Source organism: Silene latifolia, chromosome 6, assembly GCF_048544455.1.
Source record: "Silene latifolia isolate original U9 population chromosome 6, ASM4854445v1, whole genome shotgun sequence".
NCBI classification, from domain to species: domain Eukaryota; kingdom Viridiplantae; phylum Streptophyta; class Magnoliopsida; order Caryophyllales; family Caryophyllaceae; genus Silene; species Silene latifolia.
Genome location: NC_133531.1, coordinates 11,134,244 through 11,201,322, shown reverse-complemented (window position 1 = coordinate 11,201,322; position 67,079 = coordinate 11,134,244). Strand labels below are relative to the sequence as shown.

General features: G+C 36.7%; 1 protein-coding gene across 1 annotated transcript; it reads right to left on the bottom strand.

Moving 5' to 3' along the window:
- Window positions 1–31,244: 31,244 nt before the first annotated feature.
- LOC141587513 (protein FAR1-RELATED SEQUENCE 2-like) lies at window positions 31,245–38,627 on the bottom strand. The gene is made up of 5 exons (XM_074408993.1): window positions 38,621–38,627; window positions 33,599–33,700; window positions 33,140–33,487; window positions 32,256–32,665; window positions 31,245–32,054 (listed from the first exon to the last, which is right to left on the bottom strand). Exons 1-5 carry the CDS (start codon window positions 38,625–38,627, stop codon window positions 31,245–31,247), a joined length of 1,677 nt encoding a protein of 558 aa, XP_074265094.1.
- Between the last annotated feature and the right edge of the window lie 28,452 nt (window positions 38,628–67,079).

The window sequence follows — 67,079 nt, the reverse complement described above, 5'->3', positions numbered from 1 at the left end:
GTTTTGTCAATTCATTTTGCACTTTTGTTTTCACTTTTGTATTGCAAATGTTAAACCTTTGAGAATATGAAATTTGTAAAGATTTCAGCACTTAAACATTTCGTATAAAATTCCTCCATATGGTAGTATCAGAAACCGGCGCACTGTTGCATGGTTTTGCAGTCACTTTGACAAAATGAGAATGTTACACTTACTCTTACAACATTCGACTAAGGCTAGGAAATATCTTTGTCTTGACTTCATCTCGATCATGTTGAACCTTCTTGGAAGTCCATTGATTGCTTCAAACACTAAGCGATTTTCACTAAAAGCAAACAATCAAATAACAATGAAACTTGACATCATCAATCAAGTGTGTTCTAACAAATTGGAGGGTACGATAGGAAAGAAGAAGAAGAAGAAGAAGAAGAAAGAAGTTGCGAATAGTTTAGGACGGAGAAAGGAGAAGAAGGCAATGTTTTAACAACCTACATAGGAAAATGTTTTACTCTATGAATGGAGAAGGAGACAAAATGAGTAATTAATTACGGAGTGCATTTTATTAGGAAAAAACTCTCGCGGAATATTTTTACTTCAACATTTATTGTTGACAAATTTATACAATTTAGGACTAATTTTAGGCAACATTAACTGATATATTTAGAGTGGTTAGTCGGGAAAATTACCCCTCCATCCCCTATTTACTAAAAAAATAGGAAAAGTTTTAAGTTTTCCCGCCTAAACTACATTTCCTATTTTGATAAAAATCTCTTATTTACTTTCCTATTTTGATATAATCCCTTATTTAAAATTTGTCTCTAAGATTTTTGTGATAAAAAATTCGTTCTTTGTTTGCTAAATCGTAACTAAATAATATGCTAATAAAAAAATTATAAACAAATTCATAAATTTTGTTTATAAATATATACATTTCATGACATTACTCAATTTTTTGAATAGTTTTATAGTTAATTTTCTTTTTTTTTCTAAAAATAAAAACTCTACAAATACCGCGCATTGAACGCGCGGGATCTAAACTAGTTACGATTATTTGTTTATCTTTAATTTTAGCACAATTATTAAGAAAATGAGGGAGATCACTTGTGGTTAGTGTTATAAAATGACAAGTGGATCATTATGGATATGGATGATCAAAATACTCATCAAAAACATATAAAAAGGTAAACAAATGAATGAGACACTCTAAAATGAAAATTAAACAAATGTGCGAGACAGAGGGAGTATATGTTAGTGGTTTTTGTTTTGATATAGTATAATTTCCAAGGTGTTATTACTGTTGTATGCATTGTGTGTGACGAGTATATCCGTCACAAACTTGAGATAGGTCAATTACTACCATGTGGGTAAATAAGACAAAACAGATTGTTATTCCCTAGACACTATGATTTTGTCTTATCTACTCACTCCCCACATGAATAGTACTTAACCCGTTATACTCGTCACGAATGAGAATTTGTGTACTATTCAAACCAGGGCCGTCCAATGACAATTTCAGTGTATTCTCACAACATGGGCCTAAAAATTACTCTGTCGTTAGAATAATTACATGTGGTAATCATATAGTAGCATAAAAAGTTATTGACACCGTGGTTATTGCACACTTGCTTAATTCATTTTTTTAGTTTGAAAGCCAGAGTTCGATCGTTTGGGGCATTAAAATTCCTACTCCATAAATTTTAGTTTTTCTACTATTTTTATTTAAGTCAATTTTGTCTTCTTTTTTATAGTGAATAAAATCACATACTTTCAAATCTATAAAATACTATAAAAAGCTAGCTTAAGCATCCTCCATATGCAGGTGTCGATGGGAAAAACACTCACAAATGCACAATATAGTGTATAGTAATATACTGTCATAAATTTCAAGTAATTGAAAATGTAAAAGGTCTTTCTCATTAAAACTCTTTAAATACTCCCATCAATTCTTAATCGGAAAATGTTTCTTTTTGTCTCAATCAACATATATATAATTAAGTATCTCAATTAAATTATTTACTTAATTGCATATTAATTACTCTAGGAGTTACATGCCCTTTTATTTTATTTTTCTCATATCAGTATTCCTATTTAATTTCTCAACTAATCTCATATAAGAACTAAAATTTCATTTTTAGCAAGTTCGTTCACTTTTTTACTAAAATCTGATTTTTGTTATTTTTCAGGTTATCCGCGCTTACATGTGAAGATTGGAAAGAAGAATCCATTTTGTTATTTGTTCATCGTTCTTTCCATTTCTTAGCAAATTTGTTTATTTTCTTATTAAAATATGATTTTTGTTATTTTTCAGGTTGTCCACGCTTACATATGAAGATTGGAAAGAATAATCTGTTTTGCTCTTTGTTCATCATTCTTTGTTGTTTAATTTTGATTTTATTTTCAGTTGTGGCCTTGCTCATATTTTTTGTGAGTGCTCTTAATTCATTGGTGGATTCGAGTTTTGATTAATCCAATTTCTTCTATTGGTACAATAGGTTGGACTTTGTCCCACTAGATTATTGGTTGCGTAAACCAGGTTTTTAAGCGGCTTAAAGGTGAAGAATCCTGCGGAGTAAATGTGTTGGCCACCTTTTCTTTATTTGAGATGGATCATCGATGAAGTGGAAGTAGACGCCACAACACAATATGGTTCATTGCTCTTGACGAGCTTTACTTTGGATCCTTGTATATCTCTCACATGTTTGCTTACTGGGAATGACAGTCCACTTTGAAGGGGATATGAAATCTCATGATGCGTCCAGAGAAGCTAATTGATAAAACCAAGTCATAAATGAATCTAAGAATCAGTGTTACTTTTCAAGGGGATATGAAGTCTCATGATATTCTTCATTGGTGTCGTTCTAATGGTTTGATGTAATTGAGTTCCGAAAAGTTGAGTAGATAGTCAGGTGGCTGCATTAAATTAAGTCATGGCCATGAAATGGTTGTATGAAACGGTTGTACTGGTGTTTAAAACAAGATGAGGTTGAACAAACTTCAAGCAAGAAATTGAAGATTGTGCTGGAAAAAGATGCCAAAATGGATAATAAAAAGAAATTGGTAATGGTAGAGGAACAGAAAGGAACTAATCTGTGTACTCAGACTGTGTTGACAGAACTTTAATTGAATATGCACTGATTGATGAAAGTATAGTAATCTGTTGTAATCGTTATAAATTAATATTGCGGTTGTAATTTTGTGATATTGTTTAGAATCAGCAATGATATTTTATCTTATTTGTTGTGATATTGTTTCTCAATAGCAAAAAGATTCCTTGTGAATGTGATATAGTTTTGGCTAAAGTGTGATACTGTTGTGCGTGAAGTTTGATATTGTTCGGTAATGCTTCTAGAACAATATGACGTGATACTTATGAAGATATATATTGTTTCTTATAACTGTTTGGAAACTAGCAAATAACGATAGATATATGATATTGTTAATAGCATAGTGTGATATTATTAGCGCAATAACTTGATATTGTTTACCATATCATTTGATATTTTTTTTTGAAAGACAATAAGGGTGATATTGTTTACCACATCTTGTGATATTGTTAAGCCAGTAGTGTGATATTATTTACCACATCTTTTGATATTGTTAAGCCAATAGTGTGGTATTGTTTATCACATCCTGTGATATTGTTAAACTAATAGTGTGATATTGTTAAAACAAACGTGTGATATTGTTTACCAAAAAAATGAAATACTTTAGAAACCATATATTTTCTATTTAATAACATAAAAAAAGGCAAATCCTGATACAACTATAATATTGTTACCATAATTTTACATTCCAACTCAAAAATGAAAAAAAAATACAAATTTATAATAGCTTGAAACAATATCTAAGAATAAAGAATTTGTCTTTATAAGATAAATGAATAAAAAAACAGGATTTGTTTAGTTGATCATGCACTATTAGACTTCGCCAGCATGCACACATACTCTTAAATAACCTCCAAAAGAGAAGAAATTTGCAAAAAAAGGCAAACAAAGTACAAAACATCATCTTAGTACCATCTTTCAGACAGAAGAAAATACAACAAATATAAAAAACACACCATATTACAGCACTTACAACAACATTTTACATTATTTTACTATAAATCAGTGAAATTTTACAGCGAAAACACAATACTATAGCATTTTAGTGCCTTGATGACGTTTTACAACTTAATTATGTAGTCAACCTGCCAAAATGTATGAAAATAGATTACCAGTAATCTTCACATTTAGTATCACATCATACAAACAACAATATCACACGTTTTTCGTTATCATAACCAACATGTAATTCGACATTACTCATTTTACTGAACACAAACGATTACTTCAATTTTATCATATGAAACTGTAATTTTGCACAATTAAACAATGTTAAACCCTAATTTTTTGTTTAAAATGATATAAAACCCTAATTTTCACAATTAAACAATGTTGAACCCTAATTTTCACAATCGATCAATATTAAACCCTAATTTTAGCGTTAAAACAAAAAAAAAAGACATCTTATAAACAACTACAACTTCAATTGATGATAATAATTGATTCAATGTGTCGAATTATGAACGAAAAACATTTAAAATCAATTATAAGCAAGATATTTAGAAAGTTACAGCAAGAACATGAAAGTACATTAAATAACTTGACGATTAGTTCAATTTTTTTGATTTAATCCTACTAATTTCATGTAATTCAACATACATACAATTCGAACAAAATTAACATGTAAAATCAATTTAACACTACGTAAGTTGAAATAAAATCGCAAAAATGAAAGAAAACGAGAAAAAAATATACCTCAACGATTTTTGCGCGAATTCTAGTGAGAGTATTCAATCTAATGAATGTATATTTTCTTAGTCGCCCGACACATGTCACATCGAGATATCGGTCCTTTACTTTCTCTTCCAATCTTTCGCCACAAGATTCTGTGAATAAGGAAACTGATTTTCATAGAACATGTCTCCCGTGCCCCCAAAACAACAGGAACATCAAAAAAGATATTGAAATTGTATTTCTTACTCTCACAAACATTTGATGTTAATAATGATAATGTAAGACTGGTGTTGCTGTTTTACTCTTACCATTTGCTTTATAAAAACACACTCTTTCCCAGCCTCTAGAAATGCACCATTTCCAATTTTCGGCTCATTCATTGAAAAATAAATCCAACAAATGACCTATATACCTTCAACTTAGCTCATCCACAATTTTCTCGAGATCCTGCCAAACTTACTGAACTCATTCACAAATTTCTTGAGTTTTTAAGTTGAGCGTTAATAGACATGAAAATTGAAAAAAGGAAAATGATGAGAGTTGATGTTAATGATGAATGCTGAGCAAAAAGTAAAGAAAGAGAAGAATGATATAAATATCCAATACTCGACATATTTTTGCTTGTGCATAGTTTTGTGATTACCATTTCGTGATAAATGTCTTTGCAGGTAGCTTGGTGGCTGATGATAGCTGGGTCGTGGGTTGCTGGTAGCTGGTAGCCGTAGGACAAGCGGCTTGGAGCTTTATTTAAGCAGAAGTATATTACTAATTCAGGATTCTAGGTAGAAAATAAGTTATTTTCTTTTAGCATTGTTAAGTACTTAAGTTAATTGGGTTATATTGTGTCATTGACCCCGGGTAAATTCTTGTGCGTAGATGGTAGTCCGTCCGGACACGATCTTATCATCTGTTTAGAGTATGTCACCGTCTCGCACAATAACTACAATGTTTATTTGGTACTTGTTAAATCATGGTTGAAGACTTGAAAATTCTTATTTACTTGTGGACTCACAGTTTCACATTTATCTTGCAAATTTAGAACATCCGTAGTTTTTTCTTGGCAGGGAACATCTGTAGTTAGATCACTGTATGTGGATATATTTCGTTATTAAATCAGACGAGGGTGAAATTGAATATTTATAATGTGGAAACTTGAAAATAAGAATTTTGCCAAGATTTTAAAACTTTGCAGTTTTATTAATTATCATGGCTAAAAAAATCCAGATGTGCATAATAGTTGATTCAAAAGTTCTTTGAAAGTTCAAATAACCCTGGATCATCCGTATCATTACAAAACCTCTGTTTCAGAGGACAATGCCTGCTTCCACCTCCAAACCATTCAGTTTATAAATCCGTTTTCGATTTCACTAATTTAACATTCTCTAACAACCAGTGAAAATGATTTTTTGGACGACATTGTTACTCACGGAATAATTTGCAGCTTGACATTCATGTCCATGTTTACTGAAGTACACAAATATTGTATTTTTCCCTTGAACAGACTTCGCTATGAAATGAATAATTAAGCAAGGCAGATTCATTCTTGCGGCAACATCGACTGCTTGGTAGTTACTTGGTAGTTCATAAGGTACTGGACATGGCTGCATCATAAATCACTTGAAAAGCTTGCTCAATGCATGAACTGAACTTAACAGAGTCGATGAACCCGAGTTCAGCCCCTATCCCAATCCTCATGCTTCGCATGTAGCTCATAGCTGTTATCACTATGCTCTGCACTTGTACATGAGTTTTAACATAATCATTAAATATAAAAGTGAAGGAGGAAAATGGAGTAGACAACAGTTGAACAGTTTAACGCTAGAATGTTTAAAAGAAAGAAAACATCTTCTTAGCTTTCTCCTGCCGAATCAAACTCACATTAGTTATTTCATCCAGGCAAGTCAAATGTAATAAAGAGATACACATCACAATCCTTAATCCATGATACAAATTTTTTAAAGAAAACACATCCTCATAATTACTACATGTCCATAATTAAGAACTACATCTCCATAATTATCATTACATATACCCTAAACCCTAAACGGAGCCCAGAAAAGGTAGCCAGAAAAGGCACCCGGAAGAGGTGGATAATGAACGACAGTGTTAGAGTAAGAGGGAGAATGAAATTAGCGGATTAGGCGCAGAAAAGGTGGTTGGAAAAGGCTACCGGAGAAGGTGGATAAAAAACAGGACGAGGTGTAATATAAAAGCAAGTGGAAGAAGAAGGGAAACGAAAGATATATAAGAGGATGATGTGGGACATGGAGGGAATATGAGGATGTGTTATCAAGTTCTTTAAGTATGATTGCCATAGAAAAACCTTCCTTTGCCATAGAAATCCAATGTTAGCTCACGCATGAAACGTCAACAATCAAGATATCACAGTAATTTGGTTTAAAAAGGATTTAACTATCAATAAAGTACCATAACAATAGTTTTAAGTTTAACAACAATCACTGTGAAAAAGAAATATGCTAGGATACGCATTTAACGTCAACGTTAAAAATATCTTGGGGTATTATGTAGGAATCATGCAAAGGAAACAAATATACCACAATGCCCGCGAAAATATACAACCGGAATATCTACCTCAAACAGTTCATTCAAGTAAGATATATTATAAATACGAAATTATCTTGGGGTACAGTGTGCATCGCGCACGGTGCAACCAATAGTACTTCTAAACGTGGGTTGAGCAAAGCATCAAGTATGTAGACAGTAAATCTTTGTCGTGTGCTTGAATAAACACTATTGACATACTTTTAATACCTTCTGTTTTCTCTACTTTCGATGAAATAATTCCGTAACAATTGTTATCCATATAATTCCGTGTAATAATTATACAGTAATACGGTAAATGCCTAGAAATTCTACCAATTCCGTTTCTCCCTTCCTGTCCCCATCCAAATTTTCAAACTCAGGTCCAACACTTCTCCCTCTGTTTTCCTTCTCCACTACTCCATTTCTCGATTTCTCGATTTCTCCCTTATCTCTCCCTATAAAACCCCACCTCTAAATCCCAAACTTCTCCCACTGTTTTTTTTTCATTTCTCCCTTTCTCCATGATCTCTTCCTATAAAACCCCTCTAAATCTCAATCTCTCTCCATTCTCTATTCCTCCATTTTCATAATGACTCGTAAAAGAAAAAGAATGGAATCCGAATCCAAACCCCATCCAATTCCTCAACCAATGGGGGACGGAAACGAACCAAAACTCAATCTCATCTTCTTCTCAAATCACTTCAACAAACCAACCGAACCAACCGACTCCCTTCACGGACCATCGAATGATCCTGGTAGAAAACCAACCCTACCAAAAGAGCTTCAAAGAGTGGGTTTTCGGGCTTACAGTCACAAGAGATTTTACTAATCCGGTGACGACTAAGAGTTTTCCTCTTGTTGACGATATCGTGAAACGCGCCATAAGGTAAACTCTGTCCCAATTAGTATATACTCTGTGCTAAGTCATCCGTATGTTAGAAAAATTAAGTTGATAATGGTGTTTAAATCTATAAAACTATATTAAAAGGGTAACCTTAAAAGGCCACATAGACAAAGCCACGTAGGCGAAGAAAAAACTATGCGTGCATTACGAATGCCACATTGGCTTAGAAAAAAAGCCACGCACACTCTTCCAATTGCCACGCACACACTCCCTATTGCCACGATTATCAATTTATTTAACCATTATTTCCTTTATTTAATGAAATGACCTTTTAACTTTCCTTTCATCATTAATATATATACTCAGTAGTTATGTACCATATTTTTTATTTTCCTTTCATTCATAAAATTGAGAGAATTAGTAATAAAATTTTCCATATATATAACTATTATATTCACCCTAATTTTCAATTTTATTCAAAAAAAATCTATAAAATCTTATTAAAAGACTAATCTAAAAAATGTGACATGACAAGTTTAATTGTGATGTGGCAACTTTTAATGTGACATGACAACAAAAAGTGACATAAATTACCAATTTAAGAAAATTAAAAAATGTAAGTTAAAAAAATTAAGGTATAAACACAAAAAAAAAGAAAAAAAAATGGTAAACTATGATCTCCTCTCATAATTTTTGTTATTTATTTAACCATTATTTCCTTTATTTAATGAAATGACCTTTTAACTTTCCTTTTATCATTACTATATATACTCAATAGTTATGTACCATATTTTTTATTTTCCTTTCATTCATAAAATTTGAGAGAGTTAGTAATAGAATTTTCATATATATATATATATATATATATATATATATATATATATATATATATATATATATATATATATATATATATATATATATATATATATATATATATATATATATATATTCGGGATCATATGAGAACCACTAGGATGATGAGAACCATGAGAATCACTAATAATACTACTAATATTAACATTACTAATTAATAATACTAATAATATTACAATTTTACGCGCTCAACTCCCCAAACCCTTCAATTTCATTCATTTCCCAATTTTCCCTTTCTCACTCATCTTCTTCTCTCTCTACGACCCTCATCATCCCGTTTCCGATCGTCGCCATTTCCGTTCGTCTTCTCCGATCGTCGTCGCTGCTCATCTCTATCCTACCTTCATCGTATCCGATCACCTGCTTCTCATATTACGGTTCAATCTATTCATCAGCAGCATTTTCGCGAGATTTATCAATCTCATTCCTACAAATTCAGGTACTATGCTTCGGATAATGGCGATTGTACTGTAATTTTATCATGCATGTATTTTTTCCTTCGACATTCATCAATTCCCCCGACATTCATCAATTCATATTCAACTATTAACCCTAATTTGCAGTAATTTTCCTAATTAAGGTCTTTTAGTTGTTATTCTATAATGAATTCTTAGATTCGGGACAGAAATTCAGAGTTTTAATGTATTGAACACATTTGCATAGAAAATCAGAGTTTATACGTTGCTTATAGTTTAGCGATTTCTGCATTTTTGTTCTGATTGCATGTTCAAGTAATTTTTAATAATTGAATTTGCGGATTTGTGAGTTTTTATTCTGATTGCATGTTCAAGTACTTTTAAATAATTGAATTTGCGTATTTTGTGAAGGTCTTTTGGTTTTAAATGATCTATATTGTTTGGATCTGAAAGAATAGTCGAGCTGGTAGATGCTTGTTGTTTTCAGTATTTTTTAGCCAAGTAAGCTTAGGTTTTAGGATCCCCGTCCTCTGTCCGTGCATGAAATAAGGTCCAGCGTGCATAAAATAGGGTTCAATGTGCATCAAATAAGGCCCTGTCCGCATCAAACACGGCGTCACTTTAAAATTAGCAGTAGGTTATTCATTGTCGATAAGGTGCCAATGCTTAATTAGTAGAGGGCCCTTGACTCGGAAAATCTGCATATTTTCCAAAATCTAAATGCTCTCGGTTGTGCATTGGTCGAAATTTCTATTTTCACCTGTGTTAACATCAGTCAATACATTCATAGAAATGAGGCGAAAGACTGTTGCAAGGAAGAAAAACACACCAGTCAAAATTACACAAATAAAAGGAGGTAGATCCGTGAAAGATTATTTCCCACCAAACCCAACAAATTCAACTCTAAATGATGTTGTTGACCAAAGTATGTTGTAAGAAAATCTGCATAGCTTTGTCTGTTTTTATGTTTCATCCCTTCCTTACCCCAAAATAATGATAGACTACATTTTAATGCTCTCTCTAAACTTGGATGCAATACTTGTATTGCTTGCTTAATGTGATATTTCCTGAATTTATCTTAGTGTTTTTCTGCATGCTTTATGTGATTTTCAAAAACGGACTGCTTGTACTCTTTTCCTTACTAGTTCCTATTTCTAGTTTTTTCATTCGAGAGTTCAATTTGTGATGCTTGTAGGTCATTCTCTTACTGGTCAATTACTTATACATAGCCAAGTATGGCCAATTGGTGCAAGGGGTGGGTAGTCAATATTTTTGATGAAGATAAAACACTTTTTGTCAAGAATTACGTAAGAGAAAAAAAAGAGGCTATGGGTTTGTCATTTGCTCCCTTAGACAAAGTTCAGCTTACCAACAACTGTTATCAAGCCCAACTTGATGATGTTTTCAATAATCAAGATCTAGTGACTAACATATTTAACCAACTAGATTTTAATGAAGATAAGGCAAATATGGCGTTGATCTGTAGGAATTGGTCTCAGCTTTTCCTCATACACCCAAGTGCACCTCGCATTGAACATGCATATGGCATTTCTCTACGGACCAATGATATCAATGGTGTAAGAATTGTTCGTAGGGGTCCTAAAATAATTTATAAAAGATGCAAATGCTTTATGACTGAAGATTTGGCAGCTAAATTGCTCCTGCATCATCAACAAGAGAAAAATATTTTCCAAAGAGAACATCTTAACGCTCTTGATGACGCTGAACGTGCACATGTGAATGAGTTGCTTCATGCTTTAGCCACGCCATCTCCTGCACGTGACACAGCAGTTGCCATTTCAACAGACTTAGCAACTCGGGCCACTTTGCCTTTTTTCAGTTTTTTCCTCTATATGTAACTCAACTGCTCAAGTTTGACAGTTTTTGGCATTTTGATGTCTGTGTATTTAGACCTTTAACGATTCAGGTCTTAAAGTTGCCCTATTTTCAGTCTTTTGTGATACTCTTTATAATTCCATGTATTAAGCCACCTTTGTATAATTATGTAGTCGGGTTTTTCCATTTTCAATGCTGTAAAGCTTTGTCATGTATGGATGATATGTTTTATTAATGAAGTTTCTTTTCCTTATTTTGTTAATCATCGAGCTTTCATTGTTTCATAATTACATGAAGTTTCTGGATCTATGGAACAGCCTTGTAGATGCATCAAAAACAATCTCGATGCATTAAAATACCCCTGTATATGCCTCAAATAAGTCGCCTTCTTAACCTACTTACTTTGTCGGATAATCCTCCCAACCCAAGTACTACAAACAAGCCGAACAAATTCCTCCTCCACATCGACAGAGTCCACGTATCCAACCAAAAGTTATCGAGCAAGTAACACCGGATATGCTTTCCGTAACAACAATGGTGAGGGTTTACCTTTTCTTGTCCCTTTTAAAGATTTCCAAAGATATGTCGTTTGTTCGAATATTAATGGTGATGGTTTAAGGTGCAATACCCTTATGAATGCATCAAGTAGCCTTGTTGATGCATCAAAAAACAATCCATATGCATTAAACAACCATGCCTTGCGGTTTTCTTCTTGTTCGAATGACAATAGCAAGGGAAAGGGTTTAGGGTTGGATTAGGCGGACCCTACCGCGGGTCCGCCTAATCCAACCCTAAACCCTTTTTCGTCCCGTTTTAGGACACCCGTGCCCCTTTTAAAAATCCCGTCCCCAAAAAAGGGTTCACTCGTCCCCTTCTAGGGTGTCTTTAGGTTTTCGTGTTCGAATGACAATAGCAAGGGAAAGGGTTTAGGGTTGGATTAGGCGGACCGCTACCGCGGGTCCGCCTAATCCAACCCTAAATCCTTTCCCGTCTCGTTTTAGGACACCTGGGCCCCTTTTAAAAATCTCGTCCCCAAAAAAGGGTTCACTCGTCCTCTTCTAGGGTGTCTTTAGGTTTTCGTGTTCGAATAACAATAGCAAGGGAAAGGGTTTAGGGTTGGATTAGGCAGACCCGCGGTGCGGGTCCGCCTAATCCAACCCTAAACCCTTTCCCGTCCCGTTTTAGAACACCCAGACCCCTTTTTAAAATCCCGTCCCCAAAAAAGGTTTCACTCGTCCCCTTCTAGGGTGTCTTTAGGTTTTCGTGTTCGAATGACAATAGCAAGGGAAAGGGTTTAGGGTTGGATTAGGCGGACCCGCGGTAGCGGTCCGCCTAATCCAACCCTAAACCCTTTCCCGTCCCGTTTTAGGACACCCGGGCCCCTTTTAAAAATCCTGTTTTCCTGAAATAAGCTTGTATATGCATGAAATAAGCTGTCTTCCTGAAGCTAATCGGTGTTTGGTTTGGTGTACACTAGTCTTATGAATTAATGGACTAACGTTGTATATGCATCAAATAACTGTTTATGTGCATTAAACAACTTTGTACATGCATGAAATAAGTCATCTTCCCAAGCTAATCACTGTTTGGTTTGGCGTACAATAGTCTAATGAATTCATGGACCAACCTTGTATATGCATCAAATAACTGTTTATGTGCATTAAACAACTTTGTACATGCATGAAATAAGTTGTCTTCCTGAAGCTAATCACTGTTTGGTTTGGCGTACAATAGTCTTATGAATTAATGGACCAACCTTGTATATGCATCAAATAACTGTTTATGTGCACTAAACAACTTTGTACATGCATGAAATAAGCTGTCTTCCTGAAGCTAATCACTGTTTGGTTTGGCGTACAATAGTCTTATGAATTCATGGATCAACGTTGTATATGCATCAAATAACTATCTATGTGCATAAAACAATTTTGTATATACATGAAATAAGCTGCCTTACTAATGCTGACTACTTTGACAGATAATTCTGTCAAACCAAACCCTACAGCAGCAGAGGCTGAACAAATTTCACCGCGGCAACGGAGTCCGCGTGTTAAAGCCAAAGTTCACGACGAAGTTGCACCAGAGTTGCCTCCTAACAAGAACAAGAGGAAAGCAGCAGCAACAAGCAAAGAGCCAACACAAAGTATAAAAAAAATAAAGCGTTCTGACAAGTATAAGCCTCTCCTCACTCGGATGAGTCCTTCCTTGATCACTAATTTCATCAAGTTGGGGTCATCCGAAAAGCAAATTGAAGCCATACACAGTATGAGGTTCGGAGGGTTGTTACAACTTAAGTCAGAAGAAATCAATGACCATTTTGCCAGATGGATTGTCGAGACATTTAATCCGTTCAATTGTTCATTGATGAACCGCGATCTTGTTATCTCTGATGAGGATGTCCACGTTGCAACTGGACTTCCTATGGGACCGATTGACATTGTTGCAGCTGGAATGTTCTGTAAGGAAAAAGGAGTACACAGAGGCTGGCAAGAGGTATAAGGCTCAGTTTACCACCTCAGATATTACGAAAAAGGTTCTCTTAGATAAGATGATGGAGCAACGGGATGGTGGAGACGATTTCAAGAGGAATTTCCTCATCTATATCGTCAATGTTCTCTTGATGGGGGTAGTAGGTGATCATCCTAGCCCTCGGATATTAAGCTCCCTTTCAAATCTCGCCGATGACCCTAACATGAATTGGTGCAAATTTGCACGGTCCCATATGATGAACAACGTCATGTCGTGGAAGACGGCTATAGCTTATTCCCCTAAAACTAATTTTAAGGGACCGATTCTGATTTTTCAGATTATATACTTGGATAGATGTGTTTTCATGACGAGAACGGTGCGTCGATCATTTCGCTTATTAGCAAATTGGACGGATGAGAAAATTAGAGAAAGGGTTAAGTTGGAGAAGCAGAAGGGGGGTGGCTTTGGCAAGGGCTCTGTTGAACCCATATTTGCTTATGTTGCACCTCAACATGAACGTGAACCTGTACACTGTCGTTTACCCGAACTCGAACCTCAACCTCAAATTGAACCTCAACCTCAACCTGAACCTGAACTTGAAGCTGAACCGGTTGATGAGAGGAAAGAATCCATCAAGGTTTTGGCAAGCACAACCATTCGACTTGCAGACATTTATGGTGACTTTACCAAAGCAGTTATAAATGCTAAGTGTAAGGCTCCGCTTTCCGGTCACGCAAATGTCAAAGTTGGCGATTGTTTATTTGAAGGATTTTCCTTTCACAAACAGAGTAGTCTGAGAAGAAGGTGAAAGGGAAGGTGCTGATTGTGAAAGGGAGGGTGCTACCATGGAGAAGATGGAGGAGGATGAAGTGGAAAAGGACAATGAGAAAGATAAGAATGAATTGAAGGAGAGAAAGGAGGAGGTGGCAGTAAAGAAGGAGTTGAAGAAGGAGGAGGGTAAAGTGGAGGAGGAGGAGTTGAAGAAGAAGGAGGTTGACATGAGTTGTGCAGATGATGCGTTTCTAGACAATCCCACTGTCATGGCTGAATTAGAAGGGATCCTTAATAATGCATACACTCATGTTGGCAAGGTGTTTGATTCACATCATGAAAATTTGTGGAACGAAAAAAAGGAAAAGGAAAAGAGGGATAAAGCGCTTCTGGAAGGACCGTCTTTCAGCCTTTGTAGTGGTGATGATGCACCATATAACTCTCAAGAGTTCCTTGATTCCAGTTTGCAGGCTGCTTCAAGTGTTCCTCATTCAAGCACAACAACTACGACGTCTGTTCCAGTAGTTCGTCCTATATCGCCAATATCGCCAATTCTGATCTCATCCCAACCATCCCAACCATCGCCTGTAGTTATCTCCTCTCAAATATCGTTGGATGAATCGCCAATTGTGCCCTCTTCTCCAACTGCCCCCTCAGATTATGCCATTGAGAGGCAGGTGGCTGGTAGAAGGGTGCTCCCTAAGAGGTGTGTTGAGGTAGCGAATATTTACCGGTCACCTTACTTTATCAGAAACGTGGACATGGTTCGTGACTTGAGTCGATCGGAAAAACTGGTAGGAGACTATGCATTTTCAGAGGACTTAGATGAAGAGTATGTATCACTCTCCTATATTTTAATCTTATTCAGCATATTTGTATTACATTTTCTTTGTATAACACTAAGTTTCATGTTATCATAACTGTATATGGAGGTTTTATTTAGCTGTGCGGGTAAGACTCTCACACGAAGTCATATGAAGAGTTTGCTTCTTGATCGTCGAGTTCATACAGATGTCATTTATGTGTGGTGTGAGTATTTGAATGAGAGCAACAAATTCAGAAATCGTAAATGCCCTTGCCGTCTATTTATCACAGAGACAACTGACGTAAGTGTTCCATGGCTGTTCTCAACCTTGGGCTGTGATATACGATTAATTTACTTCTAATTCCCCTCTTTCTTTTATGCATACCGACTCGTATCGAGTCGGTTTCAGGTGCTTTTCCTTGAATTTTGTGCCCAATCCCCATACTTGTTATTTTGTGTATCCTTTTGCAGGAACCGATCCGAGTATAGAGGAATTGGGGCAAGAAAGGCATCACATTGCCTTTACATGAAGAAGAGGTGAAGAAATGCTGAAGGCAGTGTTCTGCCGGTAGGCCGGCAGCCGGCTTACCGGCAGAGCACCCCCCTCAGCCAAGCCAGAAGTTGAAGAAATCACTGAGTGTTGTGTTCTACCGGCAGGCCGGCAGCCGGCCCACCGGTAGAACACAGTAGTAAGAATTAATTCAAATTTTAGAGGAAAAAGAAGCTTGACCTCGCTGCCGGGAGGAGCACCGGCAGCCGGTCAACCGGTATGACACGTCTCAAGGAAGAAGAAAAAGACCTGAAGGTAGTGTTACGCGGCAGGCCGAGAATCCCACCGGCGTAACTCACTTGCCAGATATTTTGTTTAATTTGCACGGTTCTGCCGGTAGGAGCGCCGGCAGCCGGTCCACCGGCAGAACGCTGCAACAACGGATTTGGGCTTTTTCTCTCTTTTCTCCTCTTTTCTTCCTAATCTTATACAAGCCTATAAATACCCCCTCCTTAAACCCTTTGTAGACACAACCCTAGATCTCAGAATATTTCCCTTTTCAAGTTTCAAACTTTGTTAATCCTTTTGCTAATTGTTTTAGCAGGATTTTTATTGATCTAGAGCGTCCTGCCAGGGATTTATGTGTAGGGTGATCTAACTCGAATAACTCGCCTGATTGGTATAATTAAATGTAAAACAAATTAATAAATAATGACACAAGGATTTATACGTGGAAAAACCCTGGGAATAAGGGAAAAAACCACGGGCACCAAACCAGGAGTGATTGTTACTATGATTTTAGGTAGCCTGACAGAGTATTGTTATATCAGGCGTGACAGGCGAATATATAGCTTAAGAATACAAAGAATATGAGTAAAAGTGATGGTCTTTCAGATAATGCTTCTTGTCTTCTCCTCCTTTCTATTTATAGGTGGTTATTTCCAATTGTTTTTGTGCCGTTTAGGTTTTCCCCCTGGTAAATAGGGATGTGCCCTATTTACTCGGAGGTGGTTGCCTTTAGACTAGCCGTTGCTTTGACTGCTTCTTATATCTTTTGGCTTCTTGAATTTGGTCTTCCTTTTTTGTAGGGAATATACATAAACTCGCTGTTTGTAGCCTCAAAGTAGCCTGGTGCTTTTCCTTTTCAGCCGCTCAGTTGTCTTCGCTGTCTTTTATCAATTCCTGCTTGGTGCCTATCCGCGTTGAAGTAATGCCTGATTTTAGTTATCTTTGGCCTGGGAATTGTCCTTGGTCATTGTCCGCCTATTCAGTCGACGCAGATAATTTAGGGCCCAACAATTGCCCCTTATCTCGCTTATTCCTTTATTGGTCCGCCAGAATGAGGAGATAAAAATTTGGGCCAGGCAAGTGATTTGTGCAGGGACTTTCTATCGGATTCAGAATTTGTGTTTGATTCAACTTCTTGTAACGGTTACTTGCCATAAATAGGGTAGGTTCACAAAACCCTAGGAGAGTCATGATTGATCTTAACCACTTGCTTTCCTAGCCGTTATAGTTTTGCGGCTATAAATATCCTGCTTATTCCGTGTATGTCTTCACATTCCAATCTCTAACTTTCTTCTTTCTCTTTCTAAAAAATTCTCCCTTTGTAAAAAATTCATTTCCCAGAAAAATAATATATGGCTGGTGGCAGGAGAAAGACAGCAGCTTCAAAAGCTCCTGCTGAGGTCGAAAAAGTTCCTGTTGAAGTTGAGATGGTTTCTGCTGAGGTTGAGGGGGTCCCTGATGTCATCCCTGAGGATGATGTGGTGGAGGTTGTTCCTCCTCCAGAGATTCTGTCTATGTCTTATAAGGGGGTTGAGTATTCTCCTAATAAGGCTTTGGCAGTCTCTTTCCATGAGGCTAATCAACTGAAACCTGCTTTTGAGCATTATATAAAGGGCAGGGGTCTCATTCCTCATGGGGCTGAAGTTTGGATTCCTGAGAATGGTCCTATCAGGGCTAATTGGAGTAGCCCGGGTTGGTTCTGTATTTTTGAGTGGGCTTTCAGGGGTGGTGGTCAACTTCCCCTTTCTCCTTTTATGGCTGAGGTGATTAGGGCTATTAGGGTTCCTCCGTTTCAACTCATGCCAATGGTTTGGAAGATTGTCCATTCTATTGAGCATTTATGTTCTAAGCATAAGTTGGTTATTACCCTGGATGATTTTAAGAATGTCTATCATCCAAGAGTCATTCTCTTGGGAGGTTTAATTTTCGAGTCGGTCAAAGATGGCTCACCCGATCACCAATTTTGATTCAGGGGGATGATAAAGGTCAGGCTCAAACTTATATGTTTATCAAGGTGACTCAATTGCCCCGACCTGACTATCTTAATTACCCAAATTTGTTGAAGGAGGTAATCTTTCTTTCCTGTATTATTTTTGGTTTGGTAATAATATTTTTTGGAGAGTTTACTTACTTTGCCCGTGCTTTTTAGTAAATGACTGGGTGAATGATCCCGATCTTTGAGGGTCGGTGTGGGATAAGCGACATTTATGGCGTTGCTGAAGAGGAGAGGGCTTGGCCTGCCTGCAGGGGCAAGGCTGCTATGCCTCGTTTTAAGAAGGCTAAGTTGAGCACTTATAAGCCTGTGAAGAGCACTAAGGTTCCAGGGGCATCTTCGTCAGGGAGTAAGTTCTTTTGCTTGTTTTGTCATTCTGTTTCTGTATTGGATTCATGCTTATATTCTTTGATTTAGAAACTCGTCGTGCGGCTACCGGGGCTTCGCGAGAATTGCTAGTTTTGGTCTGTCTTTGGTGAAGGCGGGGTTTCTCAAATTACGGGGAGAAGTCAAAGAGCAAAGAGGCAACGGGAAGTGATAGTCTTTTCAAATTCGGGAATCTGTGCGGGGGCTCGATTGATGTCGCTGAAAAGATTGTGGATGAAAGTGATCGTCCTGAGAAGAGGAAGAGAGTGGATGAGTCTTTGGGAGGAGTTCATGAGGTCGGGGAGTCGGGGCTCGTATGGATGAGGTCCGGTTGCTAAGGATCAAATTCGAGGCTCGAGGCTTTTGTGGTTGATGATCCTTATTTCAAGTACCGAGCAGGAAGCTTCGCTCGTGCTTTGGCTGCTATGTATCGTTCCAGGGATTATGCTGCCAACTTGGTTACCATGCTTCAGGAGGTATATATTTTTTGTCTTTGTTTGTTGTGGGTTTTTGTGTGTGTTTTCTTTTTTTTGTGGCTTAGATGGGCATTTTCTTTTGTTTTAGAATGTTAATGATGTCTTTGAGGAGTGCCATCAACCGAATCATCCATGGTCTAAAAATGCCTTGGATTGGGAGGTACAAATCTTGAAGAAAGATGCTTTGACAAGTTTAAAGCTGATTTGGAGGTGTCCAAGGCCGAGAATCATTCATTGAAGGAGGATAATGAGGCGGGGAAGGCTCGGTTCTTTGGTGGAGTCTGCTAAGCTAAGTGAATCTGCTCAGGATGCCTTAAAAGCTCTTCGTGGCTAAGTTTGATATTGCCCAGGAAGAATTGAAGGTGAAAAACAAAGGCTATGCGGGAGCGATTAAAGGTAAATGAAGAATTGGGCAGAGAGAGGGATGAGGTTCGGGCCGGGTATAAAAGATGCTGCATTGTATTTCTTTGGCAAGGGTCGTGTGGATGCCATGAAAGAGCCTGCTGAAGTCAGGCCTTTTTGGAATCCTGATCAGGAATTGGCTGATCTCAATACCACTTATCCTGAGCTTTGTAAGTTGCATGCTGACGAGGAGGTGGACTCTCCTCCATCCAAAGGGAAAAATAGTGATGTTGAAGGGGATGGAGATGAAGAAGAGGAGGCTGCTGATGAGGGGATTGGTTCTGCTACTGTGTCCAAGGTGGGCTAGTTTGATTTTTTCTGTTTGTGGGATTTTGTGTTGTTTTGGCCTATTCAGGGGGGGATGTTCCCTGAACAAATAATTTAGGATTTGTTTTGGTTTTTGTTGGCTTTGCCTGGATAAACGGTGTGTTCTTCCTGCCTGGGAGGGGTCTATTCCTGGGTAGGTTTTAATATATATATCCTTTCCTTGATTTTCTTACTGTTTTTGACTGGAATTTGTACCTGTACATTCATGTGATATTTTTTGTTAGAGTAATGCCTCGGGAGGGCTTATGGCCCTCATTCCTGTGTTTATGGGAAATGGTGGCTTTATCTGCTGTCGGGAGGGCTTTTAAGAATGAGGGTGGTTGCTTGGGTCGGGAGGGCTTATGGCCCTCAGCCTGTCAGGAGGGCTTCTTTGACAAGTACTATGGTCTATTCCACCTTTGTACTTGTCTTTTTTTATGTCTTGAGCTCAGTTTAATTTTCGGTCGAGGCGGGCGGTGCAAATTAGAGCATTTTTAGAAATGCTGTTCAGGTTGGGTGGAGTGGCCCTCAATCCTGAACATTTGTTTAAGCCTAAAGTATAACATAATAAGTGAAAAGAAGGCGTAAAACAAGTTTTCAGGATTTGAAATAAAGTTTTAGGTGAAATTAAGAATAACAGGCAAGTAACTTAGCACATAGCAGGTATGAAATAGTTTTAGGTGGGAACTTAGCACATAGCAGGTATGAAACTTAGCACATGTATATAGGGTGGGTAGTTTTACCTGCTTCTCAGATATGAAATAGTTTTAAGTGGGAAATGTTCCAAGATCTGGGGATCATTTCTCCTTCCAAAGTTTGTAGCCTGTAAGCTCCCTGTCCCACTATTGAATCAATTAAGTACGGGCCTTCCCATGTAGGGGCTAGTTTGCCTGCGTTCTTTTCTCTGGTGTTGGGGAAAACTTTCCTTAATACCAGGTCTCCTTCTTTGAATACTCTGATGTTGACATTTTTGTTATAACTCCTGGCTACTGTCTGTTGGTAGGCGGCTAACCTGACTTTGGCTGCATCTCTCAGTTCTTCTGTTAAGAGTAGGTTATCTTGCAATAGGGGCCTGTTCTCTTCTATTGTGTTCAGGCTGCTTCTGGTAGTTGGCACATGAATTTCTGCTGGTATTACTGCTTCGCAGCCATAGACCAGGGAATATGGTGTTTGGCCTGTGGCTGTTTTGGGTGTGGTCCTGTCAGCCCATAGGACTAGGGGAAGCTCTTCTGCCCATCTTCCTTTTCTTCTTTTCAGCTTTTTCTTCAGGCAACTGATTACTATTTTGTTGCTTGATTCTGCTTGGCCGTTGGCTTTAGGGTAGCCTGGTGTAGATGTGACTAAATTGATATTCCATTGTGCACAGAAATTAGCTGTTCTCTTTCCCACAAATTGTGTCCCATTATCACAGACTATTTCTGAAGGTATTCCATATCTACATATGATATTCCTCTTGATAAATGATATGACATCTTTTTCTTTGACTTGCCTGTAAGAGTCTGCCTCTATCCATTTGGAAAAGTAGTCAGTCATTGCTAGCATGAAGACTTTTTGTCCAGGCGCCTGAGGTAGCTTCCCTACTATGTCCATGCCCCATTTCATGAATGGCCAGGGGGCCGAGATGGAATGTAGTAGTTCTGATGGTTGATGGATATAAGGGGAATGGATTTGACAGGCTTCACATTTTGAGCTGTATGCTATGCAGTCAGCTCTCAGGGTTGGCCAGAAGTAGCCTGTCCTGAGAATTTTGCTTGCCAGGCTCCTTCCACCTTTATGATTTCCGCAGTATCCATTATGTATGTCTTCTATGACTTGGCTGGCTTCATTTGGTTCCAGGCAACGTAAGTAGGGTCCAGCCTGAGACTTTTTAAACAAGGTGTTATTTATAATGGTATAGGTGGATGCTTTGATTTTCAGGGCCCTTGCTTCGTTTTTATTTGTAGGGAGTATCCCCTGTAGGAACCAATCATAGTAAGGTTTAGTCCAGGAATTTGTATCTTCCTGGATAGGGCAAATTTGTTCAGGCCTTTCTATGGTTGGTTCCAGCAGGTGGATGATGGGTATTTTGTCAAACACAGCAGGGCTGAAATTTGATCCCAGGCTGGCTAGGGCATCCGCCTGGGTATTTAAGTCCCTTGGTATTTGGTCAATGTCAAAGGTTTTGAATTTTTTGCAAAGGTTTTTGACATATTCCAAATAGAGTATCATCTTTGAATCTTTTGCAGCATATACTCCTTTAACTTGATTGGAAATTAAGAGAGAGTCAGTTTTTACCTTGAGGTTTGCTACACCGAGTTCTATACATACCTTTAATCCAGCAATCAGGGCTTCATATTCAGCCTCATTATTCGTGGCTTTGAACTCACAACTAATAGCCTGTGCAATCAGGTCTCCCTGTGGTGATTTTAGGACTAATCCTAGGCCAGTGCCTTTCATATTTGTTGCCCCATCTACATGGAGAGTCCATTCCTGGTCTGTTTTTTGGGTGTCAAGAAGATTGACCTCTTTTATGAGGTCTGGTTCTAGGGTAGGACTGAATTCAGCCACGAAGTCTGCTAGTGCCTGAGATTTAATTGCTGTCCTGGGTTCAAAGGTTATATCATAGGTGCTGATTTGTACTGACCATTTTGCCATTCTGCCCGACAACTCGGGCTTTCTCGGAGATTTGATAGGCAAGTTGGTTCTTACAATGATTGGGTGACTTTCAAAATAAGGTCGAAGTTTAGTGCAGGACATTACTAAAGCAAGTACATATTTTTCAAGTAGGCCATACCTGTTTCTCGCATCTAGAAGACTTTTACTTACATAGTAGATCGGATGCTGTTGGCCATCAATTTCTTTGGTCGGGACTCCACTTACTTGCTTTCGTGATGATAGGTAGACCGTCAGGGGTTCTCCTTTGTCTGGTTTGGCAAGTAGCGGAGGTGTAGTCCGGTATGTTTTGAGCTCCTGGAAGGTGACTCGTGTTCGTGCAACCATTTGAATGCTTTGTTCTTCCCGAGTAGGTCATAGAATGCCTTGCATCTCACGATGATCCGAAATGAATCTATTCAGTGGTCGCAACTCGTCTGTCGCTTTTTGAATATCTTTGACTGACTTGGGGGATTCCAGTTCTAGTATGGCTCTTATTTGTTCTGGGCTAGCTTCTATTCCTCTTTTGGTCACCATGTACCCCAGGAATTGTCCTGAGGATACCCCGAAATGGCATTTGGATGGGTTGAGTTTCATATTGAAATCTTCTAGGATTTTAAAGGTCGTTTCAAGTCCCCGACATGATCTTGACTTTCTTTGATTTGACTACCATGTCATCAATATAGACTTCCATGGTGTCCCCTATTTGGTCTTTAAACATTGTATTGACCAGGCGTTGGTATGTTGCCCCGCATTTTTCGTGCCAAAGGGCATTCTTTGTGTAACAAAGATATGCCCCTTTCCGTGATAAATGCAAGATGTTCCCGATCGAGATGGGTGCATCTTGATTTGGTTGAATCCACTTGAGGCATCCATGAATGTCGGAGTTCATGTCTCTTTGTAGCATCCACCATTGCGTCTATGTGTGGGAGTGGAAATGGGTCTTTTGGACAGGCTTTATTAAGGTCTGTGTAATCTACACAAACTCTCCACTTGCCATTATTCTTCTGAACCACCACTACGTTGGCTAGCCAGCTAGGGTACATGACTTCTCTTATCATCCCCATGTCCAATAGTTTGTCTACTTCTTCATTGATGATGGCATGTCTTTCAGCGGCAAACTTTCTTCTTTTCTGCTGGACAGGCTTATAAGACTCATCAACATTTAGTTTATGTGTAATAATATTGGCATCTATTCCGGTCATATCAAAATGTGACCAGGCAAAACATGAAGATTTACCTCTAGTAAAATTTACTAATTCTGGCCTGATATGATCAGGGACATCAGATCCTACCAAGACGCGTGCTGTCAGGGTACTCAGGGTCTAAAATTACTTGATCAGTTTCCATTTTGGTTTCTGCCACATGAGTTGTCCTGACAGGGTACTGTAATTGCTAGGCGAGGGACTTACCTGCCTTGGAAGGCTTTAGTGACTCAGTATAACATTCCTGGGCAGATTTTTGTTCACCTTTAATGGTTGCTACTCCCCATTCTGTTGGAATTTTGATACATTGGTGATAGGTGGAGGGTATGGCTCTCACGTTGTGGATCCATGGTCTTCCTAATATGGCATTATAGGATGACAGGCAGTCCAGGACTCCAAATCTTTCATATGAAGATACTCCTTCCACATATGTGGGCAGGTGTATTTCTCCCAGTGTGTTTCTTGTTTCTCCACTGAATCCTACTAGGACATTAGACTTCTTTATGATTTGGCTTTCATCAATCTTCATTGCTTTAAGGACATCAAGCATGATCAGGTTTACGGAACTGCCTCCATCTACCAGGATTCTCATGACACGTGCAGTCCCTATTTGCATGGTGATTACCAGGCTGTCATGGTGGAGGTCTGGAATGCCCTGCATATCAGTGTCGTCAAAAGTAATTTGAGGTAAATTGATAGGTTTAAAAGGAGATTTCATTTTTGACTCCCTGGCAATTTTCTTAGCAGCTGAACTGGTCAGGCCACAAATTTCTGATCCTCCATTGATGAATTTGACTTCATAAATGGGTGGTGCAGGGGGTAGGTCACGTTGTTGCCTTTCTGTGTTTCTTCTTGTTCCGTCATCTTCCCTGTTCTTTGTTTGCATCAAGTCTTTCAGGTATCCTTTCTTTAGCAGGTAAGCCACTTGTCTCCGTAATCCCAGGCATTCTTCTATTGTGTGACCTATGTCCATGTGAAATTCACACCACCTGGTGGTGTCCTTTCTTGAGTTGGGGTTGTCTGACTTCTTTGGCCACTTGACAATGTCTCCCATATGGTCAAGCCTCTTGATTAATCCTGCAATGTCAACAGAGAAGTTATATTCCTGGACAGGAGGATAAGTATAGGAGTTACCTCGTTGTTCATGTGTATAGTTGACTTCTGATCTGTCAGGTCTTGTGTAGGGAGATGGCCTGGAACTGCTTCCTTTGTTGTTAAAGCTTTTCCTATTGGTTTTGTCATATCCTGAGTTGTTGTCAGCATTATCTGCCTTGTAGCCTTTGTCTTCTTCCAGCCTGGTATAGCCTATGGCTAATGCTTGGACATCTTCAAAGGTATGACAGGGCTTCATGGTCATTTCATCGTAGAAGTCACTGTCCAGGGGTAGCCCTTGCCTGAAAGCTTCAATGGCTGTTCCAACATCACATCTGGGGATTGACACTTTTTCTTTGTTGAATCTTGTCATGTATGATCTGATGGATTCTCCAGGCTTCGTTTAACCCCGCATGGTCACTGGATCTCTTTTCTAGTTTCCTGCTGCTGGCAAACTGATGATTGAAAGAATTGACCAGGTCGAAAAAGGACTTGATGCTTCCATTTGGCGAGTTTATGTACCATTGCAAGGCAGTCCGTTCGAGTTGTTCCAAATCCCTTACACATGCGGACTTGACGTAGTTCATCGGGAATTGATGTCACAAAGATCCTTTGCTTGTAATAGGCAACATGGTTTTGTGGATCAGTGGTTCCATCATAGATTCTCATTGAGGGAATCACAAATTTCTTTAGCAGTCTATTTTTGCTATTTCATCCACGAAGGAGAATCAAAGATAGCTTTCCGGATTTGCTTCTTCAATTGGGGTAGGAACTCCTGGATCTTTTCAAATCTCTCGTGAAGTTTTTGGATTTCCTGGAGCATAGCCATCATAATGGCTGTGTTGGTCTGGTCTTGGAGTTCTTGATTTTGGAGTTCTCCTGAGTCCATTTCTTCTCCTGCTTTGGATTTTGATGGAGTTGGAGTACCAATATTGGAGAAGTCAATGTTCCTTATGATGGAGGAGAATGGTGTGCCAGGTGGACTTTCAATTTTGATCCTGAAGCTTTTTCTCCCACCGTATCTTTAGGCTGGGATTCGATTCTTTCAATTTTGCCACTTGACTTCACTGGATCATTTTTTGTTTCATTGTTCCATCTCCAACAATCTGTTGTTTGCAAGACTAATTGTTGCTCAATGCTATCTCCTGCCATTTTTTCTTAGTTTTCTGTGGTATTTGATGGTGGGCTTTTGATTATTTTTGAGTTAGATGCCCCACGGTGGGCGCCAATTGTTTTAGCAGGATTTTTATTGATCTAGAGCGTCCTGCCAGGGATTTATGTGTAGGGTGATCTAACTCGAATAACTACTTTGATTGGTATAATTAAATGTAAAACAAATTAATAAATAATGACACAAGGATTTATACGTGGAAAAACCACAGGGAATAAGGGAAAAACCACGGGCACCAAGCCAGGAGTGATTGTTACTATGATTTTAGGTAGCCTGACAGAGTATTGTTATATCAGGCGTGACAGGCGAATATATAGCTTAAGAATACAAAGAATATGAGTAAAAGTGATGGTCTTTCAGATAATGCTTCTTGTCTTCTCCTCCTTTCTATTTATAGGTGGTTATTTCCAATTGTTTTTGTGCCGTTTAGGTTTTCCTGGTAAATAGGGGATGTGCCCTATTTACTCGGAGGTGGTTGCCTTTAGACTAGCCGTTGCTTTGACTGCTTCTTATATCTTTTGGCTTCTTGAATTTGGTCTTCCTTTTTTGTAGGGAATATACATAAACTGCCTGTTTGTAGCCTGAAGTAGCCTGGTGCTTTTCCTTTTCAGGCTGCTGGTTGTCTTTCGCCTGTCTTTTATCAATTCCTGCTTGGTGCCTATCCGCGTTGAAGTAATGCCTGATTTTAGTTATCTTTGGCCTGGGAATTGTCCTTGGCTGTTGTCTGGCCTATTCAGGTCAGGCAGGATAATTTAGGGCCCAACACTAATCATTGCTTAATTAGACTAGTTCTTCAATTAATTAGTAATTGAAATTGGGTTGTAAGAAGATTGAAGGTTCCTCCTTCTTTATTTTTCTATCCTAATTCCTTTCTTTCTATTTGATTGGTATTATTCCTCTCCCTATTTTCATTTGTTTACATTTGCTTTTCCTTCAAGTTTGTTTGATTGTTGTTGTTAAATTTGCATCTTTGTAGTTTGATTGTTGTTGTTTTCACCATTGTTCATCTTTTCATTATTTCTCTTTCCTTTGTTCACCCTTGCTAGTTGTCCTCAAAGACTTAATCTTTGAGTTGATTGTGTTAAAGATTGTGTCTTTTAGTTTGTTCATCCTTGTTATTAGATTAAACCATCTTTCTTTATAATTATTGTTGGATTGTTGCATGTTTAGAAGTAGAATTCATCCTTTCACCATGTTTATGCTTAAAGAATCTATCTTTATTGTTTATTTTGCCTTTAGAAACATGATTAGTGAGTAGTCTCCTTCTAGGACTCGGTTTGACCCGATATGGGTAATTTCACTAACAAATTATCATTAAGGCTAATTTGTGGGGGAAATTGGTGAGGGTAGTTTAGAGGAATTTGCATGTTTAAGGTTTGGGTTTTGGGTAGTGTCAACTTGTGACCCTTGTCCACCAACGGGAGTTGGTTAGGTTGTAAATTGGATACCCGAAATTTGACCTTGTCACCAACTAAGGTTGAGACCGGAAGGGAGAACCGAGGGAGGGTGCCTCTAGGCTAGCGTTTGAAATCGACCTCCGGAAGGAGGAGTGGGATGACCCGGAATACGATGAGTACTTAATGATCTTGACCAAATTCTTGACCTCCGTGGAAAAATGCATGTTTTCACGGTGGTTGGGTTTTGAGTTAGGAATACCAACTTTCGAACCCGGGAGGGGGGTTAGTTGGAGTAGCTAGTGTCCTTTTGCGAACCCGGAAGGGAGGTTCTAGGCGAATTAGAGCCATCTCCCCCTTACTTTTCTACCCCTTTTGATTAGCCGAGACGATTAGTATGTGGAATTACTTATATTAGTGGGAGAACCGAGTTCTAGTCCTTCTCTTTATTTGATCTATCCTTTATCTTTTAGCTTGTTCTTATCTTGTCTAGTTTATAATCTTTAAATTTGTTAGTTTCATGCTAGTTTGTTACCACCCTCTTTGTTATTTATCGACTTAGCTAAGCTCGTGAATTAGAACGATTAGTACTCCACCTACTCCTTGTGGGATCGACTCTTTAAAGTGTACAACGATAAAATCGTGCACTTGCGAGGTTTAACTTGAGACCATCAGGCTGCATTAGACTTTCGAATGCATGAAATAATCTTGTAGATGCACGAAATACCAATCTAGGTGCATTAAACAACACTGAACATGCATCAAATAAGTGCCCAATTATTACAAGTTTTTATTCTCTAATACGGGTCACCTAATTTAATGAACAGATTGACTCATTGGATGTCAAATTTGCAGACGTGGAGTTGGTAAGTCCTTCAAGATTTTCACATTTCCATGGCTGTTCTCAACTAAGTGTCTTTCTTTTCATTATTGTCTTTGTTTTCAATGTCGTACAGGTTTTCATGCCTATTGTTACACCCTTGCCGTTTGTCTTCTGTTACCATGTTAGTAAGAAGCTGTTAGAAGTGATGCACTTGATGCCTCCGTCAACTGACTATTCTCGCCATGTTAGACCTGTGGTATATCTTCAGATCTTTTTGCAATAAAGTGCCTGATTTTCGTCTAATTTTTGTGAGAGTTTATTTACTTGTCATTGTTTTACCTTTATCAGAAGAACTTGTTGGGTACGCTTTCAAGTAAGATTCCAAACTTGGTGTCTTCATGGCTTTTGATTCCTAAGTTGTATATTCCGCACGTTGCCGTTGATGTCGAGCATGATACTAGAATCTACCTCATGCGTCATATGGAGATGTACAACGGGGCTAAGGGACGCTTAGTTTCAAAGGTGGGTCGTAAAGGGAGTAAGTCTGTATTATTTAATTCAACTTTTCCTTGTATGTGCATTAAATATGAAGTCACTGATGTTGATTTCTTTTGTTGTTATTGTTCAGAGAGTTGATGTTAAACGTTATGTTGTGAGGGTTTGCAATGAAATTCTAACTTGGCGATACAACTCATATAAACTTCAAGTGACGGCTGCAGCAAAGGCTTACAAGAATGGCGTTCAGATTCGGTAATGCGAAATCTTAAGTAGCTTTGTTTTCCGTTTTTCCGTTTTTCCATGTTAATAAAGGAGCTTTTATTTTCCCTTTTCTCAGTAATCAAGCGCCACATGATGATTTATCATATACAGATGCACAATTGATCAATTATATTCGGAATAATAAGAAGAACAAGGAGTAAGTTCTAACTGACCATACAGACTTTTAAAAACTTGATTTTGTCCACTCTCTGTTGTTCCGTGTTTTCTAATCTAATTGCAACATGTGCATCATTAGTGAGGTCGTTGTAGAAACCGATTGGTTGCAAGTTTACCCAAGACGCTGACAGACCTTGCTTTGCCCAGGAAATTGGGTAATGGATATGGTTATTGATGCTGTTGGTATTCGTACTACAATCGAAAACCCAAGTGTTGTGTATTTTCCGACAATCATAAAGGTATTCATATTCCTTATTGTGTCAAATGCTTGTTTTTGGTTTTTGAAATGACAAAGAATTTTGACAAATGTTCTCAAATTTCAGGGAGTTGTCGGTAAAAAGGGGTTTCGAAGTCAATACGTCCTACTTGACTACTTGCCCCTCAATCTAAACACAACCCAACTGGTAAATAAATATTCTCTTACTTTTTTTTTTCCATGCAATTTTTTCCCAATGCATTTTTTTTCCATTTGAAGTCGATAAATCCTACTTGACTAGTTTGTAATATTTCAGGCTTTGTTTCCTTATTGTGTGGAGAAATCACATTGGTTTGCATGCGTTGTTGACTTTGGGAAAATGATGAACTTCATTCTCGACTCCAACCTGCCCAGGCGCCGTGAAGTCAGGCAAAAATTTTTAGTTGAACATGTATGATTTATTAGTTTTTGCACAAAAACATGTTACCCCTCACTTATTATATCCGGAAAGCTGCTCAACAGTTTTTGACTGCCCAAAATGCATTGTCGAATGAAAATACTGTTGGTGATCTTTATGTGCATGAAATACCCTCATATGTGCATGACATACCCTTGCATGTGCATTAAATAGCCTTATACCACAATCACAATCACTCACTGTCTTGTTTTTGTATAGCTCTTGCCTGCTTTGGAAATCATCGCAAGAGACTCTCCAAGATACACAAGGTTGTTGAAGATCAAGACTTTTCAGTGGGAGGTTGTGCAAGTGCCTCAACAAAAGAATGGGTATTCTTGTGGAGTTTATTTGTTAAAGTGGCTAGAAAATTTGTGTGATCAAGCATTATGGAGTGATGAGCGTTCTTACGAGGTATAAATTTTTCAACAAACTTTTGTAAACATTATTCAGTATATTTTATTTCAAGCATTTCAATATTTGTTGTCAAATAAAATTTTTACGTAGGATTTGGATGAATATGGTACGAGTATGATTGCACATCTCATCAAATGGAAGTAAAACAAGAGAAAGGTAAATATAAAGAACCTTGAATGCCTAATTTAAATTTTGCCTAATTTTAATCTTCTTTTCATTAGATTCTGTCTCGGAGTGACTTTTACGTAACAAAGATTCCCCCCCCGTTTTTTTGTAGGATTATCACTAGGTGATATTTTCTAAACACTTGAGTCGAGGGATGTGCAAAGGGAGTGGCAGATGACCTAGTCGCCAATTCGAAACACTGCCATTTTTTGATCTGATTCCTTGAGTCGAGGGATGTACAAAGGGAGTAGACCCTGGAATATTAGATTCTTGTGGAGTTTATTCTGGAATATGTAGTACACTAAGTCTTGAGAGTACATATTAGATTTTGGAATATGTAAGGCGTGTAAGACATGAAGTCATGTTTCTGGACTAATTCTAAAAACATGTCACGGGGCAACGAAAACGAGAGACAATTTTCAAATTTGGATAACGAACATGTCACGAGGCAACGAAAACGAGAAACAATTTTCGAAATTGGAAAACGAACATGTCACGAGGCAACGAAAACGAGAGACAATTTTCAAAATTGGATAACAAACATGTCACGAGGCAACGAAAACGAGAGACAATTTTCAAAATTGGACAACGAAAAGGCTGTAATGAAATCTGAAAACATCGTAAATGCATTAAAAACTGTTCCACATGCATGAAATAACAGTGTGCATGCATGAAATATGTAACTCATGTGTCCAAGGTCAAATCTTAAAGTAATCTCAAGTGAACTTTTAAAATGTTGCATTTAATTTTAGATTTTTGAATTTTATTATTAACTTTTACGGTTGGGGATGTGGTAGCAAAGAAGGATGTAGTGGTAGATCAAATTAATCGCCGTAAGGTTTCTTGATACTCGCATAATGTGTGCATGAAATAGCGTTCTTTGTGCATGAAATACATGTGTATGTGCATGAAATAACGTTGTATGTGCACGAAATAATGGTGACAGGAACACTCGGGCTTTACATTCTATAAGTGTTACATTCATTCGTTTTAAGAAAAAAAGTCCAACATCTATCAAATAAAATAAAAAGTCCCGAATTGTTCAATAAGGCAAATGTCCAATATCTATCAAATAAAATAAAATTCCCGAATTTTTCAATAAGGTAAAATAAAAAATTACTCTACTCATTGTCGGTTGTCCTTCGGTCACAATTCCTACTGTCGTGGTTCGCCATCTCCCCACAGGCCCTGCATTTTCTTAGTGCTTTCTTGTTCACTTCCCCAGCTCGTTCTCTTTGTGAGATCAGCCTTTTTCCCGAGCCTTTGTTTTTGCACTGCCTTGGAGGCAAAACCTTAATCTCACTAGGGATGTTTTTAGGGCTTTTTCCTAAAAGCATCCCAATTTCAGCATTCTTGTCCTTTACCTTTGCAAAACCAGTATTTCCACTTTCATCAGGGGTAATTTTTACCCTTTCCTTGAACTCACGCAAAATCCCAAGCAACTTATCACAATGCCCAGGACTCTGTTCAACAAGTGCCACACAAGTAAACAACTCTGACCATAACTCGCCAACTTTGTTTTTCTGTACATCCATTGATGTACAATCAGCAAGCAACTGGCCATTAGGGCCGACGATTGGCTGGCAGGTTGCTAGTTTGCTCCACCGACTAAGCAGGTAATCACTTGGAACTTTCTGAATTCCCCGATCTTTAAAGACACACAGAGCATGTCGACAGAGTATTCCATGTCTTTCAAACTTCTTGCAAGTGCATACCACTGAAACATCGTCCTTATTAAAACCAACCTTATACGTTTTATTTCGAACTTGATCTATGATATCTGTGTATAGAATTGGATAGGTTTTATCTTTTTCTTTATCCCCAACACCACATGAATAGCAAGCTACTTCGACTTCCTTTTGAAACTCACCCAAAATTGTTGGAGTGTAGATTTCTGATGCATGCTTTTCTAGGGCTAATGGAGTCGACAACTAGGGGAAGGAGTTTTTTGATTGTGCAACAAGTTTCGAATGAGTCCATATTTGAGCATCCATTGCACTCTCAAATCTCATCCAAAACTCAACTAGGGTTAAATTAGGATTAGTGAAGTTGCTGAAAAAGTGGTTTTCGACTCGACCGGAGGTCGTTCTCATCAAGCCTCCTAAAAACAGATCACGAAAGTAAGCTGGAACCCACATATTTCTAATGTTGTACTTCTCCTTAAGCCACTCGTTGTCCGACAACCCATGAGATTCAACTACTGTTGTCCACCTTTCCTCAAATTCAGGCGGCTCCACATCTTCGCTCCAAACACATCGGTTTATCTTCTTCGGGAACTCAGTATCTTTACATATTACAGACCCTACTTTCTCAGGCAACTTTTTTAGTATGTGCCACATGCAATATCTGTGTTGCACCTTGTCTTTCCAGGCTAATTTCATTCCTTCTTGTATCGCCGCATCTTCATCAGTTATCATACAAATTGGATGACGACCCCCCACAGCCTCTACGAATTTCGTAAATAGCCAAGCAAAGGACTCCTTACTCTCATTTATAATAAGTCCAGCCCCAAAGGTCACGCATCTCTTATGATTATCCACCCCTGTAAAAGGACCAAATATCATCCTATACTTGTTTTTTCTAAAGGTCGTATCAAAAGAGGTCATGTCCCCGAATAGCAAATAGTTTTTAATACTAATAGGGTCAGCCCACAACACATGTGACAATCGACCTATCTCGTCTACCTCAAAATCAAAATAAAAAGATGGACACATGTGTTTTATCTTCATAAAATGCTCAATAAGCATTTGAGCATCTCCCTCTGATAAATAATTTTTGATATCTCTAGAAAAGTTCTTAAAGTCTTCCAATGACACACCCATATTCCTATAACCTCTAACATACTCCTTGAACAACCTATACGACTTAACTGGACCTATGTTATTTTTGGAGTTGTCAATTATCATTTTTTTGTGAACTACATTCAACTCTCTCGTTTGTGTCAAATGTACCATTGTTGATGGTGTTTGTGGCATATGATTATGACCTTCATGAAAATCATATATTTGGTATTTACCCATATCAGGACCTTCCTCCAAAATTCGCTTAAATTTAATACAAGAAGGACATTCTATCCTAGTCCTTTGCCTCTTGTGATTTTTCCCTTTCGCTTCACATACTCCAGCCTTATTACACACAACTTTTTTATGCGTAACGACACCATTTTTAGACTTTTGTGAGCTTAATCTAGTCACAAACCCACATTCTTTTGCATATGCTTCATAAAACTCAACACCTAGTTCAAGGTTATCGAATAGCATACCAATATCAGGCTTAAGATGGTTGAGACACTCAAAAACCCGATTCGTGTTGCTTGAAGAACCTTCTGCTGCCTCCTCATCCTCTGCCTTCTCTACTATGATATCTGCATATGTGGTGCAATTAAAGTAAGAAGATGAGGGATACAAAAGCATATGAAATGTACCTTTAAAAAGCTGAAAACATCAAGCAACTACCAGGATGAATAGAATTGTACCTTCAACAAATTCGAAAGTCACAACTTCAGGAACATCATGTTCAACTGCTATTGCAGATATTTCTAATATAGGCTGACATGCATTAGCTTCAACATTCGCTCCTTCGTTTATAATGACATTTGAAGAAGTTTGTGATAGTATTGAGGAGTTGTCATTATTGTTGCAACAAGAAATGTCAAAAATTAAATATGCAACAATACAACAGTATAATTCATGAAATTGAGTCCCTGGTTTTAAAAAATGTAGGCAATTTCACAATTTCTCCAACCCTAATTTCTCAATTAAGCTAATTTGATTCACAAAATCACATTTTGATGCACCTAAACAGGAATTTGATGCATATAAACGGAATTTGGATGCACATAAACAAGATTTTGATGCACATAAACGGTCTCCAACCTTAATTTCTCAGTTTCCCCAATTTAATTCATGAAACCCTAATTTCTCAATTAGGCCAATTTGATTCACAAAATCACATTTTGATGCACCTAAACAGGAATTTGATGCACATAAACAAGAATTTGGATGCACATAAACAAGATTTTGATGCACATAAACGGTCTCCAACCCTAATTTCTCGCTTTCCCAATTTAATTCATGAAACCCTAAATTGAAGCTTTGATTTATCAATCCGAAAACTTAAGAGACGAATCAAACCCTAATTTCATGGTTTCAACAAATTTCTCAAATCCCCTAACCCTAATTTCTCAGTTTCCCCAATTTAATTGACGAAATCCTAAATTCAGAACCATAATTGTTCAATTCAGAATTCTAATCGGTTAATCAATCTCTAATTTCACGAACAATCTAATTTAATAGACTAAATCAACTAATTTTACAAGAAATAATCATAAAGATCGAAATTTTACCTCGAATTTAAAGGCGTCATTGATTGAAGCAGCGTCGAAAGGTTGATTGTCGAAGAATTTATCGTTCGATTGTAGAGAAAGTTAAGGTTTGATTATCGAAGAGGCGATGGCGGAAGGTTTTACTAGTCGACAGACGAGTTGAAGAGAGAGAGAGAAAGAATGATGAGAGAGAAAGCAAAATTTAAAAATAACTGAGATTAGGTGGGTTTGGGAGGGACGCGCGAAAAAATTTGGGGTTTGGTTGAGATTCTCAACGTGTGTATTATTAGATCCAAGGGTTGTTATGTGGTTCTCATTATATGGATGGTTCTCACCGGATCTCGACCCTATATATATATATATATATATATATATATATATATATATATATATATATATATATATATATAAACAAAGAAGCTTTTAGGTAATTGCTCGGTTTAAGATATATTAAATATAATTAATAATAAAAATAAAAATAAAAATAAAAATAATAATAATAATAATAATAATAATAATAATAATAATAATAATAATAATAATAATAATAAGGCAGCTTGTAATTGCTGTTTTGGGTGTGGTGTTCCTTCATGCCCGAGCTTGTACGGTACCATTGTCCTTTTTCGAGTCTTCATGGGTGTCGGGATGGTTTCGTTAAGGGCCTTACTAAGGCAGCTTGGAAGAAACATTTGCGGGACCGACATTGTCATGACGGGCGTTGGACCTTACGCGCGAGACTCTTTCGATAGTTTGACTTTATTTATTCCAATGCCGAGAGTTCTTTGAGACGGATGGGGCTCGTTGTTGTGTGGGGTGTGTTTTATGACCCATACTCTTGGTGCTAGATGTCGGCATAATCGGGGTGATATTGTGGAGCATCCGGGGTGTGTTGATGGCATTTACACCTTCCATATTCATGGTATTTCGAGACCTTTGGCTCCTTCTACTTCGGTTTCTTCGATGATAGTGTGGAGCTCTTCGCTCAATGGTCTATATCTTCGTTGGATCGTTTGTTGTCTTTGGGCCTTCGCACCGTGAAATCTATTCCTCCTAAGTGCCGTCTTGGGTTTGCTCGGGCTTTGAAAGGGGCCTTGGATGCGGTGTTTGATGCCCCTAGTGATCTCTCCCGCCGGGTTCGTTTGCTTGCTTTACCTCTTTGTTTGCTCGGGACTTTCGCTCCTCGGAGTAATCATGAGTGTCGGATCGCTATTCGGCGTCGGATCGGGAGGAGAGTATTGCCGGGCTATTCTTGCTTGGGGGACGCCTTTGGGGGGGTTGCGGTTATTCACAGAGTGCTTTGATGAGGGTCCTTCTTCTTTTTCCGTGGATGAGGATCTCGATTTGAGTGACCTTAACCTCCGCCAATGCCGGCGGAAGATATCGATGGCCATTATATCGCTCGCTGTCGAGTGTTTTCTTCCTCCTGGGTCGCCCCCTACTCCGATGCCACTCTTGTGGCCTTGCGTGAGAAGCATCCTGTCGCCCCGCCTCCTTCATTGCCTCCTTTGTCTGGGGATCATCATCCTCTGGTTGCCTCTTCCGCGGTGGTCTTGGATATGATTCGGAGCTTCCCTCGTGGTACTTCTTGTGGGAGGGATGGTTTTCGTGCTTGACACCTTATGGATTTGTTTGAGTGGCGCTACGTGGCTATCTCCGATGATTTGATCACTTCTATTACTAGGGTGGTTAATCTTTTTCTTGAGGGTCGGTGCCCTCTTCCTCCGGTGAGTACATTGCCGCTCTCCTCTCACACCACTCGTTAAACCGGGTGGTGGAGTTCGTCCTATTCTTTGTCGGTGCGGTCCGGAGACGGCTTGTCTCTAAGGTTGGTGCTTCTATGGTTGGCCCGTCTTTATCTTCTTATTTTGATGGGCTTCAGTTCGGGGTGGGTGTGTCCGGTGGAGGAGAGGCTATCTTGCATGCCTTGAACCGGCTCATTGAGGCTCGGGGGAACAGTGGGGCTTTCCATGTTCTTTGGTTGATTTCGAGAATGCGTTCAACCTTGTTAACCGTTCGACCATGCTTCAGGAGGTCCGCCGTCGGTGCCCAGCTCTCTCCCGTTGGGTGGAGTTTTGTTATTCCAGCCCGCCCGCCTTTTTTATGGGGAACACCGCTTGTGGTCTTGTCGGGGTGTTCAGGGGGTGATCCATTGGGGCCTTTGCTTTTCGCGTTGGTTTTGCATCCCTTGGTTTGCAAGATCCGGGACACTTTTGACCTCACTTTGCAGGCTTGGTACTTAGATGATGGCACCATTGTGGGAGATACTTTGGAGGTGGGGAAGGTGTTAGACTTGATTAGGTTGGATGACCCTTGTTTTGGTTTACACCTTAATGTCTCCAAGACGGAGGTCTTTTGGCCTGTTGAGGATCCACGAGCCGGCTCCGGGGTTTTCCCCACTTCTATTTCTCGGCCATTGCGCGGTGTTACAGTATTGGGAGGACCTGTCAGTACTTGTCCTGGTTTTAGCAGTGAGATTGTGGCGACGAGAGTAACTAAGACCATTGAGCTGATGGACTTGGTTGCGAGGATTGAGGACCCGCAGTGTGAGTTGCTTCTTCTTCGAGCTTATCTTTGGTATATCTAAGCTCTACTTCTCTCTTCGTACTTGCTCCCCTAGAGTTTTTGGGTCTGTCCATCTTCCATTTGATGCCGCTCTGCGTTCTAGCTTGGAACGTATTGTCACCGCGTCAGGGCCGGGTTTTGGGGATTGGCAGTGGCGCCTTGCTACATTCCCTTTTCATCTGGGTGGCCTTGGTGTTTATGCGGCCGGAGATGTTTTGTTCTATGCTTTTATTGCGTCCCGCTTGCGGTCTATTTGGTTTGCTAAGCTCCTCGGCCCTTCTCGTGTTGTAGCCGCCGGCCCCGCTTTTGATGATGCCGCACAGGTGTTTCTGCGACTACGAGGTTACGATATATTAGGTCGCCCTAGTGAAATTGCGCCCCCAAACTTATGAAGAAATTGGCGATATTTATTTCACGACGGTTGCTCGCCTCGAGTCTGTTTTTCTTTGACACCTCGCCGAGATCGCTCTATGGCGCCTCGGCAGGTTCTCACTCCTCGATTGGTTGCGTGCGGTTCCTATCTCGGGGTTGGGGCGGACTATGAACGGGAGGACTTACCGTAGTGTCTTTGGGGTATCGTCTGGTGTTCCGTTATTCTCGGTATCTAGGCCCCGTCTGCTTGCTCTCGGGTTTTTGCTTTGGGATGTTTTTGGGGACCACGCTGTTTCTTGTCTTTTACTTGTGGGCGTTAAACATCGGCATAACCTTGTCCGGGACACTCTCTTCGACATCTGCTATAGATCTGGTATATCTGTGGGGAAGGAGGTTGATATCGGTTTGGTTGATGGGCATGGTGGCTCTCTTCGTCCTGCGGATTTATTGCTTTATTCTTGGGACGGGGGCGTGATGTGTGCGTCGACTGTCGGGTTCTTCACCTTTGACTCGGGACGGTTGGCGATTTTGTGTTGGGCCGGGTTGTCGGCCGATCTTTGCTCAGCGAAAGTGTGCTAAGTATGGGGATTTGTGCGCGGTAGCGGGTTATGGTTTCCTACCTTTCTCTTTCTTTTCACTCGGGAGTTGAGTTCGGATGTTGTTGCCTTGCTCAGCGGATCCGAAATTCTCGGTATCTCGGGATGTCTCGGGTAGCCGCTTACATTTTTACTTGTATTAGCTTTACTATTGCTAAGGGTGTGGGAGCCCAGATTGTCTCTCGGCTCCCCACCAATTTCATGTAAACCTTTTATTTTTATTATAATGAAAGCTGCGCGCATTTTATAATTAAAAAAAAAAAAAAAAATAATAATAATAATAATAATAATAATAATAATAATAATAATAATAATAATAATATTTGAGATAGGATAATATGGTAATAGTAGGAGTATTCTAGGAAGGCGAGGAATTAGGAAAGAGTATTAATGCGTAACATCATTCAGCGAATTCAGCTTTACGCACTAATTTTCAAACAGCTGTCATTTCTTCGTTACTTATCAGAATCTAGCTTGTGACCATGCATTGGAAAGCTAAGACAATAAGCTTTCACATCCAACTTGAATCACTCTCATAATCTGATCGGAGTTCTAAACCTCTAGATATGCATGTTTCAAAATACCCATAAAACAAGTGATCACATTATCAATTATGACACATTTGTGTAAGCTTCCTATTTACCTTTCATAATCTACCTTTTACTTTAAACACACACAAAGAGTCCTACAACCATAGAATATGAGGGGTATTACAGTCTTCCCTCCTTAAAATGAATTTCGTCCCAAAATTCACCACACTACCCAACACAAATGCCAAAAGTAAAACCCACCAAACTAAGCAACAAGGTCTTTCCCCTACAAAATGCAAAAAAAATTAGCAGTATTACAATATTCTTCTTAAATTATGTGTCGCTATTTTACTTCTTTATCTTTTAGGTTTTGATCAATTGGCATCCATAGAGCAGTGCTAAATACAAGCTTAAGGTATTAATTTGATCGAAATTTTGTATTTTTATTTACATTTTTTATAGTCGTTTTCGTCATTTTTCATATATTTAGTTACACGATTTCCCTTTTGAGAGAATTTCAGCAAACCATTCCGCTTAGTTTAATTGTTCTTTTAATTTCCATTGTATTAGTAGGAAAATATTTAGTTATATCATTTCTCTTTTGAGAGAATTTTAGGAAACCACATTATTATGTATTTATTTTTTTCAAAAAAAAAGAGAAAATATTGAAATAATTTGTATCATTAAACACAATCAATAAAATTTGGTTTCTCATTCTAAAAGTAAATACAACAAAACAAATACTACATAAATTTTAGGTTTTATTGTTAGTATAAATTTTACTGACAAAATCATCATTTATGCCTTTCGCGTTTATAATTCTCAGCATGTTTTTTCATTGCCCATCTACAATAGGTAAGTAGTTTTATAACTTAAGTGTGTGTTTGACCTAGATTGAAAAAGTGTGTATGGGCTAAAAAACACTTTTTGGCCAAACATACTATTTTTGCCCATAGAAATAGAAGCAACAGTTTGTTGTTTCTATTTTTGAAAAACACTTTTGAAAAATTAAACTTGAAAAATAAAAACTCATTTTTGAGAATCGAGGTCAAACATGATCTAAATCAACCATGTTCTTTTAAAACAATGTTAACCATTCAATCTACATTGAATTATAGTTCGCAAATAAAAATATAGAAAATTTTATTTTGAAAAACCTCTTTTAGATTGAATTAATTACGTAGTTAACTCTTTTTAATGAAAAAACGATAAGAGGTAAACAAATTACCGGGACAGAGGAAATAAAATAAAATAAAAGATGAAAAAATAAAACAAAATCAAATATAACAACAACAATAATAATAACAATAATCGTAGGAAAACACTAACAAATGTAACAATACTCGTGGCAAAATACCAATAATCTGTGCCAAAGGTTTAGTAAATTGTGGCTCTATATACATAACATAAATATACTTTGACGATATATTATGACGATATACATATTGACAACATAATCAGTCCCGTGAATTTCACGTGGTAATAGAACTACTTTATAGTTTATACTCTCTGTTAGTCAATTATTTCTTCTTTCTTTCCTTTTCGAAGCTAGTCGGATTTTCTTTCATCTTTTCCTTTTTAGAATGTTTTATATGGTCTAAATTTAATTGTATATGAGTAGAGGGTTATGCGTCATATCTATAATTCCGTAAACAAATCAAAATAACAACACTTAATACACAAATTCTTGTTCAATAAATACGGAGTACCAAATTATATAAGGTAAATGAGTCATTTTGGAGGTCCGATTTGTGATCCATTACTTCACGTAGTTATCGTCCGATTTGTTATGGAGATGATGGGGAAATAGCCGGTTTTATGTTGAAGAAATTCACATTAACGAGATAGACAGTCTTTCCCACCATTACCACCGGAGATATGTTATCGTCCGAGAAAGATAGTCTGTGGCCCACATAGCTTGATGTATTTCATTGATAGCGGGGTAGATGGTGAATTGGGTTACACCTTAACAGGAGACCGCTATGTTAAGGTTAGTGCCCTACAATTGTCAGCTATGAAAAAGTGGAACATGGCGCATAGGGTAGATGAAGATGTGACGACTACTAAAGTCAAAAGATCATGGTTGACGATCGACTGTACGACTAAGGAGACTAAGGATGAGACTCTTGAGGTTGGCTTAGACAGAGCCGAATCGTCAAAGAGGGGTAAGAAGAAGAAGAAGGAAGAGAGACGTGTACAAGAAGAGAAGACAAATGAGTTTATGTTGACGAGGATATGGCGAAGGAGTTATTTTGGAGGTCCGATTTGTGATCCACTACTCCACGTAGTTGCTGCATTTGCTATATAAGTAAAGCTTTTACTTATTCACTTATTCATTTTGTATATTTTCTTAGTCGCCCAACACATGTCGCATCGAGACATTAGTCCTTTACTCTCTCTTCCGATCTTTCGCCACGAGATTCTGTGAATAAGGAAATTGATTTTCATAGAACATGTCCCCCGTGCCCCCAAAACAATAGGAACTTCAAAAAAGATATTGAAATTGCATTTCTTACTCTCACAAACATTTGATGTTACTAATGATAATGTAAGACTTGTGTTGTTGTTTTACTCTTACCATTTGCTTTATAAAAACACACTCTTTCCCAGCCTCTACAAATGCACCATTTCCCATTTTCGGCTCATTCATTGAAAAATAAATCCAACAAATGACCTATATACCTTCAACTTAGCTCATCCACAATTTTCTCGAGCTCCTGCCAAACTTACTGAACTCATTCACAAATTTCTTGAGTTTTTAAGTTGAGCGTTAATAGACATGAAAATTGAAAAAAGGAAAATGATGAGAATTGATGTTAATGATGAATGCTGAGCAAAAAGTAAAAAAGAGAAGAATGATATAAATATCCAATATTCGACATATCTTTGCTTGTGCATAGTTTTGTAATTACCATTTCGTGATAAATGTCTTTGCAGGTAGCTTGGTGGCTGATGATAGTTGGGTCGTGGGTTGCTGGTAGCTGGTAGCCGTAGGATAGGCGGCTTGGAGCCTTATTTAAGCAGGAGTATATTACTAATTCAGGATTCTAGGTAGAAAATAAGTTATTTTCTTTTAGCATTGTTAAGTACTTAAGTTAATTGGGTTATATTGTGTCATTGACCCTGGGTAAATTTTTGTGCGTAGATGGTAGTCCGTCCGGACATGATCTTATCATCTATTTAGAGTATGTCACCGTCTCGCACAATAATTACAATGTTTATTTGGTACTTGTTAAATCATGGTTGAAAACTTGAAAATTCTTATTTACTTGTGGACTCACAGTTTCACATTTATCTTGCAAATTTAGAACATCCGTAGTTTTTTCTTGGCAGGGAACATCCGTAGTTAGATCACTGTATGTGGATATATTTCGTTATTAAATCAGGCGATGGTGAAATTGAAGATTTATAATGTGGAAACTTGAAAATAAGAATTTTGCCAAGATTTTAAAACTTTGCTGCTTTATTAATTATCATGGCTATAAAAATCCAGATGTGCATAATAGTTGATTCACAAGTTCTTTGAAAGTTCAAATGAATTTTACAAAAACTAACCCCGGATCATCTGTATCATTACAAAACCTCTGTTTCAGAGGACAATGCCCGCTTCCACCTCTAAACCATTCACTCATATAACCAACGAATTGATTGGTCACCTCTTGCTTGGATTTTTGATGTTTCGGCTGTTGTGCTGATGAATTTCGGAAACATTCTGTATCAGAGTTTTGTAGCCAATCAGAAAGGTAGTCGGAATTTCTTGCTCCTATGTCTCAATTATTTTTTTTGCCTTTTGATTCTTTGTGAAGAGTATTTTAATTGAAGGTTACTTACGTTTTATAACATGTCCATGCTTTGTGGTACACCGTATAATGTTATGTTTAGCCTAGTAGATTGATAGTACTAGAATTTTGTAGGTACTAGGAACTGAAGGTGATGTATTAAGTGTGAACCAAGGTTTATGTAATGAAGGGATATTGAAGAGACCCAATTTGATTAAGCTAGTTTTGACGATGCCTTAAAATAAATTAATCTCATTGTTATTTAATTGTGTGTCTCTTAAGTTTAACCATGTAGCATGAAGCTCCAATTGTCAATTCAAGGTTATCGAGAATGTCATCATGAAAATCAAAATGAAGATTGTCATTAGTGCTAAAGTCAAGTGTTGTAAGGTGATCGTTGAAGTTTAAACACGAATTTACGTTTAGGTGCAAAAACAACAATTCAGTCAACTGTTAATTAAGACTCGTCTTTGAAAGAAATATTTCAAAATTATTTGAATCTTTGTTAAAATGCTTTCAAGTATCACAAATGATTTCTGGAAATATTTTGAAGTCTTTTAAAGAAAATTAAGCTTTCAATGACTTGCTAAGGAATTTGCTTGCACAATAAGACACTTTCTATAAATGGGTTGTTTGCTTTTTTACATTTATGGAAATGTTTATGGTTCCCATAAACACAACCATTTATGATTGTTTCTTGTTGAAAAATCCAACCCATATTTGTGTGTGTGCACAATCTGATTTCTTGCAATCTTAGGCACCGATTTCTTGAGGAAGAATACTCGGTTTCTTGGAGAGAAATTCGGTTGACTTGTGCATGTTGCCCAAGCAAACTACTTACAATATTTTAATCACTTGTGCTTATGAGTGTAACATATTTTAATGTGTAAAGTAAAATACTAGGACATTATAAATAGCTTGTTTAATTCATTTTTACAAGTGTGCAACAAACGAGTTTTAAAATGAAAAAGACTTAAGCTTCAATCGAGTAAATTAACTTTGCAAAATCGTTTTTCACTTACAAATCTTTGAATCATTTTGCAAGTTTGTTTTCTTATTTTTTGAGTCTTTTATTGAGTTTGTTGTTGCACCTAGTCGTTTAGTCGTGTTCAAGGATCCCGTGTTTTGTACTTAAACTTTATCTCCTACGTTCAATTAAGTGAACAACATTGAGATAAATGGAGTTTTGTAACAACCGGGTAGAACCGAACCAAAGTCTTAGGATAGAGTTATCCTTAAGCACGAAGTCTTCGAAGCGGGGTAGCTTTTGAGCATGAAGTCTTTCGGCGGAGTAGGCCAAAGCAAAAGCCTTATTGCGGAGTAGCTTTAAGTAAGGAGTCTTTCGGCGGAGTAGCCCAAAGCAAAAGTCTTGGAAGCGGAGTAGCTTTTAAGCATTAGCAACCGGAGTAGGTTGGAGAGTTGTTTTATTATTCGGGGTGGTCTTAGTTTGTATGAGTTTACTTCTGAGACGTTTAATAAAATAGCGCTAGACGTAGGTCGCGGAGTAGTGACCGAACCAGTTTTATAAACATCGTTAGTCGTGTCTATTTCGTTTTATTTCCGCTGCACACTCCATTCACATTCTTATCTACAGAATCAACTGTTGAGTACACTGTAAGTTCTGCCTGCTGAATCGTTGTTGAATACTTCTAACTCTCTAGTTCTAAGTATCGACTTCTCCTTTCATCTAAGCATTGTTTAAAGTGTTTAAGAGTTTTAAAAAGAAGCTTTCATTAAGCTTAAATTTTAAATAGATACCTAATTCAACCCCTCCCCCTCTTAGGTGCTCTTGCCCGTGACTCTTCAGATATGAGTCACATGCCAGTTATTTTGGTCACTATGGAGTACGATGGTTTCTTTCCGTGTGATGCATGCCTATGAGGATCGGAGCAATAATATTAAATCTATGGGGGCCAAGTTATAACCTATTTGATTTCTAGGTAAATATACATAAGTTATTAGATTAGTACTAGCTATATGAATAATTATGTTAGAAGTGGGGATATGAGCTTATTTTGGACTTGTTATCCTGATCAATTCTCTCGGTCAGATCGTGGGTAACTATTGTCATGAGTTCTGGTGTATTTGTGTTTTATATACTCGTAATAGTATTCTAACCTCTACATCTTGTGAGATGTGTTTCTATTAGACGGATATTGTGCGAGATATCGGGAATATATTAGCACAATATCCGTCTCTTATTATTAGCGATTTTTTAACAATTAGCTTTATCTTTTCCTATTTGCTAGCCATCATTTTTGGTAACACAATCAATTTGTTACTCATTGTATTATAAATAGGACACATTATCAATGAGAAACATACACAATATTACGAACTCATCTCCTCTTCTCTGCTTCTTTGTTTCACGCTTCACTCATCAACATGGTATCATCGAGCCACTTTTTTTAAATCTCCAGAAAACTCAAACAAAAATCAATACTTCTTGCCATGACTATTGGCGAAGTTGCACTCTCTTCCCAATCGGGATCTTCCACACCAAAAATTGACCCCCTTTCTCCGTTTTATCTCGGTTCCGGGGACCTCCCAAACCTTAAACTATCAAATGTTCTCTTAAACACCCACAACTATGACGACTTGAGTCGTTCGATGAGAATGGCACTGAAATCTCGTCGGAAATTTGGGTTTTGGGATGCGACTGTCGAGAAACCTATGGATGCGTTCATGCTTGGACAATGGGAGGTGGTTCATTGTACGATCGTTTCCTGGCTTCGGGCTACTATTGACCCGTCTATGCTTGAGAGTGTTCCTTATGTCGAGGATGCAGCCGCCATGTGGAAGGATTTGGCAGAACGATTCGCCGTGGTTGACGGTACTTCGATTCATTCTTTAAAATCCGAACTCGTTGACTGTCGACAGAAGAAAGGTATGTCTGTTACTGAATATTACGGTAAATTAAAAACCCTATGGGACGCTCTTACCATACACGAACCTCCGTTTGCCTGTGAGTGCGGTAAATGCACCTGTGACATAGCTGCTAAAGTCATTAAGCGACTATATAAGGAACGCCTCTATCAATTTTTTATGGGCCTCGACCGTAGCTTATACGAACCACTCCGCAACCAACAATTTCAACTTGACATGTTTCCCTCTCTTAACCGCGGGTACCATGTAGTACTTCAGGCCGAACGTCTTCTTCAGGATGATTCTTCATCTCAAGATATGACCGATGTTGTTGCTTATGCGGTTCCGGGTGTCCAACGCACTCCCTCCGATTGGAAGGCTTTGCGTGAAAAAAGAAAAACTCGAACGTCGTAAATTATTTTGTAATCACTGTCAAATTCATGGGCATGATTTAAATTTTTGTTTCATTAAACTCAATAAATTTCCGGACTGGTGGGGTAGCCGACCTCTGACATTGGCAGAACTACTACGTCGTAGCAAGGGTGTGGTTGCGGGTTCTGCTTCAAACCCGAGTACTTTGAACCCGAGTGCAGGGGCAGGAGGTACCTCGAGGTCCGGGTCACCCAATGATGGTCTGGTTCATGCTAATGCTCTTCATACTCTTCCCTCTGATCGTCTCTCTAGTAAGTCCATTTCTTGGATTATAGATACCAGCGCCTCTAACCATGTTACAGGTGATTTATCCTTATTTACGGATAGTATGGTGATTCCTCCACGGGCAGTCGGGCTGCCCAATGGAAAACGAATTTTGGCCTAAAAAATGGGCACGGTCTGTATTGATAGTAATATTGTTTTAAGACGAGTTCTTTTTGTTCCGCACTTAACTTGCCATTTAATTTCCGTTTCTCAATTAACGGAAGACAATGATTATGTACTACAATTTACTAAAGATCATTGTCTGATACAGGACCGTTCCTTAAGGAAGATGATTGGAGTAAGTGAGCTTCGGGATGGACTGTTTTTGCTGTCTTCGACCAATTCGGTTCAGGTGAACACGGTGCACACGCCTAGGACTTATGAATTGTGGCATTGCAGGCTCGGTCATCCAGGGGCACATGTGGTTAAACACATTCCTTTAACTCAATCCATTTCAGTTAATAAAAGCTCGGCGTGTGATGTGTGCCACCTTGCTAAACAATCTCGTGCAAGTGACAATATCGCGTCTGAAACTTTTGATTTAATACATTGCGATCTTTGGGGTCCGTATCAAACTCTTTCTAGTTGCGGAGCTAAGTATTTTCTCACTATTGTGGATGATCGTTCTCGTTCCGTTTGGGTTTATTTATTACTTGCTAAGACGGAAGTTACGAGTATGTTCATGCATTTTTTTATCTATGGTACATACACAATTTTCAAAGTAGGTGAAGGTGGAGCGTAGCGATAATGGAAGCGAGTTTAATCATATGGCCGATTATTTTTTACAACAGGGAATTCAATTTCAAACTTCTTGCGTTGGCACACCCCAACAAAACGGTCGTGTTGAGCGTAAGCATCGGCATATTCTTAATGTAGCTTGGGCATTGCTTTTTCTAGGAAATCTTCCGAAGAAATTTTGGAGTGAATGCATACTTACCACCGCCTATTTAATTAATCGGACACCTTCCGTTATTCTTCATCACAAAACCCCATATGAAATATTATTCGGTATTCCTCCGTCTTACCAGAATTTAAGGGTCTTTGGTTGCCTTTGCTTTACCCATAACCAAAAAACTCGGGGTGATAAATTTGAGCCACGTAGCCGGAAGTGCATTTTCCTTGGTTATCCACACAATCAGAAAGGTTGGAAGGTCTACGATATTGAAACTGGGACTATAACTGTGTCTCGTGATGTCATTTTTTATGAGGAAGTCTTTCACTTCCCTGACCCGGGTACCACCACACCTGCTCCACCGCCACACTCATTACCTTTGCCGCCTGATGACGAGCCTAGTCTGACTCCTTCTGACCCAGCTGTTGACGTCACTCCCGAGTCTACCACTGAGATGTCAGCTGAGGAACCCCCGGGTGTTGAGGAACCCGTAACCACGGTCATTGATCCCAATACCATCAATTCGCCTCCTGCTCATGATCTTGGCCGCGGACGTCGTCTCAAATTCTCTAACTCACGGTTGCAAGGCTATGTTCTCGACTCTATTAACGTTCCATCTCCTCCCGACTCACCAGAATCTCCTTCATCTCCTTCAGGTACGCCATATACTTTAGCTAATTATGTCAATTGTCATAAATTTTCATCTCGACATAGCATTTTTTAGCTGCTATAACCACGGGTGTCGAACCCTCTTCTTTTAAACTTGCCATACAAGATGATGGTTGGTGTCAGGCTATGCAAGAAGAAATTGACGCTCTTGAACAAAATGGTACTTGGGACTTAGCTGACCTACCTCCTGGTAAAAAGGCACTCGATTGTCGTTGGGTTTATAAGATCAAATATAAATCCGATGACTCTATTGAAAGGTTAAAAGCACGACTCGTTGTCTTCGGCAATCATCAAGTTGAGGGTCTCGATTATGGGGAAACTTTCGCTCCTATTGTGAAGATGGTGACTGTTCGTACTTTCCTCGCAGTTGCAGCTATTAAACGATGGGAGTTACATCAAATGGACGTATACAACGCCTTTTTACATGGTGATTTAGACGAAGAAGTGTATATGAAACTTCCTCCGGGTTTTAGTCAGGGTCATTGATGGCAAGGTATGTCGCCTTAAAAAGTCCTTGTATGGTCTTCGTCAGGCTCCTCGGTGCTGGTTTGCCAAACTAGCTGGGGCCCTTTGCCAATACGGGTTTCGACAGTCCTATTCCTATTATTCGCTATTTACATACTCTCGTGATATAGTTCGTTTACATGTTTTGATTTATGTGGATGACCTTGTTATAGCGGGTAACGATTCTACTGCAATTTCTCAGTTTAAAGACTATCTTCATCGTTGCTTCAAAATGAAGGATTTAGGACCCTTGAAGTATTTTCTTGGGCTTGAAGTTGCGCGCAACTCCGAAGGCATCTTCCTAAATCAACGAAAGTACACTCTCGACATTATCACTGAATCCGGGCTCTTAGAGTCTTAGGTGCTAAACCCGCCTCTACTCCTATGGATCTCGACCGCAAACTCGGTGTTTCCACCAGTCCTCTTTTAGGCGAGCTAGAGCGATATAGGCGTTTAATTGGTCGGCTTGTTTATTTGGCAGTTACACGACCAGACCTCTCCTTCTCCGTCCATGTCCTCTTGCAGTTTCTCCAGCAAACCCGTGAAGCACATATGGAAGCTGCTTTGAGGGTTGTGCGTTACCTTAAGGGCAGCCCCGGTCAAGGTGTATTACTTCGCTCCGACAGCTCTCTTACGATCTCTGGTTGGTGCGACTCTGACTACGGCGCCTGCCCTTTAACTCGTCGTTCCGTTATGGGTTGGTTTGTTTTCCTAGGTGACTCACCCGTTTCTTGGAAGACCAAGAAACAACACACGGTCTCCCTCTCGTCAGCTGAAGTGAAATATCGCTCCATGGTTGCCCTTGTGTGCGAGTTAAAATGGCTAAAGGGGTTACTTGCAAGCTTGGATGTCCACATTTCCGTCCCCATGAAGTTATTATGTGACAACCAATCCGCGATATACTCGTAATAGTATTCTAACCTCTACATCTTTTGAGATGTGTTTCTCATAAGTCATAACCCACCTTATGTATTAAACATGGGAATTTATTATGGTGAGTTAATTTTAGGATATAAGTTTCAGAAAGTTAGGAACGGGGTCTCAGTTTTGAGTAGTAAATATTTTTTTTTCGCATTTTGAAAAGAATGGAATTCATCTGTGTTGGGAAAAGTAGAAAATGGTTTTGTAGCTTGCAGGGCATTGAAGATGTGTATTGGCTTGAACGGGTGTTTGTCTGTTGGATGCTGTCTCGGTATATCAAAAAGAGCCTTGAATGGCATGTAATACGACCTCTTATTCTTTGGGCCTGTATGGTTTCCTTTTTAGATTGTTCCATTAGGCTCTTCACACGTACTTTTGGCAAATTATTGAGTGCATGCAGGGTCTCTCTACTGAAAAATATTGTGCAACCGCGGTATTAAGAACCCAGTGAAACTATTATGTATTATGTCGTGTTAAGTTTTCATTTATCAAGAAAGAATCTTCAGTGGGAATAGCAGTATTTGTCTCCTTTGCTTGAGTCTTGTTTGGTTCCTACTGATACTTTTGTGTATATGATGACTGAGTTTTAACATCTGGAACTCTGGAAGTATATGGTCTCTTTCTATTCCCCAATAGTGGATTTTTGTTGGCTTACATGGTTTGCAGAGGTTCAGTCACGACTCACGACCTGATCAAAGACCAAACTGATGTTAACACCTGGACCGTCAGACTAGACCACATTAAACTTTGGTGCAGTCCGGCTGAGAATAATGTGTGATGATTTGGCCTGGTCTGCAGTATGGTTTATGTACTCAGTCTGTGGCGAAAGCGGGTCGTGGTTATTGGATAGAGAATAGAGATGCTTGATGCAAATACTGTCAAGAAGATGTATCCCCTTCCTTAATGGGACCTAAATCTGGAACAACTGACACTCAGACACCTCTATCTGCTGCTGAAAACGGAATTACGAGAACTCTTCTTAGTCTGAATGGTGCGAGTGCTGCAATCGAGGAAGGTAATGACTTTCAACTTTCAACTTAAAACACATGACATAAGAGCCTTTTCTCTTCTTGAAGTTGGTGACAGCCGACTTTTCATATTGATCATGTGTGTTGTATACTTGTATCTTGCAGAGACTTTAACGAAAAACATCAGCAGAGTCGGTCTTTAAAGCTTGCACATCCTCTACAACAAAGGTACAAGTTCTTTTTCAAGTCTTTTGCTTCATTTCCTTAGAAGACTCACTATTCTTGATTCTGGATTAAGGTGTTGGAGTAAAACAAAGTTGCACTTTTACTCATTCTATGCAGTTATCAACTCAATTTTAATTATGCGTCATTCAGAAAGAGCATGGGAACAGAGTAGAAAAGAGCATTATGCGTAACAGTGACATAATCGCTAGGGCATTGGAGTCGCTAGCCACTATGGTACGTACGCCTAATGGAGGACAATACAGTCCAGTCCTTGATTGATAGCCAGGCCGATTATGTTTCAAAGTTTACTGGTTGGTTCCATATGTTCAAAACAATCTCAGCCATTTAAGCTCCCAAGTAAAAGAACGCAAAGCAATCCTTCTCGATGAGTTAACTAAACTTGGTGCGGAGGAAAGCAAACTGAAGGAAGAGATGGAGAAGGTGTCCCAGTTGGTTTGCGAATTTGGGCAGCGCCTTAGAGGAGTACGTGTTTAAGCACAGCTATGCCCTTTAATAATATAGATAGTGTTATGAAATATTAGTTAGTGTGGATGTACATTGGGCTTATACCCATTATGGCCATTAAACATGTAATTAGGGCTTGATCCACTCACCATCTATGTATTATATATATACCCCCATATGTGATGAATAATAGATAACTATGTTCCCTCTCTCAATCTATTTGCTTGTTTTCTCTCTACGCTCCCTTCTCTAATTCTTATTCTATAACACATTATCAGCACGAATCTACCAATTGAGCAATACATTGTTCTAATTTTCCTTTTGACTCATTCATCATCAATCCCAAGACATATTTGTTCGGTTTGCAATGAGCCCATCTACCTTTTTGTGCGCATCGCATTAGTTTTGTTGGCATTCATTTCCTTTCATTGATTGTGTCTTTTAATTACGCCTAATTGCTCTACTCTATTATAAGTTATTTGGTTGTTAATTTAGGGTTGGGGATCTTTGCATTATCACTTATAATTCACCGATTAAGGTGGTTTCCATCACTTTCTTTTCTCAATTTAATGTTAAATGGATATGAATAACTTCATATTGTATTTAGATGTTCTGAATTTGTACTGTCGTTAGTGGTTATTTTACTACGATTTTGGTCTAATCATAATTAATTTGACCATAACTAGTCGCCTTCATCTTTAACAGGTTTTACATGATGTTCTTATAAAAGGCACTCTATGAGTCTTTAGTTTAATGTTTTTAATTTTTATTGGCGATTTGACAGCCTCTTTTGAGTTGAATGATGGGTTAATATTGATAAGTCATTTGTTCTAAGTCATTGTATTAACATGATTATATTGTTCTCTTTTATTTTGTTTGTTCCATTATCTTGGTTTATTTTGAATATATTTATGACGGGTTTATTTCAATTGAGACGATCTCATATCTATTTAATTGAGACGATCCATATATATGATTCTAACGATCTCATATCTATTCATATCTATTCAATTGAGACGATCTCATATCTATTTAAATGAGACGATCTCATATCTATTTAGTTGAGACGAGCTTCTATCTAATTAATTTTAGACGATCTCATATCTATTTAACATGAGACACGATCATCATTATAATTTAAGACGATCTTCCATCAATTTAATGTGAGTCAGCTTCTTATCTATCTATTTCGAAACGATCTCATATCTATTTAACGTGAGACGGTCTTCTATCTATTTCATGGAAGATAGTTTATTGTCATTATAATTTAAGATGATCTTCTATTTACGTCATTATTATGCGAGACGATCTCTATCAATATTATGTGAGACAATCTCCTATTATTCTATGGTGGGAATACTTATCAGTTTAATCGGTCTCCTATAAATTTAATGTGAGACGGACTCCTATCAATTCAGTGTGAGATGGTCTCTTATTACTTTAATGTGAGCTAGTCTTCAATATTTGAATGAGAGACTAATTTATTTATGGAGTAATCTTACTTCGTCATATGCAGGACTGGTTAATACCATTACGATGACATGGTTACTCAAAGGAATAATATCATCCTATTTCCCAAAAGGATATTAATATATGATCAATCTTACCAATTTACATGAGACACTAGAGGTGTCTTATACTGCATCATTTCTTTACCCAGGTGGAAATAAATTATATTGAGCATGTATGATATTAAATAGCTAATCATTATTTTAGCATCCAATAAGTTTGGCATTTAAGTGCACAATTGCACATATATTGAGACATAGCCAACTTCGTATATGATTGGACTTCTGATGTAAAATTGAGGCCAGCGGGGTTCTTACTATACCCGTTTTCCTATAAGCCTTAATTCTACACAAACAGTAATGTGCTGAAACTCTTTTGAGTGTAGCATATACATTTTATTACACGCACATCTACACTAAAATTGTGTGTGATTGATGCTTAGAAGATCTAAACATTGAAGTTGCACAACATTACTCAAGGTTAAAAAGACCCTGTAAATTCAATTGTACGAATAGATATTTATTTTCAGTGGTTTGAAAACCACATAACACAAATATGAGTACTTTATGCTATTAAAATTCACAATTTGATTATACTATGTGAACAAATTGATCTTCTTAATCGGGTATTTTTATTCAGCAAATTGATAATCAATTGCATTATATACTACTCCCCAAAATCAATAATAATGCTCACTCATGAAATCTCATTTATCAAGAGAAATCGCATTCTAAGGTGGTCAAGTGAATGATTGCAATCTATCTTGAATATAGTTTTTTTTTTACCACTTTAGGGGGAGAAAGTAAGTGAAAAGTTGGTAAAACAAAAGAAGTTTTATCATATTAAATTACACCTACAGTGTAATATATGATCAGAAAAGTATATCCATATGAAACGGATACACATTTGCACGCACTATTCAATCGCCAATTGGATTAGGACTTTATAAGTCCGTTTAACAGTCGACATATTTATGGTTATTAATGAGCTCAAAAACCTGAAATCCATCCAAATCATGGATATTAAAAATAAAACTGTACAGTTTGCATTATCTGGTCATCATGCATTTGCATATATAGAGACTAATTTAAGCATTTTCATATTGTTTTCATATTACATCATTGCATTACTTCATATCATATAGTTTAGAATTTAGTCACATATCATATGCATGCACATTATTGTTGAAGATATGATCAAACAAAGAAAAAGGTGCAGTATTACAAAAGTGACAAGATTATTTGAAGTGATGAAGATGAGAAAATCGTTATGAATGATTATCTTCAGATTATGAATTTAGAAAAGATTAGTGATTCCTATTAATTGAAGACGTCTATCAAGTTGATCAAGTACCATGACAGCTATTTCAAGATCGAGAAAGTTTATCACATCATGAGTTGCATTGACGTTTTACAAGTGATGTAACCATTAGGGGGAGTGTGCACGCGCTGCACTCTTTTTCCTTATCTATGGTTTTGTCCCAATGGGTTTTCCATAGAAAGGTTTTAATGAGGCAGCTTATTATTTTTGCGTGTTTGAAGAATAATGTACTCTTTTCCTTACTAGTGTTTTTCCTACAGGGTTTTTCTAGTGAGGTTTTTAACGAAGCATATTCTTCAGTAATGTACATCCAAGGGGGAGTGTTATGAAATATTAGTTAGTGTGGATGTACATTGGGCTTATACCCATTATGGCCATTAAACATGTAATTAGGGCTTGATCCACTCACCATCTATGTATTATATATATACCCCCATATGTGATGAATAATAGATAACTATGTTCCCTCTCTCAATCTATTTGCTTGTTTTCTCTCTACACTCCCTTCTCTAATTCTTATTCTATAACAGATAGAAGATTATTAATAATTTTTTAATATTTTTTGTTTCCTAATTAATTTATGTCTTTTATTTTAGGTAGAACAAATCTATATAAAATACTAATATCAGTCTAGGTTAATGAAGATATGGAGATAATATTTGTGAGCACAATATTATGAGAGTCGATTTTTGAGATTTTCTCGAGGAGAAAGCTTTTTTTGGGGTATTTTCCATCAACATATTATTTGTAGTCAGATTTCCATTGTACAATTAATCTCTCTTAAGACTATATATGTATTAACATTAAAACGGGTTACTAAATATATCTCACTTGTATACATAAGACAAATATGTTGCTTTTCCTATGCTTACTGACTTATTGCTTTCGTTTTATTCATACTACTTAACTATCTTAACCGTAAAACGAATATACCCGTCTTAAATAAAAATATACTCTCCTTAAATAAGAAGTTGTGCTCCTTATATAGCACGAGGCACTGGGAATATATGAATGTCTAGATAAAATTGTAGCTAAACGTACCCAGAATTGTGGTACTAGATAAACAATAGGTGAGGTAGTTTGAAATTGTTCTAGCATAATTTGGGTGAACGCCGTTGAGATTTAAACCATTGTGCATAAGAAAATAGTTGTCTGATACGGAGTAAATTATAATGGTACAAAGAAATCGAGAAAATACATAAAATCGGCCACCTAACTACGGTGTCACGAAATCTATGAAAACGAACCTTGCGAGTGTAATTTTTAGATCAACCTCGAGTCCAAGTGTCCACCTATGTATGTTATTCTGATTTTCCCAAGTACCGTGTTCAACACTCAACACAAATTCTTATTTCAGACTTGAGTATATAAGATAAAGAATTGAAAGGTAAATAATGATAATTGTATTACGTGAATTACAATACAAGGGTTACATCTATTATATACTAATCTTAAGCCTAAAATATAGCAACTATACATGTGAAAGCAGTATGTACGTATATACTAAGTCAAAGATAATAACAACTAAATATTATCTTGCTAAGAGTTAGAGATATGGTTAACTGTTTGCTTGATATTAGGAGTTTCCTTAATATTCCCCCGCAAGACGGACTGACCATTGAAAAGGCCGATCTTGGATATAATAGTTTCAAATTGAGAACGTGCAAGGGGCTTAGTTAGCACGTCAGCTAACTGATCACTGCTACTAACATGCGAAACTCGAAGTGTACCATCTTGAACCTGAGCTCGAACAAAGTGAAAAGCTAAAGCCACATGTTTCATACGCGAATGGAAAACTGGATTGGCCGAGTAGTTCGTTGCGCTTAAATTATCACAATATATAACCGGTGGAGCACGAAAAACAACACCAAGCTCAGTGAAAAGAGACCGAACCCAAGAGAGCTGTGTCGTCGTCTCGGCAACTGCGCGAAATTCAGCCTCGGTGGTTGATAAAGCAATGGTCTTTTGCTTCTTTGAAGACCAAGCTATCGGATTCTTACCCAGATAGACCAAATAACCAGAGGTAGAGGTATAATTATCCTTATCACCACCCCAATCGGCATCGCTAAAAGCATGTAATTGGAGCGGAGTGTGGCGATGTAGCTGCAGACCGAGGGACATAGTACCATGGAGATAACGGAGTACACGTTTTAGTGCACTCCAGTGAGCTTGCTGTGGACTTTGCATAAATTGTGCAAGTTTATTTATTGCAAAAGAAACATCGGGACGTGTAAGTGATAGATATTGTAAACTGCCGACAATGGAGCGATAAGTGGTGGTATCGCACAGAGGTGTGTTGGTATGGACGGCTAAGTGAGGGTAAGACATCATGGGAGTTGTGGAAGGTTTACAATCCACCATATTGTGTCGCTGCAAAATATCGTAAATGTACTTCGATTGGGAGAGAAGAAGACCATGTTTATTTGGGGTGACCTCAACACCCAAGAAGTAAGACAAGTTGCCAAGATCTTTGAGTGAAAAACGGGAAGCTAATTTTGTGATAAAATCAGTGAGAAAAGCAGGGGACGGCCCGGTGACGATGATATCGTCGACATAGACTAGAACAAAAAGTGTGTGAGTGACTGTTTTGTAAATAAAAAGTGACGAATCCGCAAGATATACCTTAAACCCAAATTGAACAAGGTAGCCTTTGAGTTCAGTATACCATGCCCGCGGAGCTTGCTTCAAGCCATAGATGGCTTTATTGAGCTTACAAACGTGTGAAGAGGACTCGGTGTTGGTGAATCCCGGTGGTTGAGACATGTAGACGGTCTCATGTAAGGTGCCTTGAAGAAAGGCATTGTTGATGTCGAGTTGACGAATTGACCAACCATGACTAAGAGCAAGTGACAAAAGAAGACGGACTGTGACGGGTTTAACGACCGGACTGAATGTGTCCATGTAATTAATCCCATGTGGGTTGGAGAGAGAGGGTGCACAAGGAGGGTAACGATTCTGGTTTTGGCGGGTTTGGGCAGCAAAGGCAGTAGCGGGTAATGGAGAAGCACTGGTTGTGTCGGGATTTTGTAGTTCATAGTTAATGAGTTTCTCATGAAGGGCATCAAAGGTGATGGGTTCATCGCGAGCCTCAACAGTTTCTTTAAAGTAACGGTAGCGGTTTTGGTCAAGACCACGGAGAACCTTTGCAGTAATGTCCTCCGGATCCATCGGTTTACCTAGATTGGCAAGTTCTAGGGTACATGTTTTGATTTGGTGCATGTAGTCAGTAATTGTTTGGGTAGGGGATTTGGTGATGGCCTCAAGACGGTTTTTAATTTGCAATATATGACCGCGAGAGGGATTGGCAAAGGTCGAAGAAAGGATAGCCCAAGCCTCGCGAGTAGACTTGGACTGGGTTACTAAAGGTGCAATAGAGGTGTCTAGGGTACCGACGAGGGAGGCAAGAAGAAGACGATCTTACCGTGTCCAAGTCGAAAAGGCAGGATTGGCAGTGGAGACATTGTTGACAACGACCTTTTCAGCAGGACAAGGGTTCGAGCTATCAACATAAGAAAACAACTCAAGACCCTCAAGAAACGACCTGATCTGAAAAGCCCATTGCGTGTAGTTGCTAGTGGTTAGTTTGGTGCATTGGGAAAGGTTGACAAAAATGATAGGGGTGTCGGGTTGAGCATTGTTGGGAACGACAAGAGCGTTGTTAGCCATGATCAAGGAATACGATGTGAAGGATCGAAGGCGATTGATACCATATAAGATAAAGAATTGAAAGGTGAATAATGATAATTGTATTACGTGAATTACAATACAAGGGTTACATCTATTATATACTAATCTTAAGCCTAAAATATAGCAACTATACATGTGAAAGCAGTATGTACGTATATACTAAGTCAAAGATAATAACAACTAAATATTATCTTGCTAAGAGTTAGAGATATGGTTAACTGTTTGCTTGATATTAGGAGTTTCCTTAATAGAGTATCCGTCATACACAATAAGACGGGTCAAACCAACCCACATTCACCCAACTTTACCCGGTTACTTGTTTTTGCCCACTGTCACACATTTAATGTGCTGACAACCTTTTATTATTTTATTGAAGACAAGCAGACAAAGCATTAAATGCACTTGCCAAACTTGTTACTCCGTATTTTATTGTGCATTCATCCTTCCTATCATCCATATTTATTTCATCATTCATTCATTTTCGTTCATCTTATCAATATTCATACCATAACTTCAACATTCATACTTTATGATCATATTTTTACTTTTCATTTTATTTTTTATTTAAATTAAAACTAAAATAATGAAACTTTTTCAATATTCATAACACTAATCAATAGAAAATAAGTTTTCCTTATTAATGGCATTCATCATCATCATCATCATCATCATCATCATCATCATCATCATATCTCTCATTTTATTTTCCTCCTATTTTCGTTACCCATTTCGTTGATTAGTAAATTTTTGATATTTTACATTTAGGTTTTTGGTAAATCAGGGTTTTGATGGATTTTTTTTTAGGATTTATTTTGGAATTGAATCTTTTGGGGGAATTTTCACATTAAAAAAATTTCCATTCTTTTTTCGTTATTTTGTGTTTTTGGTAAGTTTATAAATGGTAACATAATAGGTTTATCAACAATGACAATGATAGACTTGGGTAACCTCAAAGCTTGAAAGGGCAAGAATTGCGAGGTCCCGTGTTCGAACCCACGGATGAGCAATGCATGCGGTTATCTCGGCGGCCCCAATTGGGGTGGTTTACATGGTCCAGGTGGTGACGTCGGAATGCCTGGGCCCGGGGGAAATAAACCCCTCGTCACCAAAAAAAAAAAAACAATGACAATGATTCGATAAATAATAGAAAGTTGTTTCATTTCACTATCTTATGTTCTCATTTCACATAAACATGTTACCATTCTAGTAATATATGTTTGGCACTTCGTTTACGATTTTTTTTTTGTAAAGTTACCATAACTTGTTACGTTAATATGATTACATTTTAAGTAAAACTAAAAACATTAATTCGGTTTTAAATTTTATGTTGCATGTTTTGTATTCTTTTTATGTTTGATTTTGTAAAATTTAAAATATGGGTTTGTTCTATATATTTTTGAAATGTTTGTTGTTTCTATATTGATCTTCATCTTCATCATCTCACTTCGTCTTTTTGACGAGTAAAATGTCACCATTTTGTATATTATGAGAAAAATGTTGTCATTTGACTTGAACAATGTTACCAATTTTGTATTTCGACCAATAAACTAAATTTCTTGTGAATGATGACAAACATGTTATCATTTTGTGTGAACAATGTTACCAATTTGTATATCATGAAAAATATGTTGTCATTTGACTTGAACAATGTGACCAGGGTATTTTCACCAATAGAATAAATATGTTGTGAATGAGGAGAAACATGTTTCCATTTTTTGTGAACAATGTTACCATTTGTTTATCATGAAAAACATGTGGTCATTTGACTTGAACAATGTTACCAGATGTGTATTTTGAATAATAAACTATTTTTTTTTTATGAAAGACGAGAAACATGTTACCATTTTGTGGAACATTGACCTTTTTAAAACAACCATGACTGTGTGATGATGAGAATATGTTGTCATTCTTGTAAAACCATGTAACCAGTTTTCTTTTTTTTTTTTAGAATAATGCAGCCATATTATGAAATCAGACAACTGTATTAGCATAATAACGTTACCATCTTTGTTAGAATTTGTAACCAATTTACAATATACGGAGTATGTATTACAATATTTAACCATATTAGTCAGAATGTAATCATATTAGTCAGAGAATTTAGCCATTTTACGAATATGTTTTAATTATATTTAATTAAAATGGTAACATATAAGAATACAAATGGTAACATGAGCGCAAGTATATAAAATGTTACTAACTTAGTCAGATATGTAACCAATTTACAATATGTTTGATTTGATTGCAAATAATTTTAAGGTAATGACATATATGAATACATATGGCGGCATGAGTAATGTAACAATATTAGTTCATAATGTTACCATATTAGTAAGTATATGTAACCATTGTATAATATGTTTGATTAGAATTGAATGAATCTTAAACTGGTAACATGTAATAATTAAATGTTGACATGAGAGTATATGTATAATATGTTACCATATTAGTCACACTATAAAACCATTTAACATTATATTTGATTTGATTTGAACTCTAAGCGTTTGTTTGCATGTTTCCATAACCAAAAACATTAAATATTGCTGTAAAATATGAGATTGTTTAACTTATTTCTTCCACATTGGTAACTTGTAACTTGTATTCACATTGGTTATTCATTGTTATTCTCACCGGTCTTATATGAGAACAATTTCAAACTACATTGATACTTCTTTAGATAAGAATTGAGGTACAAAAAATAATAGTTGAGCATCATACAAAATGCTCAATAATGTATACGCATTCTTATATTAATAACATGAAAATAACAATAGCTTTAGAAAAAAGAGCTGATAAAAACCAAATGTATACTTCCACATTACAATTGTTCACTAAAATCCAATACTTAAAATGGTTATGAAAATATAATTAACTTTAAACCCAAATCTTTCTTTAATCCAACACCAACAATATCCTCTATTGCACCTTGCACTATGTTGCGTTTCTTGACTTGCCCATCGACATGCTCATCATCAATGTTAGGAATAACACGGCTCTTTTATGTTCTTTTTCTTCAACATGCTTGTTAAACTACATGATAATAACATTTTTATACAACAACGGTAATATTTGATACAATGATACTTTAACATATAATTTACAAATGTTGCGGAATTATATTTGCATCGTACATGGTAACATAGTGCACATATACAAAAACATATTATAAAAAAAAACACTCATAGCATTTTAGTTACTAAAATTTTTGAGGAAATGGTAACATATTGTAAATAGCGAGTAACATAATTATTATACTACGAGATATTAATAAGTGGTAGATAATATATCAAAGACTTTATTAGGCATTTACTAAAAAATGGTCACCAAATTACACAAATATGAAAACAAATTAATATATCAGAATATGAAGAAATCTAAAAACATAACTACTAACAAATACTCCAAAAATCACTACAAATTAAACACAGATGATACCAAAATAATAAAAGATGAAACAACAAAAAAGTGTCTAATATAATATAATAACCTTGATTATTTAAAATTTATCACAATTTTAAATACGGTAACATATTTACTATGTGTTTATATACAAGATTATAGTTGAATCGTAAATAATGACATAGTGCACAAATATAATAACATATTTTACAAAAAATCCCAGTTTAATTAACTATTAAAATCTTCTAAAAAAAGGTAACATATTAGACAAAATCAGTAACATAACTATTATACTATTTAGCCAATGATACCTAATTACAACCACAAAAAGTCTTTTAAAGTTTTTTTTCCCAGGGAATGAAAGAGAGGAGTTTTAGTGTTGTAAACAAAATTTATTAAGTTGAATACTAAAAAAAGTCATGTCAATATTCATGAAAATGGTGAAACAAAATAAATAGTAATAAACAAAATTGATCAAACCTTCCTCTTTTCTTACATGTGAATATTGAGCTTTTTTATACAATTGTGATTTTACTTGTGATTTTTTCCACCATTCTTTAGAGATGGAAAAGGAAGAGAGAGGATAAGAGAGATAAAATTATTTTCTACGGTTTTGGGAGAAACTGGTGGTATTTTGAGTTGTTTTGAATTGTGTGTGTTAGAAGTCTTTGAGTCTAGTTACTGCCAAAAGTAATTCCTACCCACCTACTCACTGCCCCCTGCCCCTACCTTTGCTTATATCATCATGACCCTCCCCACTTGTATGATCCGGTTTTACCATATTTTACAATATCGTATTAAATTGACCCGTCTTACCTTTGGACAATGGTATAACATTTTAATATTTTTTTTAAAGTTTTTTTTTTGAAGGGAAAACATTTATTTTAAGTTAAAATATGCATATTTGAGTATGTTGATGTTCTTTTCCATTTAGGTTAGTTATGCTAAATCAATTAATACATGGAAAACTAACGGCCAAGCAAGACTAACTGCACCCACAATTCCACAATTCCACTACATTGGGTGTTGCAACTTGCAACTTGCAAATCTCCCAAGGATACGACAGTGCGAAATCTTATTTCAGTTCGTCTTATTTGAGACGGAGGATTTTAATTTAAAGTAATAAGATGAAATTTTGTATAATTACTCTCTCATTTAATCAAAGGTTACATTTGACTTTATTACGTTTGCAGATGCGCATTTTGCAACGTGAATATTTGTAGTTACACATTATTAAAAATTATAAAAACTTGATATTCTTATAGTATTCATGACGATGAATTATACAAGATCTCGCATGATCATGTTTTCTTTTATACATTATTAATAATACAAAAATTCTCTATAATCATGAATAGTGCCAAAAAGTCAAATGTAACTTTTGGTTTGAATTAGAGGGAGTATTTTACAACTAAATGTGATTACTAATTTACTATTGAAAAACAAGTTACCATGAGGTATAATATTGTCTGTACTATTGTGGTTACATAACTTGCATTTAACCATAAATGATTAAATGGTCAGATATACCATACCCGTGTAAAACTTGTGACATTATTTTAAGCCAAATATGCATTTTTATTTTTTTTTATAAAATTCTCTACAATCATGAATAGTGGCAAAAAGTCAAATATAACCTTTGATTTGGATGAGAGGGAGTATTTACAACTAAATGTGATTACTAATTTACTATTGGAAATAAGCTATAATATTGTCTGTACTATTGTGGTTACATAACTTACATTTAACCATAAATGATTAAATGGTCACATATACCATATACCCGTCTAAAACTTGTGACATTATTTTAAGCCAAATATGCATTTTTTTAATTTTATTTTATAAAAGATCAATTTAAACACGAAGAAGACATGCCCCTCTATTAAATACTTCTAAACGTGGGTTGAGCAAAGCATCAAGTATGTAGACGTAAATCCTTGTCGTGTGCTTGAATAAACACAACTAGTTTTAAACCCTTGCAAAATTGCACGGGTATGTATTTAGGACGGTATGAATATTTTTTGATGAATATTTTATTTTTACATTTCTATTGTAATTATCTAATAGTTCTATATCAGTGATCTACATGTTTAATGTAGATCAGTGATCTAACTGGAAATGAACATTCTCGACGTTTGTTGAAGAGTAAATTTACTCGGTAGCCTATCATTGTCACCTACCATTTTCGATGTACGTGGCTAGTAGTTAAGTTGCCGAGTTTTTAACTGTAAATAAATACTCCGTCATGATTTTTTTTTCAAATATATCGTACTATCTATTTTTAAAAAATTATGCTTGTAATTTATTCGCATTATATGTAATTCAATCCCATAATTAAATATACATCCTTCTCGTAATTATGTAATTTTTTTGTTATTCAATTTTTTTGTAAAATTATGTAAATTCTATAATTTGTAATTAGTTTTATTTATTCCGATTTGTAATTCATACCGCTTATATCCCATTAATTTCATTTATTCGGAATGTATAAAATTATTTCATAGTATTATTTCATAGTATTTGTTCTAAGACGGAATTTGTCGCATGTTTGTATTGACGGAATTCTGAAGAAATAAATACTTTGCACACTAATGGGTCCCACCATAACATGAATTTAAAAAAAAGGTTGTATTAATGACATGGCACGTCCTGGATTGAGTATTGTCTTCTGAATTAATAAAGATAAGATTGAAATCCCTCAATACCCTCTGTTTTCTCTACTTTTGATGAAGTAATTCCGTAACAATTTTTATCCATATAATTCCGTGTAATCTTATCTTTATTAATTCAGAAGACAATGCGGAATGGAGAATGCGCCACGTCATTTGTACAACATTTTTTTTTTTTTGGAAATTCAGGTTATGGTGGGTCCCGTTGGTGTGCAAAAAAATTATTTCTTCAAATCGTCTGCCAATATACCCACGCGACAATTTCCGTCTTAAAAACAAATTATGAAATAATTACATACAATCGGAATAAATGAAATTAATTGCATATAATTAGAATGAATTACAAATTGGAATAAATGAAATAAATTACATATAATCGGAATGAATTACATAATTAATAATAAAATTACATAATTAATAATAAAATTACATAATTACGAGAATAAATTACATTTAATTACGAGAATGAATAACATATAATGGGAATATATTACAGAAATTAATGAAATTAATTATTACAAACAATGCGAATAAATTAAATAACTTAAATAATTTTTAAAACTAGATAGTACGATTTTGTTGAGCGCTTAGTGAGAGATCTATGTGCCGAATATGGTGAAACTCTTACTGATGTTAATCCGTCTGTAACTGAAAATGAACATTTTGATCTACATTAAACATGTAGATCACTGATATAGAACTATTAGATAATTACAATAGAAATGTAAAAATAAAATATTAATAAAAAAACATTCATACCGTCCTAAATACAAACCCGTGCAATTTTGCACGGGTTTAAAACTAGTAATTATAATAAGGTAAATGCTTAGAAATTTTACCAACTCTGTTTCTCCCTTACTATCCCCACCCAAATTTTCAAACTCAGGTCCAACACTTCTCCCTCTGTTTTCCTTCTCCACTACTCCATTTCTCCATTTCTCCCTTATCTCTCCCTATAAAACCCCACCTCTAAATCCCAAACTTCTCCCACTGCTTTCTTTTTCCATTTCTCCTTTTCTCCATGATCTCTTCCTATAAAACCCCTCTAAATCTCAATCTCTCTCCATTCTCTATTCCTCCATTTTCATAATGAGTCGTAAAAGAAAAAGAACGGAATCCGAATCCGAACCCCATCCAACTCCTCAACCAATGGGGGGACGGAAACGAACCAAAACTCAAATCTCATCTTTTCTCAAATCACTTCAACAAACCAACCGAACCAACCGATTCCCTTCACGGATCATCGAATGATCCTGATAAAGAACCAACTCTACCAAAAGAGCTTCAAATAGTGGGTTTTCGGGCTTACAGTCACAAGGGATTTTACTAATCCGGCGACGACTAAGACTTTTCCTCTTGTTGACGACATTGTGAAACGCGCCCTAAGGTATACCCTGTGCTAAGTCCTCCGTATGTTAGATAATTGTTCATGTTAATTACGAGTATATGTTAATTCGAGTGAGCAATTAATTGTTCATGTTAATTACGAGTATATGTTAATTATTAAATTTGAGTAGATAATTGTTCATGTTAATTATATGTTATTAGATTTGGATTCATGTTAATCTACATAGTATAAAAGTTGGGTTTTTCTTTGGCTTTTGATTGACTGATGGTTTTGAGAGAATTAGGTGCATGTAGGACCCCCCATGATTTATACAACATTTAGTTACTCTCTTTCCTCTCCTCTCATCTCATCTCCTCTCAATTTCTATTCATTAATCTTATTCATATATTCATATCTATAAATACTATTAAAAGGCTAGCCTAAAAATGCCACGTAGACAATGCCACATGGGATGAAAAAAAGCCACGTAACAATGTGACTTGGCAAACTAATATGACATGGATTATCCAATTAATTATTATATTGCATTAATTTAAAATACTTATTTCCTTTAAAAATTCATCCATATTCCATTACCTTTAAATTTAATAACTAAAAAAAACTACAATAAAAAAATACGCATTAATTATAAGTTAATAATTTCAAAATATTTCATATGGAGTAGTATTATATGTATTCGAAATAAAAAAAAACTGAATACATAAGAAATTAAGAACGAAGATGAATAAATGAAGTTGAAAAAAAAATTTGTATTATCACTAATTCATTACTTTTTTTTAAAGGCATTAATTCACTATTGTTGTTACTATAACTTTTTTGTATATAGAAGATGTTTTACGGAATTACTTAATCGACAATTGAGTATTAAAGATCATATAAAATATTTTCTTAGGAAAATATAAAATATATGGAAAATAAAATATTTATTTAATTTAAGTAATTTATAAACAAATTCTGTAAATACTTAAGTGAAATTAAACACTAATAATAGAATTTTAAAAGGGTAATAATACCGTGTATTTAGTTCATGAAATTATTTCACGTAAAGGGTAAGGTTTTGGAAAATATAAAATATATGGATAAGAAAATATTTATATAATTTAAGTAATTTACAAACAAATTCTGTAAATACTTAAGTATATCTATACAATATAGTTAACATGTTAGATTAAAACATTTAATTTAATTTCACATGCCATTAACATTTAGTATTTTATATCCCATTAATTTCTATTTCTATTTATTGATTATTTAATTATTTATTAATTATTATTAGATTATTGGTTATTTGATATAATTCTTATAAAAAAATGAATGATTACTAAAAGTCCTTACAAAAATGTCTTTACATATTGTGTAACATAAAAATAAAGAAAATCAAAAGACATCATTAATATTCTTAAATTAAATGTATATATTTATGATTTGATAAGCTAAAAAAACCAAAAAAAGATGTAACTTACCAAAATTCACATAAAAGTTTCATAATTTACAATTATATTTCACATTTTAATTGAAAATTTTGGAAGAGAACATAAATGTTAGTGAATCGGTTAAATTTTTTCATATTAACACAGCTCATAAAATTAAAGTATACATTTATTTCTTTAAAATCTATATAATAAACAGTATAAAAAGACTAACATTGAGTACATTTTTAAATGACATGTGATATAACAACATGATTTCAAGAATTCATATTACAAGTCTCATCATCATAATTATTTTCTTTTATTTCCCCTAATATTTATTCTTACAATTACAATATTAGAAAAAATTAAAGAAGACAATAACTTTTTATCTTCTTCCACTTCAATACTTTATTCAATTCACCACAAGCATTTAACCATACTTTTCATCTTCTTTCTCCATAACTCATTTCTCAAGTTTCTTTATAATGATTCATATTTTTAGTTTACCTTAAAACTTTTGATGATATTATGACTTCTTAATTACTACAGTACTTTTTTTCTTGAGATGATAATGTTTATTCCATGAGCACAACAATAGACATGCATTTTTATTATAATTTTTTTATCAACCTACAACTAATTCGTTTTTCTCATGTTCTCTTTTCCATGATAAGATTTTACTATATTGGTCAAACTCATTTGATAATATTTTAAATATACTCGGTATATCTTATGCAATTTTGTATTTCGTGTACAATTGATTTTGGCATAATACTAATTTGTACAATAGATTGAATTTTCAGCAGCATGGCATACTTGAAGATCAATACGTGCAAATGACAATCGACAAGTATGTGGATTTTTTAAAGAGGATGATGTTTCTCATTTTTTTTTCCTTGGAATTTTTTTTGGAAGATTTTCGTATTTTAATTATTAATACAAAACTCATTTGATAATATTTTACATATACTCGGTATTTCTTATACAATTTTGTATTTCATGTACAAATTATTTTGGCATAATACTAATTTGTACAATTGATTGAATTTTCAGGAGCATGACATACTTGGAGATCAATACGTGCAAATGACAGTCGACAAATATGTGGATTTTTTAAGAGGTAGCATGATGTTTCTCATTTTTTTTCTTGGAATTTCTTTTTTTGGGAGATTTTCCTATTTTAATTATTAATACATGACAATCGGTGAGTACAGAACACAATTTGAGAATTATCAATTTTTTTA

Coding starts and splice junctions, on each gene's coding strand:
- LOC141587513 (XM_074408993.1), bottom strand. Junction 33,488..33,598: donor GACTTTCGAATTTGTTGAAG/GTACAATTCTAT, acceptor CCACATATGCAG/ATATCATAGTAGAGAAGGCA. Junction 32,666..33,139: donor GGAGGAAGGTCCTGATATGG/GTAAATACCAAA, acceptor GTCCTTTTACAG/GGGTGGATAATCATAAGAGA.